Genomic DNA, 72,089 nt, shown 5'->3' on the forward strand with positions numbered 1-72,089 from the left:
TGCCATATATTGTTTTTACCACAGTGCACATATATAGTAATAACGTCAATGCTGCAATTAAACCCTGTATATTAGTTAGAGATAAGAGATAATTTCAAACCTGTTCAGCAGAATATTCACTTAATTTCACATTTGGCTGCAATTGTAGATTTTTAAAATGTTGGGAGGTATGGTACAGAGGCATAGGAATTTTACCAGGTTATGGGAATGAAGCCATACATGTATGAAATAAAGATATTCCACATAATAAGAAACGTAACTAAAATTAGCAAAGAAAGTGAAAGTACATAAACACACCAGGGCACATATTTAAAAAAGACACAGAAGTCACAGCAATGATGAACCTGTATTAAGTTGTATTGTCTATGCTGAACTCCTTTATATTATAAGCACTGTGTGTGTGTGTGTGTGTGTGTGTGTGTGTGTGTGTGTATATATATATATATATATATATATATATATATATATATGTTATTAAGTATATAAATTGTAATGTTACTGTCAGTAAAATATATTATTGTATACTGATATTTTCTGCATTATGATTATGTATTATCCATTGTATGTATGTAATTATACAATGAATGTCACTGTAAAAAAATGTTTGTTAAGTTGACAGGGTAGATAACAATAAAAGCTACATCATGAATAAGCAGGCCTATAATAATTAATGATATGACAATGTATCATCATCCTCTCAGCTTTCAGAATTTAAAACGGTGTCTCCACAGAGGTGAGGCGGCGACCATTTTGTCAGAGACCATAACTTGTATCGACTGCTTGATCAGTTGTTTTGGTAAGAACCATGCCTCTTGTTTTTCAGAACACGTTTATAACGTACGTATTTCAACCCAGAAGTGTAATGGGACGTAGAGAAAGAAATGTAATGGAACGCAGATAGGGAAGGGTAATGGAACGTAGAGAAAGAAGTGTAATGGAACGCAGATAGGGAAGGGTAATGGAACGCAGATAGGGAAGGGTAATGGAACGCAGATAGGGAAGTGTAATGGAACGCAGATAGGGAAGGGTAATGGAACGCAAATAGGGAAGGGTAATGGAACGCAGATAGGGAAGGGTAATGGAACGCAGATAGGAAAGGGTAAAGGAACGCAGATAGGGAAGGGTAATGGAACGTAGCGAAAGAACTAATGGAACGCAGATGGGAAGTGTAATGGAACGCAGATAGGGAAGGGTAATGGAACGCAGATAGGGAAGGGTAATGGAACGCAGATAGGGAAGGGTAATGGAACGCAGATAGGGAAGGGTAATGGAACGCAGATAGGGAAGGGTAATGGAACGTAGCGAAAGAACTGTAATGGAACGCAGATAGGGAAGGGTCATAGAATGCAGATCGCGCAGATTAATCTAAAGCAGACTAGGAAGAGTAATGGAATCCAGACCGGGAAGTGAACATGATATGATTTCCAGTTGAATTATGAACCCTTGATGCACATCAACTAAACAAAAGGTAAATATATGTTTTAACTCCAATCATTCACTTCAGTCCACATTCTACAGAGAACAGGTAGTTTTAATTGAATTCACCATTCGTTGTTATTTTCTGTGAATGGGCAGCATGCTAACAAGGAATGTACTAAAAGGAATGACAGCTTCAGTCTGCTGCTTAAAGGAATGACAGCTTCAGTCTGCTTAAAGGAATGCCAATAGACTACTATGATAGCAAATTGAAATTTTATATATATTTTAAAAAATCTTATACTTCTTAATTATATCTTTCACACACTTATTCCTAAGGTACTTGGTCATGTTTTACATGTGGAATGACATAGAATGACGGATGATTACTATGGAATGACAGCTGTTTTATACACCATGTCAATGCAAAAATGTCAAAACATTTGCTCTTCTGTCATGAAAAACACCCCTGTTTCTCCCATATCCCCTAATCACACACACTAAACCATTTGCATATACGCTCCCCCCACACCTGTACGTCACTACACCATACTTGCTTACTTTTGGCAACTTGTATCTGGGAGGGGGCGGGGCAAAATGTGTAAATTTTGGCCCCACTCCCGCGACAAATAGGCCATTTTGTCGCGGGGGCGGGGCTAAAATGATGCAGTTTACTGTGAATCGCGTCATTTTAGCTCCGCAATTGCGGGAGACGGGAGAAGCAGCTCTCCCGGGAGTCCGTGAGAGCAACCCAAATTTCGGGAGTCTCCCGGACATTCTGGGAGATTTGGCAAGTATGCACTACACAAGTCTCATAATGTGAAATGACGGACGATAACTATAGTGTGACAGCTGTTTTATACACCATGTCAATGCAAAAATGTAAAAACAATTGCTCGTCTGTCATGGAAAACACCCCTGTTTCTCCCACATCACCTAATCACACACACTAATCCCTTTGCATGTACGCTCTCCCACACCTGTACCCCACCACACAAGTCTCATAATGTGGAATGACGGACAATTACTATGGAATGACAGCGGTTTTGTATGCCATGTCAATGCAGAAATATCAGTAAAAACTTGCATTTCTCCCATAAAACACCCCTATTTCTCCCAGATTCTCTAATCCTACACACTAATCCCTTTGCATATGTGCTCCCCAACACCTGTACCCCACTACATTACTACAATTTGCATAGGTACATCAGAGTCATGAAAAGTCCCTAATAAAAATCATTTATTGGGTCAATCAATCAGTGGTATTATATTACATTTGGGTAAGGTGTCTTATATAAAGTAAGCACTACATGGGGCATATTCAATTCCTAGCGTTACTGCCAAAATTAATGCACCGCGCGCACTATTACCGTCATTACGGTAATAGTGCGCGTAAATACCGTTATTACGGTACTTTTCTCGCTGGAATTCAGCTCGCGGCTCAGGGAGCTGCAAGCTGAAATCCGGCTTACTATTACCGTTTCACAAGACATACAAAAAGTTCAGCATGCAATGGAGTGAAACTTTCCAAAGCTACTTTGATACACAATTAAAGGGCTGCATTGTAAAAAATTCAGCAAAGTTTAATATGCTGCATTTCCAAATGACACAAAGGCAACAAATAACATCAGTGAGAGCCTCAACAAAGTCATAAAATATGAGCTTGCATGGAAGGAACTCCCAATTGATACTGCCATCCTTCATCATCATCAACATCAACATTTATTTATATAGCGCCAGCAAATTCCGTAGCGCTTTACAATTGGGAACAAACATTGATAAGACAATACTGGGTAATACATACAGACAGAGAGGTAGGAGAACCCTGCTCGAAAGCTTACAATCTATGGGACAATGGGAGTTAGAAACACAAGGGCGTGTGCTGCATCCTTGCCACGTTCTACATGCAGCGCTATTATTATTTGTATGAATTTAAACGGGCATACTGTGGACTTGGAAATTACAAGCTTAGAGATCAGTTTTCAAAGTCAGTTACTGAATTAACATTTCCAGAGTTTATCCCCCTTGAATCCATCATTGATAAGATTAAGGCTACCAGTCCACTTCCAGTGAAAGGAATGGATAAAAATAAACATTACAGAATGAGCCGAATGTCTTTGGCAAGATATTGTATAGTGACTGGTGGGGTTTCCCTTTGTCCTCAATCATCAACGTTTGTGGTGAGAAATGTTCATGGACCACAATTTGAGGCAGTAAGACTACTGCTAGAACCCTCTTTTTGCTCCTGCCCGAGTACAGGGAAATACTACCATATTATAACAGCACAATTGTTAATTAGACACAAAGAGCCTGTGGATAAACAAACATACTCATTGTCAAGACTCTGGAAGAGGAGGTGTGGGAAAAGACAAAAATATGGGAGAAACAGGCCAAGAATTGATGATATTGATTACAAATGTACAACGGCACCAGACTTAATTTTTTGCTCCTCACTAGAAAGGGAAACACATCTTCTTGAAAATACAGAGATGAGCCCACCATCATCATCATCACCATTTATTTATATAGCGCCACTGATTCTGCAGCGCTGTACAGAGAACTCATTCACATTAGTCCCTGCCCCATTGGAGCTTGCAGTCTAAATTCCCTAATATAGACACACGCTCACACACAGACACGGACAACAGACAGAGAGGGAGAGACTAGGGTCAAATTTGATAGCAGCCAATTAACCTACTAGTATGTTTTTGGAGTGTGGGAGGAAACCGGAGCACCCGGAGGAAACCCACGCAAACACGGGGAGAACATACAAACTCCACACAGATAAGGCCATGGTCGGGAATTGAACTCATAACCCCAGTGCTGTGAGGCAGAAGTGCTAACCACTAAGCCACCGTGCTGCCAACAATAACAAAAGATAATATAGACTTCAATCTGGAGGAGAAGTACATTAATGCACCAAAACATTCAACACCAATAAAGAAAGTCACAGTAAAAAGTAATGGAAGTTACACATCTCCTTGGAATATAGAAGGAATAGTGTGTGAAACAGGGCTGCTGAGTACCATGGAGCAGGAGATTCTGAAAACGTTGGACCCTGATGAATGGCTTTGTGATGACGTTATTGAAGAAGCTATTTTAAACTTCATATGCCGGAAAAATTTGAAAGAACAAATACTGGCATGCCCAACTTATATATATCAGAGTGTTGTAAGAGGATGCGCTGATCTTTTCTACGGACACCTAAAAGAGTGCTTTAAACATGGACTTTGTCCTAGTCCCTTTCAACACTGATGTCTGGAAACATGGCCAGCATTGGTGTCTTGATGTCATTATTTTTAGAACCAGGGAAGTCATCATAGTAGATTCCAAGAAGCAAAACAACAGAGCCAAGGAACATAGTGATGTTCTTTTGTCCATTTCAGCGACCTGTCATCAGTTGGCAAATGTATTATTTATCCAAGCAGAATGAAAGGTGCACTTATGTGAAAATGCCGTTCAGCAAAATAATTCCTATGACTGTGGTGTATACGCAGTTTTAAATTCTTTTTGTATTATTTCTGGAGAGGAATACGAAGGCATAGAAAGTCAGCGCGTTGGAAGATGGATACAGAAAAATGTAGTTCAGCATAAACAGTGCAGCTATAAGAAAAGAAAATTTAAAGTCATGCAAGTACTCATACAATGAAATGCACAGCGAACTCATTACAATCAACTGGTGAAATACCTATCATCGTCATCATCATCATTTATTTATATAGCGCCACTGATTCCGCAGCGCTGTACAGAGAAGTCACTCACTTCAGTCCCTGCCCCATTGGAACTTACAGTTTAAATTCCTTAACATCACTCGTTAACAAGGATAGCAGTCAGTGGTCCACATGTGCAGAAAGTGCTTGCCCAGGAAATTACTCCCCAGACGACTGCATGATTCTCTGTTGTCACTGCTGAAATTGGTATCATGTAGCCCCTGCCTTTCTGTAATCAGGAAGAAGCTCCCAACCTACTACAAGTGTCAAAAGTGCTCTGCTACAACTTAATGAAAATTCACAACGAATATTATATATCTATACATCACCATGTAACACTGGACACTTAATATGATGAACATCATCATATTAAGTGTCCAGTGTTACATGGTGATGCAAAAAAAATTGTCTGGAACGGTGGTGTCAGACACACATTGGTGAAAGTAGTCGATCCTGCCGCTGCGGGACAAATAAGTATTGGTTTATATGCTGCCAGTTCTGACCTTTGCCTGGCTCAGACTGTTCATGGATCGTTGTCTGTCTTAACCATTTCGTTTGGATCTAACCATTCTCTGTATGGCCACTGGCAATGAAGTTTCCACTGGATATTGACCATTTATAGTTTGCTGCCACCTAGAAAGCTTCTTAAACAGTGGACCTTAATCCAGAATTGTGTGAGTACCTGCATTTCCGTGTATTTTATTCCTTTTACGATACTGACTATTGTCTCCAATATATTCCTGTGTCATTCAGAAGGCGTATAAAACAGCCGTCATTCCATAGTAATCGTCCGTCATTCCACATCATGAGACTTGTGTGGTGGGGTACAGGTGTGGGGGAGCGCATATGCAAAGGGATTAGTGTGTGTGATTAGAGGATGTGGAAGAAATGGGGTTGTTTTTATGGGGGAAATGCAAGTTTTTACTGATATTTCTGCATTGACATGGCGTATAAAACAGCTGTCATTCCATAGTAATTGTCCGTCATTCTATGTCATTCCACATATAAAACATGACCACCGATAAGTGTGTGGAAGATATAATTAAGAAGTATAAGATTTTTTTTAAATATACATAAAATTTAAATTTGCTATCACAGTAGTCATGTGACTTCATTGTCCTCTGTCGGGGCGGATGTAATGCCACTTGATTGTGGAGAAGGTTGCGTAATCACCACCATCACCCTATTGTAGTTTTATCAGAATGTTTGACACAGTCAGTTGTTTGTGTGATGATGCGGCCACATTTGTGTTTGTTATTTAAACATTTCTGTCCCCCCCTTCACTGCCCAATTAGGCTGTATCCTAACTTGTTGCTAATATACTACAATGTTGTTCTGTTACCAATGTTGGCCTCTTTCTTGTTCTCATTACCTGCCGTCTACCCCAACTCAGTGCCTATATATTATCATGACACCGGCAACTGTACCTAAAGACTTGGCCTGTGAGGAAACTAGGCCCATAAAGTCAGAATGTCACCAGAGCATATTATATGCTTTTTATTTGGTGAGTGCAATGTCCTTTTTACAGTCATTATACCAACAGGCTGGTTGACAGTTACTAGAGTAAATAATTAATCATCAATAGATTAATGTGATTTTCCTTGTAATTCCAGTCCCAGTGTTCCACCAGCCGTCACTTCTACTCTAACCACAAATGGACCACGTTCGGTGTAAACTGGAAGATTACAAAATCCCCCTACAGGATTTCCAGGTAGATGGAATTATTACCTTCTAATAATTAATGTAAAGTTATTCAAAATAATTTTTACCGTCACATCTTTTGTGATTATTAACTTTATATTATGTTATGCTTTATTATTATTTTCTAAAACATTTAGGGTGAAGTTCAGAGAGTTGTAATGATTAAGGAGGAAGACATTTCTACAGATATCAGCACAGGTAAGCAATAATAACTAAATACAGAATATAGTCACATATTCTCTTTGTACAGTCACTACAACAACTGTTATTCTACATCCTTCTCTGTCATTACAAACTAGTGTGGAGAAATAATCTGCACAGTAGGGTAGTTAGGAGCTAGCAGCCCTTATTAGACCCCGTTCTCCTCCTCACATAATGTCATTGAGCCTGATTCATTACGAGACACATACTGATGTTTGTTTTAAAACGCACGTAAATCGGGTATATGTACGCCAAATTCAACATGGAGCAGGTCTGAAGATACGTTGCTTGATGAATACAATCGTTAAGTCACTTACGTGACGTAAAACTGGAGAGCATAGCGCTGTGTATTTCTTTGCCCTGCTAGTGAATGTTGAAGGGTTGTAAAGACGACAGTCACAAAGTCGACGTAAATCAATATATGTAAGCCACCAATACCGGAGTTAAATGTTTAAAAAAAAATGTGTGCCCCCCTTCCCCAAACAGCTTAACAAACCCTTATGCTGCCAGTCTAGGCTGGTGGAAATATAGCATGGAAACCGTCAGTGTGGGATTCTCCTGCCATAATGCCAAACCAGACCCAGAACTACTACTTTTTGGAGCCACATGCAGATATATTTGGGGGGGGGGGGGGGTTTGGTAACAGTTATTAGGCCCATGAAACAATTATACTACATTATAAAATCATGATACTTACATTCTTCTCAAGTTACCTGTGACTCCTCCTCTGAATCATCTGATGATGGGGCAAATGGAAGCTGGGAATATGAAATATTTTCTGCCTCAACGTGGTGCTGGCCCTCCTGCTAATGGGCCTCCCTGTCCTCCGCTGCCTCTTCCGCATGCCCCTCCCTTGCTACACAGCGTCTTTGATGGAGGTGTAGGCGACGGATGCTAAGGCGTTCAGTTTGAATTAGTTTATATATAAATGTTATCTCTGTCTCACGCATACATAGAGACATCCAGGTAATGCAATTTCCAATATCAAACATGGGCCATCATTGGCCAAATAAACACACCTCAACACCACTTTCATATGGACTTGACCTGGGAGGTTTATATTAATCACATACTGATTCTGAAACATCACTATTACATAGCAGGCCTGGTACTTTGTCCAATGAAGGTTATTTGCAAGTTCCACTAGAAGTAGGAACATTCTGAACTCCTTGCAGAGAGCATCCCTCAAGCAAATGGAGAGGGAGAACACGCGCAAAGACGCAATATTAGACTTAATATTTACAAATAGTGACAGAATATCTGGTGGAAATGTGGGTTACAACCTAGAAGCCAGTGACCATCAAACAGTTTGATGTATTATAAATACAGAGACTTAGACTACACAAAAACAATGTAAAGGGGCAAAACTTTTTTTAGGTATATCAGTGAAAAGAGAAAACTAAAAGGATGAATAATAAGACTAAAGACAGAGAGTGAGGGTCTTGTTGAGGGAGACAAGGTAATAGCAGATCATCTTAATAATTATGTTTGCTCAGTGTTCACTACAGAAAGAGCGGGGAAGAAGCCCACAGTTAAGTTGCCAGTATAGTCATAAAAATAAGGTAGATACAAGTACATTTACAGAGGAGAAGGTCCTATCACTACTCAAAACTGAAAGTGGATAAATCAATGGGGGTCAGATGGGATACATCCAATGATGCTAAGAGCTTAAAGGGGTGCTGATAACACCATTAATAGAATTATTCAACCAGTCACTAGCTACAGGAGTAATTCCAGAGGACTGGAAAAGAGTGAATCTAGTCCCACTGCACAAAAGTGGAATCAAGGAAGAGGCAAGTAACTACCGACCAGTGAGCTTTACATCAGTAGTAGGGAAATTGATGGAAACACTGTTAAAGGAAAGAGTTGTAGAATATCTAATATCTAGTAACTTACATGATCCCAAACAGCATCAACTTACTAGGGAGAGATCGAGTCAAACAAATCTTATTGACTTTTCTGACTGGGTGACTAATGCATTAGATCAAGAGGAAGGGGGGAGTCGTAGATGTACTTATCTAGATTTTAGTAAGGCTTTTACACTGTCCCACATCACAATGATAAATTAAATAATCTAATAAACTCAAAAACTTGGGATTGGATTCTAAGATGGTTGAATGGATAAGATCTTGGTTGCAGGATTGAAAACGGAGTTGTAGTAAATGGAGTGCATTCACAGGATGGAAAGGTTTCCAGTGGAGTACCCCAAAGATCTGTACTTGGACCAGTGCTTTTTAATAGCTTTATTGGTGACATTGCAAATGGTATTGAAGTGAGAGTATGTCTTCTGTAGATGACACAAAGATGTGCAACTGGATAGACACACCAGGAGGGATAAAACAAATGATTGATGATCTAGGTAGACTAGAGAAATGGTCAAGACAGTGGCAATTACAGTTTAATGTCAAAAATGCGAAATCATGCACTTGGGTGGAGTAATGGAAACTACTGAGGAGGAAAGGGATCTAAGAGTACCTATTTCAGGTGACTTAAAGGCAGGTAAGCAATTTAACTTAGGAATCAGTAAGGCAGGTCGGATGCTTGGTTGCATAGGGAGAGGAATCGGTAGCAGAGAGAAAGAAGTAATAATGCCACTGTATAAGTCATTGGTATGGTCTCATCTAGAATACTGTGTTCAGTTTTGGATGTCCTATCTCCAGAAGGATATAAATACATTAGAGACTGTACAAAGAAGGGCAACTAAAATGGTGCAAGGAATAAAGCAGAAAACTTACCCGAAAAGACTAAAAGATCTTAATATGTATGATAGATACTTTCAAATATTTCAAGGGTTTGAACAAGGTACATGAGGGAAACAGTCTTCAAAGGAAGAGAAGTACTAGAACACGAGGACATGCACTGACACTGGGGGGAAGTAGGTTCAGAGGAAATGTGAGGAAACATTCCTTCACAGAAAGGGTAGTGGATGGTAGCCTCCATCAGAGGTGGTAGAGGCTAATACAGTAGAGCAATTTAAGCATGCTTGGGCTAGACATAAGGATATCCTTAAAAAAATAAATAAGGATTAAATAGAGTTGGCAGAGAGATGGTACCGGAAAAGCTGGGTCCAACCTCAGAAATAGACTGAGAACGGATTAGATTTAGGTCTAATCTGCAGGTCACAGGATTACAGCAATAATGAAGAAGTTGTCGAGCAGGGTTTTGAAGCAGAGTGATGTTTATTTGCTCTCATACTGGTTGAAGGTACCAAGTGATCAGGTCAGATGGGACATCAGAATGATACATTTCAGTGTACAAGACAGTGCTTTTTATACTGATTTGGGCACAGGCTATTTTTAGACTCAGGATGCAATGTGTTTACACAAACATGGATTTACATGCATTGTAAAGCTAACAATATTTACACTTATCTGTGAAGTTCCAGAAACGATGTGATGTCCTGCATCTTGTTTTTAGACACAGGAAATCTAGCAAGTCAAAAGGTCTAATTCACATGAATACTTTCTTCAGACAGTCGCAGAATGCACATTCACAAAGAAAGGTACAAACCCCAAACAAGTAATTTCCCCACATCACGATACACAAAGACTATCTAAACAAAGGCTCATTGTATCAGATATATATATACATCATAAATAAGGCATTTCCTTTAGCAAGGTTAAAACAGAAAAAGTGAATTTTCTACCCTGGTCTCAGAAATAATGATTTTTTATATCAAAATATACACAATATCCAAAATAAGTGCATTGGCAATTATATAAATAAGCGCCCTGCGCTATTTCCTTTAAATAAATTTATACCATAAGTTATTTAGAAGTGATCCAGTCACAGTAAATACAGTAAATAATGAAATCGGCAGTATAAGATAAACAATGTCATGAATACAGTAAATATAATAAAGTCCAGCAGAAAAACAATACATCTTGGTGGTAATCCTAGGGAAGGATCATCCTATGTTCATGATAACATTAAATAGTAAAATAGTGCTTGATGTTAGTTTATCTAAAGAGATTCATCAATAGGAATAGATCAAGAGCAGGCTGGTCCAGAAGTATTCAGTGTTGCTATTGTTAGGAATTTATCCCAGGGCTAGAGCTATACACGGTGCAGAATAGATAATAGAAACATTAAATCTTACTTGAGTAACAAAGTGACTGGATCCTCGAGGGGTGGTGGGTGGATTATAGGATCTTTTTTACCACTCAGAACAAATGGCTGGTGTTAATGTCTCACAAATACTCTTCGGTCAACGCTGTGACGGTGGTCCTAGCGGGAGCAGACAGACGCTGCTGTTGGAAGTAGGTATAGTAATTGCTGTATGGAAGAAATCGTTATGTCGTTCATTGTGAGTAGCAACCAGTCCTTTCAGCGCTGCTTGTCCATATAGTGATCCCGGAGAGCATGTCCCCGTCTGGCGGTCGTGTGATCGTTTATTCCGACTGCTGTGCCGGGTGCTGCCTGTGGTTAAAACAGCCACAATCTGTGTTGGCTTGCTGGTAAGCGTGTTCCTGCTCAGCTCTGGTTAGCGGGCCGGCAGTGATTCGCCCAGTAGGATTAAGTTTTGAAATAGAAGTACTTTGAAGTCAATGACTGTGTAGTAGATCAAGAGTAAAAGTCTACCAAACGCGTTTCACCGACGCTATAGTCGGACTTCCTCGGGGAAAAATGTGTCATTGAACAGTCCATAATGCTATGCCTAATAAAGGCTATTAGGGAGTGTGCTTAATTAATTATCCAGTCACAGGTGTCTATGTGCAGTTGATTGGCTCATTTGATCCATGGATGTGTCTCGCTCATGTCTGCCTCCAACTTCCGTTATGATTCCGTTGCCTTATGTGATACACTTTACAGGGATGTTAAGTATTGTTACTAATGACTGTCTTTTTACTCCTGTTTAGAAAGCGTGGCTGACCAAGACCATCCAGGGACAAGTCAGGCCTCTGGCTACTCCGCTTCAGCCTCGAAGCGGAGGCAACCAAATTTCAGCATTAGGGAATTGGAAGTGTTGATCAAGCTGGCGGTGGATAGGCTATACTCTACCAACCAGCAGCTCTCCACCCCAGCAAAAGCTCGAATCTGGGAGGATATCATGATGCAGGTCAATGCCGTGGCTCCAATTCACCGAACAGTGACGGAGGTCAAAAAAAGGTAATTTGGGGTTTTTTGGGTGCCAAAATTAATATTTTGTGCTCTGCATGCCTAGTACAGGTCTGTAAATGTTTACAACCTTAAAATCATTGTCCAAGGTATGACTAACCAACATCTATACTAACTTTAAAAACTTGGACATTATCATTGCTAATGTGCCACTTTTTTTAAAGTCTTCAAATTAAGTATTAGCACTAGGTAGCTTCCTGTAATTAGTCTTTGACCTCTAGGGCCAAGACATATACCTGCACAAGTTTTCTAAAAATATTTCGGTGTGTATACATTGCAACATTCTTATTTTGGAACATTTCATACAGGTGGCAAGACTTTAAGCGTCGCCTGAAGGATAAAATTCGGGACCACCACATTCTTGCTAGGGCAACAAGCGGTGGTCCCCCGGCTCAATTGTACCTCAGTCCCCTGGAGACCACGGCATTGGCTTGCCTTGATGAGCAGTTGGTGCAGGGGTTGGGCTGGATTAACACCGGACCGTGCCTACCCCTAACAATACCACTCATCCCCAGAGGTACATTTATAATCCATAGATAAAAAAATTACATATGTTTTGTTTACAGAAAACGAATTACACCCAACAACAATAGCTGGATTTTTTTTTAAAAAAATAAGAAATTAATAATTAGCACTTGCCAATTGTAATGCAAATAAAACTTCTAAATCCTTGGTAGTTATACTGAAGCCTAGCCAGCCTATTGAGCATTTCCAAGATCACTTTGAGATTTCTAAAGGATGTCTAGGTAACATTCCACTGAGCACACACATAGGCTGCTTGATGCATTGATATACATATTGTTATAACATTTTGGATAATTTTTGAGAAAAGATAACTCCACATATACACACCGACTTGCATGTTAAATAATACACAAAGATTGTTATGAAATCGATTTAATATGATGCAAAAACATGGATGTTGAGTCAGACATTGATGTTTATGTAATTTTTTTTTGTTTTCTTACACTACGTTAGGTGAAGATACAGAGGAAGAAGAAGAGGGCCTAGTGGAGGTGACCCAGGATGTGGAAGAGCCTCAGATGGAAGAGGAAGCAGGGGGAAGTGGGCACCATGCTCTACTCCTGGAATTCTTCAATAAAATGCACCAATCCAACCGAGCACTAGAGAGCACAACCCAGGAGATAAACACTACCCTGAGCCATATCCATGGCAAATTCACCAACCTTGATACCACCCTGACCCATATCCATGGCAAATTCACCAACCTTGATACTACCCTGACCCATATCCATGACAAATTCACCAACATTGACACTACCCTGACCCATATCCATCATACTTTTACCAACATTGACACAACTCTGACCCGTCTCACCGACCTTTTCGCACAATATCTCACCAGCAACCCTCCTGCCCCAATGACACGTGCTACCTCTCCTTCCTCTACGACACATGTTTCCTCTCATTCCACTAGTGTCCCTATGCAAAATTCCTCCACAGAAGATCCTATGTCTCAATATCCAAATGGTAATCATCCCCACCTTTACCCTCCTTATCATCCCCACCTTTACCCTCCTTATCATCCCCACCTTTACCCTCCTTATCATCCCCAATTTTACCACACTGCCCCACCGCCCCCTGCAGCCCAAATGCCCTCTGTTTCCCAACCCCCTTTTTTGACCCCACCAACCTCTTATGCCCAACCCAGCTCTTATGCCCATCCCGCCTATTTTGCCCAACACACGTCTTTTGCCCAACACACCTCTTTTGCCCAACACACCTCTTTTGCCCCACCGCCCTCCTCTGCTGCTGTCCCACCGCCCTCTGCTGCTGTCCCACCCTCTGTTGCACCTCCACCCTCTGCTGCACCTTCACCCTGTGCTTCTTCCTCACTGTTGCCCTCCACATCACGGGTAACCAGAAGCCAGGTCACGGCCAAATCATTATCAAATTTTGGGCCAAGGGGCAAGCGGGCTCGAAAAAAATGAAAACATTTATTGTAATTTTTTTGCGGACACGTGTGGTTTGTGTTTGCTTTAATACACATTTGTTTGTCTTAAAAAAATACGTTTCCTTGTGTATTTGTTCATTTACTTTAAACATTACATTTAAAACAAAGGCCAAAAGGTAATTACATGTAAAGTATGATGAAATCGCATATCTTTTTCTACCTGAAATAGTCTTGGGAATCCTATAAAGAATAAGAGGAAAGAAAAAAATAAATCCGCAGGCATACAGAGAAGATGCAGACAAAATATTTGAAATGTTTTATAGCACACAAGCACAATGCACATGTATGTAAGCATGTTGGAAATACACAACACGCACAAAACAGACAAGCATTGGTAATGTCCAGACTCCAGTGTTGTATGAAGGAAAAAAAAAGAAGACAATTTCAATGTTCCCACAAGAATCATCATCACCATTTATTTATATAGTACCACTGATTCACTCACAACAGTCCCTGCCCCATTGGAGCTTACAGTCTAAATTCCCTAATATACACACACAGACGACTGAGAGAGAGAGACTGTAGGATCAATTTTGATAGCAGCCAATTAACCTATCAGTATGTTGTGGAGTGTGGGAGTAAACCAGAGCACCCGGCAGAAACCCACGCAAACACAGGGAGAATATACTCCTCACAGATAAGGCCATGGTCGAGAATTGAACTCATGACCCCATCGCTGTGAGGCATAAAAATAAGACACCTACCTCTTTTTGGTATAGAACAGTTCTTATCATCCGCAGCAAACAATGGTTTAAATAGATCCTTTTACCTAAATGGCACCATAGTCCTTTCCCTCTGGCAGTGTTGTCTAACGCGATGAGTGTGTGTAGGTGAATAGTCCATTCTCCCATTAGATGGCGAGGTTGCGACTTCTGTGCTAGGTCATCGCTATGATTTAGACCAGACCCTGAGCAGGCGCAGGATTTCCGTCTGTAAAACTGCGTACTTGTGCTTTCGCCGTAATGTGAGTGTTATGTGTCTGCAGGGGAACGCCTTTAGTGCATTCACCACGTTCCCATCCTGAAATCAATGGCTGACATAAATGTCATTTGCGCTCGAAGATGACTTGGAGGTTGTTGCGTTCTGGGGCGCAAAGTCCGATTCTGGCCGTGCACAGAGTAATTGTGCGTATTATAATCACCAGATGAATAACCCCTACTGTGTGCTACCAGCCAAGAGACCTGACCAATCCACACACAATCTCTCTCTCCCTCCCTCTCTCTCTCTCTCCCTCTCTCTCTCTCTCCCTCTCCCTCTCTCTCTCCCCTCAGTACAGGGGGCTTCAAATTGAAAATTGTTATTTCTGAGACCAGGCTAGAAACTGTTTTTTTCTTGTTTTCTTATACCCCTTAATGGCAACGGTATTCCCTGATGGCAGTGGCCTCTTTCAATAGTGTTATGCACGTTTTGTCGCTATCCAATAACGATTATCGAATCTCGATTTGCGTTTCCAACGCACAATATTTATTCTCAAAAAATGGAATAATTCAAGCGAAAGAATAATAAGTACAGCCGTTACTTATCGCAGGCGCTCTGGATCCAGTGAACAGTCATTCAGGTCTGAAGTCTGTGGTCTATATGACTGAACACTAGATGAGAGCTACTGCTTATATGCAAACAGAAATACAGTAAAACAATGCAGATGGTATGGCTTGCTTCTATTGGTCCAGGCTTCAGGAAGGTCCAGGGGGTTGCAGATCATAGGCTAGTTCAAACTAAAGAATCCAAAGGTGGGGGTCCAGGGAATGTGCTCCTTTCTTCCCGCCAAGACTCCAGTTACAACTAGTCCATTAGCATTTTATAGTTAGCATCATATTAAAGGTTTATTCCCTAACATCAATAACTAGAGCATGCAATGTGCGATCTCTTCGCCGAATGAACTGGACAGCTGCTGATGTAAAGGGGATTAATATGATACCAGACATGACACCTTTCCTTTAACCTGTACCATATGTATCACTAATATGCATATAACTTATAATATTACACATAAACACTACTATATTTCGACATAAATAACTATGTGTTGCAACTACAATTAATGTGTACTATTTACAAATGTGTGTGTTTGTGCGAATGTACATAAAAGTGTAAAAACTGTTATTGCCGCGTGTCGCGGCTGGATAAGCCCTTCCACGCCGTAGCGTGCTCTACGCATATTAGCAGACAAAGACAACCAAGTTTGCTCGATATTAATTGAAATTACTTTATCCAATTTGCTGACTTCGACAGTAGGATAATATGCCCTGCCACACTGTAAACATTGAGCAGGAATGGTGTGAGGAACATGACAAAGAGTTCAAGGTGTTGACTTGGCCTCTAAATTCCCCAGATCTGGGTCCTATCCAGGATCTGTGGGATGTGCTGGAAAAACAAGTCTGAGCCCTGGAGCCCCACCTAGTAAATTACAGGACTTAAAGTATCTGCTGCTAACCATCTTGGTGCCAGGACCTACACAATATTAGGCAGATGGTTTTAATGCTGTGTCTGATGTGTGTGCGTATATATGTACATGTGTATATATATATATATATATATATATATATATATATATATATATATATATATATACACAAATTAACCCGTGCATGATACTCATGCATTCTAGTCAAGTCAAGCTACTTAAGGTGTTAAAAAGGTTCTTGTCATGCATTTGGGCCTAGCCCAGGCCTCCTCAGGGGAAGAGCGTTACTTCCCGACGCAAGCACCCTTTTTTAACATGGTTTTGTCCACATGTCACCACCTCATCATTTTTCTCCATCACCTCATCCTTCATCTTCATCGCCACATCCTTCATCAAGCTACTTAAGGTGTTAAAAACTCCCCACTGTCACCCCCGGCAACCACCAACCACTCCCAACTGTCACTTCTTCAAGAAATATATAGGTCAGTGTATAACTCTGCCCAGCAGGTGGCGCTGCAGCTTGGGTTTTTTTTTCCCACACACGCCACTAGGCATTTATATAGTAGATATATATATATATATATTGTATTTAGTCACTGTGTGTGCCCTACAGATGGATCCAGTAGCAGAAATGCAACAGAGAGGTTTTCCAGGACACTTTATTCACAGGAATGTACAGTGGAAGACTTCAGACTGGACAAACACATCAAGGTATGGTCACTTTGTGTCTGTTTCATACCTTTATGTAATTCTTTTTCTTTTCTAGTATTCCTTTGCTTATTTTGGGATAAATGTGAGAAGCAGTAGCATACTGGGACACCACCCCTGTTTTCTGCATTTCCAAACCTTAATTGAAAGCATTATTCAGACTAGTTGCATATACTGGTAAAATACCACCATTGTACTAATATGTACACTACATATCTAACTTCTAACTACATATTTTATCCTCATTACATCAGACAGTAAGTATCTCTGCACCAAGTGTATCTTACAGTTTTCTCTGGAGGTCACTACTTTACCTTGGTAAACGTCTCTCAAAGCTTATTGGGACAAATAGCTGATATTTTTCTTATCCTCTCTCATATCACTGAGTTTTTGGGAATGTAAATTGTTACCAGAGCTGTGCTAAAGGCCAATGTATTGTCTGCTGGTTTTTCTTATCTTTCAGTCTGTGTGTTTTAGAACACAAAATTACTGTAATTGAACATTGTGGGTGTTTACATTCATGGCCTATTGATATAATACTCTCTGGGTCTGAGTCATTAAGGAGAGTAAAGCATAACAAAGGATAAAATTTTAGCTGGGCAAACCATGTTGCATTGAAGAGGTGTTACGATACTTACCATTCCACGCTCCCCCGCCGCTCCGTCGGACCCGGAAGCCGCACTTCCGGGTTCAGCGATCACGTGACTGCTACCTAGGGCAGTCACATGATCACCACCAAGGCGGGGAATTCAAATGGGACTCTGCATAAAAACCTAGCTCTGACACTTGGAGAGTGTCAGAGCAACTTACAAGTTCCTGGCTCCTGATTCCTGTGTCCTTCCTTGTTCCTGCTTCGTATGTATTGACTCCCAGTGTACCGACCCGGCTTGTTCACTCTTCTGGATTCCGTTGTCCTCTGTGTACCGACCCGGCTAGCTGACCTCGCTTCTGTTCTTGTGACCCGTGTACCGACCCGGTTTGATTGACTCCGAGACCGCTTCCTGATTCTGTCTGCATTGCCTGCCTGTGTACCGACCCGGCCTGTCCGACTATTCTCATCTTGCTCCTGCTCCGCTGTACTACACCTTGGGGCAAACCTGAGGACCGCGACCTGCGACTCCTGGCAGCAAAGCCCATCCCGCCTTGCGGCGGTTCTTGGTGAATACCGGGGAGATTGTTAGACTCCGCACCTCAGGTAAGCCAGCGTTAATCAAGGTTAGTAGAGAATCCAGTAAATCCGTTACAAGAGGGAGGTAAATTTACAATGTGGGGACAGATTTATAGTTGGGGTAGGACATGTCCTAGACCAACTTTAAATGTCTGTGTACAAATAAAGTTATCAAGTATTTGTGTGCTACATGAAAAAACAGCCAGTATTTAACTTATGTGCAAAATAATAAACTAATCTGCACCCCTTGCACTGTAACATGGTTTGTCCTGGAGAACATTTACTCCTTTTTTGCCTTACTTTCCTTAATGACTCAGGCCCCATTTATAACAGTTGTCTACTTCTGAACAATGGCCTCTTAATATATTCTGCCTCCCTGTGTGCAGGAAACACACTCAGAATTCCCAATTACCCGAGGTTGGTAGCCGGCTCATACTGTTTCTCACAGACTGGAACTCCGTAGAACTCTATGGAAATGGACTAAACTGATAATACTTTCCTAAGAGTTACACCATTGCTGAAGTGACAATTAGCTGTCTGCAGCTCAATCGTCTCCCAGCTTCAGGTTATAGGGTGGGTTCCAAGGATCAGGTCATTCCCCCAACCCATTTACTATATGAGAGAAGTTACGCAGGTTATATTAAGGGGGCAGAGGGTTTGAAAAAGTGTGAGGATCACCATCCCAATCTCCGTAATACAATGCCTGTCACTCAACAAGTAATGGAACCATTTAGTTACACATTCAGGGCCTGAGTCATTAAGGAGACTAGGGCAAAAAAAATAAGTAAATGTTCTCTGGGACAAACCATGTCACAATGCAAGGGATGCAAATTAGTTTATTATTTTTGCACATATGATAAATACTGGCTGTTTTTTTTTATCTAGCACACAAATACTTGATAGCTTTATTTTTACACTGACATTTAAATTTATTCTAGGACATGTCCTACCCCAACTATAAATCTGTCCCCACATTTTAAATTTACCTCCCCCTCCAATGCAACATGGTTTTGCCCAGGTGCTAAGTTACTCCTTCGTTATGCTATGCTCTCCTTAATGACTCAGGTACTCAGTAGACATTATTGCAATGTATTGATATTAGTCTGTGTGTTTTTAGGAGGAAAACCTGAAGGTTGTGGTAATTGATCCTGTGATAAAAGGAGAAAATTTGTTAATGAAGATTAAGGAGGAGGAAATTCCTACAGATATCAGCACAGGTAAGTAATAATCACTAATACAGAAAAGATTCATATTCATATTCTCCTTGTTCTGCCACTACATTAGTCTGTTATACTCCACCTTCTATTCAGCCTTTTTGATAGCGTTACACACACACACATACACACACACTGAATCATAACATGACTTTACATAACACAAGGCAACAGTGTTGGAGCACAAACACGTGTGTAGAACAGGCCTGGTCAACCTGTGGTTCTCTAGGTGTAAAACTACAAGTCCCAGCATACCTTGCCAGTTATTGGATAACTATCAACTGACAAAGCATGTTGGGGTTTGTAGTTTCACAACTCCTGGAGAGCCACAGGTTGGTTAGGCCTGTTGCAGAATATACAGTGTATTCAGTCACTCGGTTTGTGTTTCCTACAGGGGGATCCAGTGACAGAAATGCTTCGTCTTCACAGAATTGTACAAAGGACAATACCAAACTGGATAAACACATACAGGTATCGGCAGCACATTCAGTGCATTCTTTTTTTAGAATGTTCTATAATTTTTTTTCTATTAATTTGTTTATCTTATAAGGGGATGTAAACTGTTCTAAATTGTGGAAGTTCTTAGTGTTTACCATAATACCATAGGAAAACCAATAAAGACACGGACACCAGATTAACGTTGGCATAAAATATTATTTATTAAATGACTAATATTAAACTAAAGGGGCTGAAAGGCGGACGAGAGCAGGGCAGTCAGCAAACACAAAACCAATAACGGTGGAAAGGTCAGACCATTGTACCACCAACCCAGGATCATACCTTATCTATTGGCCGGTGCGAAATATCTTGTCCAACGGCAAGACTACACCCCCCTTATAACCGCCAGTAAAATATTCAACATACTGGCCCAGAGTCCCACTCACTGGACCCACCACACGTGATGACAACACAATCCAAAAGGGGGAGTAGTGACCTATGACGAGATAACCCAAGCACCATATGCAAACTTACCGACTGCACTGTTCTCCCACCTAGAAGGAACCATATATCCACAAACCTAATAACTGCCGGGTGGGCGGGAGGAATCCGGAAGCAGAGAGGGGGAAATGGTGGAGAACTTCACCTATATAAAACTAACCCACCCCCCTCCTCTGCCTTATTGGTTAACAGATAGAAGCAGCCCATAGGCTAAATACCTAATCACTCACCCACGTGCTTTTAACTGCGTTTAGGCTGATGGCCACACTTCCCATATGAGTCGTGACATCAGAAATTAGTATTTATTTTTTGGGAGGGGTTCTATTCAGTGCAATGTACCTCCTTACGTCATCCCAACATTGCAGATATTCCTGGGGTGTGAGGCAAACTCTGCAAAGTTGCATTGCCGTGGAGTGCCCCCCTGACTGCTCTGTAGGCTCTCTGCGGCACATGGAGGAGAATGGAATCAGCCCCACTGTGTCTAATGCAGAGTTTACATAGTTCAAAATAAAAACTGATCTATTGTGTTGTTATGTATTATTTGGATAGGTCTGCCACAAAGGAAGTCGCTGTTTCATACATTACATCAGCCATTCACCTTGCGTGAAGAATATACACTTTCATTAGCTTCCAAGTCATCTTCTCTCTTATCCTTATATATGCTCCTAATGTATTATACTCTGACTTCTTAGACTTCACATATAAATTCACACGGGGAACTGATGCAGTCATAAAAATGTACTAGTCATGAAAACCACCCTCTGCTTTGCTTAAGGTGAAATCAATCAAATAATATGCTCGTCCGCACCAATGACCTATCTTGTGAACAGTTAGGGTTACGAAATGAATAGATTTAATCAGAGATACAACTTAAAGGCTAAACTACACAGTATTACTTGCACAACGTCCACCGATTCTGCGGTAGCAGCAGAGAGAGAAGCAGTGCTGAACTAGAGGACTTATCTGATCAGGGAAACAGTGTAAATACACATCCATGCCATGATAAATACAACCAGTGCAGTTGAGGGTAGACGTGTTTATGTTTGCTCAGTTTTTCTGCTTTGTTGGATTTAAATATTTGGTTGCTCCCTAGGAGGAGGGCTTCATTGACGGGGTAGGTCCTGTAAGAGATTGAAGCACAATAGCTACTTTAATATTGTGTGCTAATCATCATATTAACTAATGACTGTAGATTTATTTTATAACATAGGTGACCCACCAAACGGTGTTTTATGCACTAGAGCAATCCAGAAATGATATTGCACTGAACAGCAGATTCTCAATTCAATTTTTGTACCGGACTTCTTATTAGAATCAGCTTTTAATAATCCAGCTTAGAGGGAACATTGCTCCTTCCCATTGTACTTAGATTTACCGCCTGGTTTACGGCTGGTAGAATTTTCTTTCTACACCCCCCACACTCCTTATTGGAAGGGAGCTATCAATGGTTACTCTTTGTTCCTGTGTATTTGAAATAGTGGTAGATCTGTGCTATAAAGGACTGGACCCACTTTCATATTTAGGAGATGTCTTTAGTGGGTTCACTTGTATGAGAGAGATTCCCTAGATTACATACAGTTGTGGCCACAATTATTGGCTCCCATGCAGTTATTTGTAATAATGCCCCATTTTTTCCACAAAATTGTTAAAATTAATAAATATTTTGGTATCCACATATGTATTTCTTTGGTTTGCTATAAAATAAAACATAAAGAACTGAAAAAAATACTAAAACGTAGTTTAATCCACACAGACATCCTTAAATGAGCTGGACAAAATTATTTGACACCTACTAGAATTATTTAGAAATAATTACATTTCAAGCAGGTGATTCTCCTTCACTTTGGAGCTGAACTCTCCAGTGGTAAGTAGCAGGTGCCTGCAATATAACCATGACTCGTTAATCGAGCATGAATAGAGAAAAGGACTCATTCTCCTATTTCGTGTCACTGTGTGTACTGTAATGAGCATGGAGATAAGAAAGCCAGAGAATTGTCTGAGGAGATCAGATAGAAGATTTGTAACCAAGCACGGACAGTCTCAAGGTTCCAAATCAATCTGCAGAGACCTTGATGTTCTGGTTTCCACCTTATCTGTACTTAATATTATATGGAAGCTTAGGATCCATGGCACTGTAATCCACCTCCCTGGACGTGGCTGCAAGAGAAAACATGGTTGACGATTGCAGTGCAGGTTGTTTAAATGGTAAAAGCACCTCATTTAACTGGCAAAAGATTGAAACCGACCTTCAGACATAAGGTACAACAGTTTCAACTTGCACTATCGTTCACCAACTCGATGAAAGAAGGGCCCCACTGCTGAGAGAGAGAGAGATTGACATAAGCCCTGGGTCTCCTCTGAAGGTCATGGGTCTTCCAGCAGGACAATGACCCCAAACACGCAGGATTTGTTAAAGACACAAGACACTGGATTGTTCTGAAGTGTTCAGCAATGAGTTTAGATCTAAATCCCATAGATCACACGTGGAGAGATCTGATAATAGCAGTTGGGAGAAGGCATTCTTGAAATCTGGATGGAGAGGTACAGCAATCTTATCCATGGCTATAGGAAATGGTGATTACAGTTATTTTGACCAAAGCCTGTGCTACGAAATATTAAGTCTAGGGTGTCAATAATTTTGTCAATGCCATTCCTTTTCATTTTGCGATTTAAAAGGATACACAACATTCAAGGCTAAATGTATGAAGCTGCGAGTTTCTGGCGGGTTTGAAAAGTGGAGATGTTGCCTAAAGCAACCAATCAGATTCTAGCTATCATTTTGTAGAATGTACTAAATAAATGATAACTAGAATCTGGTTGCTGTAGGCAACATCACCACTTTTTAACCCTACCGGAAACTCGCAGCTTCATACATTTACCCCTCAGATTAAAAAACAAAAGGTTGTGTAATATTATCAGAGAAAGAATTGTGGAGACCAAATACTGTTGATAATTTCAATTTATGTTTAGAGGAAACTCAGTTATTTAAAAAAAAAAAAGTGCAAAAGTGCCACTATTTTTGGCCACAACTGCAAAACACATATCAGCTCTCTGAAATGTATATAAGATAATGTGTTACTAAGTGTCTGTCGTATAAACTTACGAGTGTTAGCACATGCACTATTCCCTATAAATGTAAAACAAATTGGTATATATTGCTTGATGAATATATTTTGGGGTAGATTTGTAGAATTGCACTAACTATGTGAAAATAACATTACCTGTAGCCAGAGAGGTCATGGTAATAAGAACATCATAGGTATCCAATTAAAATGGTTTACTCTTTGAATGCAGTCTACTCCATCTCCAGTATTAGAATAATGTATTACAAAATGTATTACAGAAAAATCATATCACATTATATGCATTTATTCATTTTATTGTTATGTGTATTGTTAGGATGGAAACCTGAATGTTGTAATAGTTGATATTGGAGATGAGACGTGTGTAAAGATTAAGGAGGAAATTCCTACAGATATCGGCACAGGTGAGTAATAATCACTACATACAGAAAAGAGTCGCTTATTTAGACCTAAAGACATCCAGCAGATGTGCGCGAGAAGAGGTAACAAGCGAGGGACAAACAGCAGCACTTAGGACCGGTGCAGCGTGTGGCTTGGCAGACAATTAGGGATGAGATTAAACATGTAAAGAGGTAGATGAGGCTATATAGTTACATATTGAGGCTGTGTTGGTGTATGAGGTGCATGAGTTTTCTAGCAGCGTTCACAGTAGGTTATAGTAAGGACAGTCTATACAGAGAGAGCCAATACAGAATAGCAGTGGTATGGTAATAGTCATCCAGGATTATGGTGTAAATAGACAGCAATTATTTTTTGGATCTTCTTCTTCACTGCGACTATCCAGGCGGACAATCCACTTTATTAGTCATCCCGTGGGTTGTGTCTATCTGCCCTTCTTCTTAGCTGTGGTGGTCATCATTCCACTGACATGGAAATGATCATGTGATTATCTTGTACACTGACATCCATAACTATCTTGTTTTGATAAATTTCCTTTTCAGACCTTTATATGGGCCCCTCATTATATGGTCTTGTTACTATATGCATTGCACAAAGCAATATTGTCCATGTTCAGTCGTCTTTCTCTGGATGGGCCTACTTTGTTTTCTTACCATTGTTTCAGCCCCCTGTCCATTCATCATCATCATCATCATCATCATCATACATTTACTGGGCGATCCCACTGCTGCCACCAATGTCCCAATCCCGGGCGCTCATAGGCTAATTGCCTTACGAAAACGCCTGCCATTTTGTGCATTTGTAAAATAAAATTGCAAACAAATTATATTTCTTCAGAAAATTATGCACATGCTTTTTTTCTGCTGAAAGTCTAATTAGATGTAGCTCTTTCCTTTGGTTGAATATACCTGTCAGGGGCACATAGTTACTCAAATCAGTCAGTCTAGGTTGCCACTGCCTTTAGTGAAGGCTTGGAGTATTATGTGAGAGGTACCACAAGGAGTTATGGTCTTTGCTGCCATACCTACCCAGACTGCAGTCCTCCATACAGGTACCAGACATGACTGGCAGGTAAATGTAACCAAGAGCAGATATAAGATGACTGGAGATTATAATAATGGATAGATGAAGATACCAGGAATACACCGGATTTTTGTTGATGCCAGAAATATGCTACCAGGAACACGCTGGAATAGAAGATAATACCCAGCACACACTGGAACAGGAGCCAGTCAGGATAGCACAACTAGCATAGACTTGAAGATCTGGCACATATTGCAGCCTCAGCTGCCTTAAATAGCCTTGGGGAAATGACATGGTGGCTTGGCAGTAGACAGTGGAAGAAAAGAGGAGCTTATAAATAGTGGTGTATGCCCGAGAACCAAGAGACTCATAAAACTATTTTTGAAGATCCCAATAAATAGGGTAGAGGTTTCCCTGTACATAAAGTGGTGAAAGAACTTATTCATTAAAACTGGGCACAGGTGTACATTCGTCAGTCTAACTTGAAGAGATAAGAACGGATGTATCCATTCAGTGATGATGGTCCCATGGATAGTGAGATGGAGAGTTGTTCTAAGAATCTTTATACTTCATCTGGAACCACTTTGAAATAACGAGTGGCTATGGCCTCAGTGGTCATCTACCCATTGTGATGGCTGCCATTGAGTATTTTGAGGAAAATAAATTAACGGCTAGCATAATTCAACTTTTTCCTGGTTAGTCCTCGTTCTCCAAGGTGCTGTCCATTTGTAGGAGCTGAGCTAATCAGCGAAAAGGACAGTTCAGAACACTGGTCTATCCATACCTTCGATTCACTACTTTTAAACCTATTTAGGCCAGGACTACATCCAATTGAGAATCAAAGGTTTCAGATTTCACCAAACCCTTTTCAAACTAACAAGCTCATATCCACACAAAGATGGATATTTGGGGGAAAGAATAGAACTTCATGTGCCCTTGTATCAGCACAGGTTACTTGAACCATCAGTGGGGTGGCTGTTCACTGTCTTCAGGCTCCATACTCGATACAGACCAGGTTTCAATTACAGGACCAATGCTCAATTCATTCTAGATTCCCTCTAAGGACCCTAAAATCATAATGGGGGATATAACACTTTCCACTGTATACTTTTCATCACAAACAATTTATGAGAGTGCTGGTTCAGCTGTACATAGCTTCTAGTTTCTTTTTTTCCCACACTGACCCATGAAGGGGACTTGTAACTCAATTCACTTGAGGTAAACATACATTGACACCACCTTCTCCTGGTACTTACTTCCACTAAAAACAAGAACAAATATTTTTACCAAAAATATTATTAAAAACACAAGGTGCATTATGCTCATTTAGGACTTTTAAAGGGTTTGGTTGCAGTTATCTCAGGGTTTTAGGAACAGGTAGTGCAATAAAGAGTAAGGATTGTGGAGCAGGTCAGATGATTATGCGATTCGGACCATGGTTTTGGGTGCGTGATTGGGGAGAAAAGGTGAGGAGTTTTGAGCTGGGTGGAGTTCTTCCTGTAGCTAGTGTATGAGTATCTGGAGGCAAATTGTGTGTTTTAATTGGTATGTATGTGGTCTTGGGTGGCAATATTCATGATAGGTTTGTGCCCACAATAGTAAAATCTCCTTTTCCTATAATGTTGTTTTAGTAATACAATGTTTTGAATATATGAAATGTTTTATTACTTACCTATTTCATTTCAGACCAAAGAGCTAACCCAGGAGAGAAATTGTTTTCATGTCCTGAATGTGGAAAATATTTTACACGGAAATCAAATCTTCTTGTACATCAGAAAAGGCACACAGGAATTAAACCATTTTCATGTTCTGAATGTGGGAAATGTTTTTATTCTAATGCACAGCTTAATCTTAGACTACATACGGGAGAGAAACCATTTTCATGTCCTGAATGTGGAAAATGTTTCAGATTGAAATCAAACTGTGTTCTGCACTGTAGAATTCATACAGGAGAGAAACCTTTTTCGTGCTCTGATTGTGGGAAGTGTTTTACCCAAAGAGCAAGTCTTTTAACACATCAGCGAATTCATTGAGGAGACAAAGAATTTACATGTTCTGAATGTGGGAAATGTTTTACCCAAAGAGCAAATCTTGTTGCACATGAACGAATTCACACAGGAGAAAAGCCATTTTCATGTTCTGAATGTGGGAAACGGTTTCTAGTGAAATCAGAATTTGTAGCACATCAAAGGATTCACACCGGTGAAAAACCATTTTCATGTTCTGATTGTGGGAAAGGTTTTAGGAGAAAATTATATCTTGTTAAGCATCAGAGAATTCACACAGGAGAGAGACCGTTTTTATGTTCTCAATGTGGGAAATGTTTTACTACTAATTCTCATCTTGTTAGGCATCAGAAAATTCACACAGTATAGAAACCATAATTTTACACCATTTTATTTCTTTAAGTACAACAAAGAATAGAGAATTATATGGTAACAATCAGTTACCATTACTGAGGAGAGAGGAGGAAATACTGTAGTGTGACGGTTCCCAAAGTGTGCGCCGTGGCTCCCAGGGGTGCCGCGGCGCTGTCACTGGGGTGCCACCGGCCAGCCCTAGAAAAAAGAAAGCAAACAGAAACTTACCAATCAGCGCGGCGCTGGGACCCAGCAGCCTCCTCACTCCCGCAGCTGTCACTGAATATCGACGTCAGTGACAGCTGCGCGAGAGAGGAGGCTGCAGGGTCCTAGCGCCACGCGGATTGGTAAGTTTCTGTGCTCTTTCTTTTTTTCTATAGCTGGCGCCTGGCGCGGGGCAGAGAAGGAGGGCAGATGGCAGAGGAGGAGGACAGATGGCAGAGGAGGGGGACAGATGGCAGAGGAGGGGGACAGAGAGCAGAGGAGGAGGGCAGATGGCAGAGGAGGGGGACAGAGAGTCGAGGAGGAGGGCAGATGGCAGAGGAGGGGGACAGATGGCAGAGGAGGGGGACAGAGAGCAGAGGAGGAGGGCAGATGGCAGAGGAGGGGGACAGATGGCAGAGGAGGGGGACAGAGAGTAGAGGAGGAGGGCAGATGGCAGAGGAGAGGGACAGATGGCAGAGGAGGAGGACAGATAGCAGAGGAGGGGGACAGAGAGAAAAGGAGGAGGGCAGATGGCAGAGGAGGGGGACAGATGGCAGAGGAGGGGGACAGATAGCAGAGGAGGGGGACAGAGAGCAGAGGAGGAGGGCAGATGGCAGAGGAGGGGGACAGATGGCAGAGGAGGGGGACAGAGAGCAGAGGAGGAGGGCAGATGGCAGAGGAGAGGGACAGATGGCAGAGGAGGAGGACAGATAGCAGAGGAGGGGGACAGAGAGAAAAGGAGGAGGGCAGATGGCAGAGGAGGGGGACAGATGGCAGAGGAGGGGGACAGATAGCAGAGGAGGGGGACAGAGAGCAGAGGAGGAGGGCAGATGGCAGAGGAGGGGGACAGATGGCAGAGGAGGAGGACAGTTGGCAAAGGAGGGGGACGGAGAGCAGAGGAGGAGGGCAGATGGCAGAGGAGGGGGACAGATGGCAGAGGAGGAGGACAGATGGCAGAGGAGGAGGATAGATGGCAGAGGAGGGGGACAGATGGCAGAGGAGGAGGACAGAGAGCAGAGGAGGAGGGCAGATGGCAGAGGAGGGGGACAGATGGCAGAGGAGGAGGACAGATGGCAGAGGAGGAGGACAGATGGCAGAGGAGGGGGACAGATAGCAGAGGAGGAGGACAGAGGGCAGAGGAGGGGGACAGAGGAGGGGGACAGATGGCAGAGGAGGAGGACAGAGAGCAGAGGAGGAGGGCAGATGGCAGAGGAGGGGGGCAGAGAGCAGAGGAGGAGGGCAGATGGCAGAGGAGGGGGACAGAGAGCCGAGGAGGAGGGCAGATGGCAGAGGAGGGGGACAGATGGCAGAGGAGGGGGACAGAGAGCAGAGGAGGAGGGCAGATGGCAGAGGAGGGGGACAGATGGCAGAGGAGGGGGACAGAGAGCAGAGGAGGAGGGCAGATGGCAAAGGAGAGGGACAGATGGCAGAGGAGGAGGACAGATAGCAGAGGAGGGGGACAGAGAGAAAAGGAGGAGGGCAGATGGCAGAGGAGGGGGACAGATGGCAGAGGAGGGGGACAGATAGCAGAGGAGGGGGACAGAGAGCAGAGGAGGAGGGCAGATGGCAGAGGAGGGGGACAGATGGCAGAGGAGGAGGACAGTTGGCAAAGGAGGGGGATGGAGAGCAGAGGAGGAGGGCAGATGGCAGAGGAGGGGGACAGAGGGCAGAGGAAGGGGACAGATGGCAGAGGAGGAGGACAGAGCAGAGGAGGAGGGCAGATGGCAGAGGAGGGGGACAGATGGCAGAGGAGGAGGACAGATGGCAGAGGAGGAGGATAGATGGCAGAGGAGGGGGACAGATGGCAGAGGAGGAGGACAGAGAGCAGAGGAGGAGGGCAGATGGCAGAGGAGGGGGACAGATGGCAGAGGAGGAGGACAGATGGCAGAGGAGGAGGACAGATGGCAGAGGAGAGGGACAGATAGCAGAGGAGGAGGACAGAGGGCAGAGGAGGGGGACAGAGGAGGAGGACAGAGAGCAGAGGAGAAGGGCAGATGGCAGAGGAGGGGGGCAGAGAGCAGAGGAGGGGGACAGAGTGCAGAGGAGGAGGGCAGATGGCAGAGGAGGGGGACAGATGGCAGAGGAGGGGGACAGATGGCAGAGGAGGGTGACAGCGTGAGAGAGGGCAGAGGAGGGTGACAGCGTGAGAGAGGGCAGAGGAGGGGCCAGAGGGCAGAGGGGGCAACGTGAGAGAGGGCAGTGTGCCTGGATGCAGAGGGGGCAGTGTGCCTGGATGCAGAGGGGGCTGTGTGCCTGGTTGCAGAGGGGGCAGTGTACCTGGATGCAGAGGGGCAGAGTGTCTGGATGCAGAGGGGCATTTTTGCATACAACTAAATAAGTATATCTGTCGTGACCTAAATACTTATTACAATATTTTGACCCAACTACTTCTAAAACAGGACTGCTCAGTAATTATTTTGGAGGGGTGACTTGAAAAAATTTGGAGACTCTAAGGGTGCCGCAAACTGCAAAAGTTTGGGAACCACTGCTGTAGTGTATAGATGGTGATTCATACCATAATTGGGGCTGGCTTTCTAAGGCCACTCAAATTGTATATTTACACAGAGAGAGAAAAGTTTCTCCTGAACACGCAGTACTAACAGTGATCCATCTATGTGAAGCATTGGAGAAAGGAGTATGATGAAAATCTTTTTGTAGCATAAAAAACATTTTAGTGTTCTCAACATGGGAGGTATTTTACTCTAGTAGTATTATACATATGAGACCACATTCTAGATAGAATGGTATGTATTTGGGAAGTTGGGTAGGTTCGTTTGATATGGTCCTATCTCCCCCATCTTTCCATTTCTTTTCTTTCCATATTTTTTGTTGCATTTTCTGGTTTCGGTATTGCAAAACTGAATACATTTTACTGTAACAATGGTATTTTTTTTTATTTTAATTTGATAGCTTTTAAATTGAGAAATCTTAATTACTGTAAATAATTAAAATGTATGATCTCATTAATTCAAATTAGAAAGTACTTTTATTATCTGCTTGTCAGAAATAGTTATTTTCCTAACTAATTTATTGCATTGCGTTAATTGTCACACAAAACCATAATCATATTACTGTGTACATACTTAAGTGAAAGTCTAACCAGCATCAATCTCAAATATACGTTAATCTTAGTGAAATATCTAAAAAGTAAAATTAGGGGAAATTAAAGAAGCTCAAAACACATATTTAAAATGTTCCTTTTCCATTTGATTAAGGTAGATATTAACAAATGAAGTATAAATATAAAAGTAGTTGTCAAAGGCCTTAGGTTCTATAATGGTGCCACTAAGTGGCCCATTCATTTAGGTGCACGATGTGTCTCTGTTGAAGGTAAGAATGTTTGCTTATTCCCTATGTAGTGGCAGCAAAAAAGAGCAAAGTTTTCATCTAGGTAATTGCCAGTAATACACGCAGAACACATACACCGAGGCTACTACAGAACCTCGTGGCTAATTGAATCAGCTTCTCTGTTTGCAGAGTAGATATGCCGTTGTTTGTCTTTTCTTTCCCATAATGTATGTATCCACTTGGAGTCGGTCATTTAATCTTTTTTAGGCGTGCTAGTCCCTTTATTGTGCACAGCCTAGTTTTGGCTTGGTGGCAAGGGTATGATGTGGGCAGCACAGTGGCCTAGTGGTTAGCACTTCTGCCTCACAGCGCTGGGGTCATGAGTTCAATTCCCAACCATGGCCTTATCTATGTGGAGTTTGTATGTTCTCCCCGTGTTTGTGTGGGTTTCCTCCAGGTGCTCCGGTTTCCTCCCACACTCCAAAAACATACTGGTAGGTTAATTGGCTGCTAACAAAATTGACCCTAGTCTCTGTCTGTCTGTCCCCCTCTCTGTCTGTCTGTGTTTGTCTGTGTGTAAGACTATATTAGGGAATTTAGACTGTAAGCTCCAATGGGGCAGGGACTGATGTGAGTGAGTTCTCTGTACAGCGCTGCGGAATTAGTGGCGCTATATAAATAAATGATGATGATGATGAATTTGGGGTATGGCCATATCAGAAAAGGACCAAAAAAAAAAAGAGCAGGCAAAGAGTTAACAGACAATATCCTGCGTTTCCTTATAAGAGTCACAGAGGGATAAAAAAAACAAACCATCTGGTATATTCATTGTTGTGTATTATGGACAAGCAAGCAAATCTTTTTTTCCGGTTATAGTCCCTTTAAGGGGAAGAGAATGGGTATATGTGGAATACAACAAAAAGAATAATTTAGCATATAAAGGATCGCGCTCTCTAATAGGTTGCACAAGAGCTGCACCAGCTAAGGGTGTCCCTCCCTTAGAACAAATATAATACACAGAAAAGCTGGGCGCTCATTGACTATATATCCCTATCTAGCATCTAGAATAATTGCAATGGCAATGTGTCAAAACAATTGTTTTTGACACATTGCCATTGCACTTTTGCATAACACAATTAACTATTATTCTAGATGCTAGATAGGGATCTATAGTCATTGAGCGCCCAGCTTTTCTGCGATTAACAAAAATAATAATAGCCATTGACTTAAGAGATTTTGAAGGGCATAAATGACAGGTTTTCTTTCCTCCCAGATCACATGGTTTATTACCTTAAAAGTGATATCTACACCTTTAAGGGTTTATTTGACTTACCTGGAGATTGACTTTCCATATACAGTCCTTTTTTCTGTCTCCTGGTGGAGGATATTTTTTTTTTTTATAACTTTATTTTGGAAAATAGCATTAACAAACACAAGAATCAGCAATTAGTACATTGCAGCAAGAGAAGAAAAAATAAAAATAAAAGTTAAAACATGGGTTAATCTCAATGCAAGGGAAGATATTCAGATAGCAAATATCAAAAAACAACAACAGATTGTCACAGAACAGACAAGTAAGCAAACATTTGTTGCACCAATTACTCAGGATTCTGTAATATTTTCCAAGAATATGAGGTTGAGAAAAGGTCGGAGGGGGGGAAGGGGGGAAAGGGATCACTGGTTATCGCTAAAGAGAGGAGAAAAAAAATTAAATTAAAGTACAGAAAAAAATACTACCCAAATACTCAGGGAGAAGGGACAACCTCAAAAATCAGGTCACCTATGAATCGCTCACTGTTAAGGACCACAGAAGGCTCACTTAGCAGAAAGGAGCTGGTGTAGAAGTAAAGGGATTATAAATAGAGCCAAGGGGCCCAATCTGATGGAATTTATCGTCCTTATCATGTAAATGATATGTAATCTGTTTCATTTGGACAATAAACCAAATGTAGCAGCGCAAGGCCGCCATAGTACGGGTCTCAGCTTGTTTCCATGATTTAGCTACTAGACATCGCGCTGCAGCAAGGATATGGGATGCTAATTTTGCGGACTGCCTATCATTATCAATCAGAGGATAGCAAAGAAGAAAGAACCATGGGTCTTTCTGAACGGGACACGGGAGGAGAGGAGGGTCCTAACTCGGTCACAAAAGGAGGATATTTTAGGACAGGTCCGCCAAATATGTAAAAAGGATCCCATCTGGCCACAACCCCACCAACATAGTGGAGAACCAGAGGGAAACATTTTAGTAATTTTGTTGGGGGTGTAGTTATATGCGTTCTCCTTGACCAAGGTGGAAATAGAGCTGGTGGCAGCCTGTTCCCTTATGATCTCCCAATAATCCTCCTCCGGGAGGGAAACCCAGATCCCTCTCCCACTCCTTCTCATGTCAACCACCGGGAGGGAAAAGTACATTGGGAATTAAGCTGTAGATATTGGAAATCGTGCCTCTACGCAAAGGCGAAGAGTAACATAGGGTTTCAAATGGGGAAACAGGGCTGGGGGAAGGAGCACCCCCGAGGAGAGAGACCACAAAGTGATGTAACTGAAAATACTCGTAAAAATTTAGGATGGAGGTTTGGATACTTAAAACGCAGGTCATCCCAAGAGATAAAGGTACCTTGGTATAATAGTTGTCCAACAAACCGAACACCCGCAGTAGACCAGGGACTATGGAAAGCTGATGAGAGCCCGGGAGGGAAGGCAGGATTACCCCAAAGAGGCAGAACAGGAGGGGAAGAAGTCAGGATATTGATATTGGGACAGCAGGCCTCCCAGATCGTAGCTAAGAATAACAAGGTGGAGCATTGACGGACAAGGGGTGATCTAGCTTGTTTTGAGAAACCCCATATACAGGAAGGAATTGAAAATTTAAGATAGGTGGATTCAATATCAACCCACGACAGTGCCACCAGGGGGGGGCAAAGGAGGCTACAATCTGACTCAAGTGAGCCGCCGAATAATAAATCTTCAAAACCGGGAAGCCCCTACCACCACACCTGGTGGGTCTCTTTAGGAGGGCCAGCCTAACCCTGGGAGACCGGCATTTCCATACAAATCTAGAAAGACAATTTTGGATAGAAGAGCGTTCCGAGAGGAACATGTCGTAACATACAAAATGCAATATACAGTTTAATCTTCAATACAACTCTCAAACATGATTAGATGCAATTTGTCAATACCTCTCTACTACTAGAAAATGTCTCTGCAGTCCTACAACTCAGACCGACAACACACCACATCCAAACTAAACCAGCCCAAACTTACCAACTTAGACAAAGAGAAATTAGCAAATAGAATAGAATTGACAATACAGAAATAGATTTGAATGAAACAAATTGATGTAGCACAACTCTTAAAGATGTGTATAATAGATCACGTGAGCACCACAAGGGGCTGGGTGGCCATCAGAGCTGGACTAAGGGGGAGCTAAGGGGACATGTACCCTAGTCCCCCGTTCCCTCTTGTCTCATTGGTGAACCCACATTCCCACCCACTGCCTCTCCTAAACTTACCAAAAATCCTTCACCAGCAGCCTAATGCTGCCGGCAAATGGAAGATGCATAAGTGGTTAGGGTCGAGCATGCGCATAGTGATGTGGCTGGCGCTGGACACAGAGAGGCTTCTCTGGTGGTGATGCAGTCCGTACGACTCCATTGAAAAGTTAAGCTAACGCCATTGGTGTTAATTTTATAAGGCTTGTGGTGAAAAGCAAGGCAGAATGCTTGTAAAATTGTCACATTGCAGTCCCCATAGAAATCTATGGGGACTTCAGTGACCAATGTTAAACAGGTTAAGGCATGATAATCTCTGATTTCTAAATAGACCCCTGTAAATGGTAACACTATTTTTTTCTACCCCTAACCCTCTCCCCCAATGCTCCCTTGGAAGACATCAATTACCCCCTTCCCTGAACTGTTCCTTTATATGTAAGTCGCAATTTATAACATCTCAATAAACGCCAGGAAGGAGAACTTAGAGAAGATATTTATCTTACAATATATCCATTATTTCAACTTACTATCTACTGGAACAATGTATACTTGTCTTTAACGTTGATTGCTTAACACTCGTTGATTGGTTGACTTATTATATTGCATAAAGAATTGTTGAATGTTAATTTATGTGTTGAGTTGACCCCCTCCACTTTCTGTACTTCTGTTAAATTTAAATAATAAATACATTTTAAAAGCAAAAATAAGAAGAGATGGGTGTGCCCTCCCTCCTTAAATTAATAACCAGCACGGGTGCTAAAGCTTGGGCTGTCTGCCTCTAATCATCATCATCATCTATATAATTCTGCAGCGCTGTACAGAGAACTCACTCACATCAGTCCCTGCCCCATTAGAGCTTACAGTCTAAATTCCCTAACACACACAAACACAGACACAGACCGAGAGAGACTAAGGTCAATTTGGCTGGCAAGAGATTTGCTGGGAACCATTTAGACTAAGGTACATTCAAATTTTAGGATAGATCATGACAACATTAATATACAATTTTCCTAATTATCCTAATTAATTAGACTACAATCATAAGTCACAATGATTTGAAGGCAATACACACTGACAGGTCAAGTCGACACATGAGTACATTGACGGGACCTGCTAAGTTCACAATAACAAACTTATTTGCAAGATGAATAATCACAGTGATGTAAAGAAGTCACGGTACGAATACAATTACCAATACCAGGGCTGGATAGATCAAGAGTGCCAGGTTGTTTTGATAAGAAATGTGCCCTAGCGACCACAGCATATCCTCTACTGTATTCTCTGCCCTCCCTTCAGATGTGCCCGCCTTTGAAGCTAAGTGTGAATAATAGAAAAGAATCTTTAGGTAGCATTATCGGGACTGCTATTACACGCACCTCTATTTTTTAATCTATTTAAACTTCACCAGCATGACACTGTTGGTGTTTTGTTGGAAAAATAATCGGTGCAATTTTTGAAGTTCTATATATTATTGTTATTGAGATCTCTCTGATATCTCCTGTCTTAAGCTCATACTTGCCAACTTTTCGTTGTTGGTTTCAGGGAGATTCTGGGGGAGGTGGGCGTGCGGGGCAGGGCTTGACAAATTGCATCTTTTGATGCAATATTTGCGTCATTAAGTCCCGCCCTCGCCACTTACCTATTGCGGGGGAGAGTACCGGGAGGTTGCCCTGCTCTCCCGGGAGGTGTTTCAGAAATGCTGGAGTCTCCCGGACATACCGATAGAGTAGGCAACTATTCGTTAAAGAAAAGCAGCTAATGAATGTCTAGAGACTGAAGTGTCTTCTACATTTCTCTCCCAGAGCCGTAACTTAGAATTCTAGCGCCTGGGGCGAGAAAGACAAATGCCGCCCCCCAAGCCCTCAATTTTAACCAAATGAACCTAAAATATTACTAAATTGCGCCCCCCTTCAGCATTGCGCCCTGGGCAGTCGCCCTGTTGCACAGCCCTAGTTGCGGCCCTGGTCTTACCTGTCAGTCTTTGATTAAATTTTGGTCTCCATGAAAATGGCCACCTCCATAGACATCAATACATGGACATAGGACGCAATTTCTGACTGTATCACCATGCCACAGATGGAGAAGCCAACCACGTCTTGTACTCGCTCAGCATCAGGGAGAATGCCAGACTCTTCAGGGAGTGAGGGAGATCACCCCTATTTCAGGGAGTGTCCCTGACATTCAGGGAGAGTTGGCAAGTATGGTTAAGCTTTTGTTAAATTGTTTGGATAATTAAATACGGCTAAACCATGCAGGAATAGCTGTTTCCACATGGTTTTTAGACTTGATAAATAGGCCCCAAAATCCCTTCATAACTATTTTATTTTTAACATCAACAAGTAAGATAACACCACAATTTCCAGGGTCCCCTCACTCTTCTTCATGTCATGAAGTTCATGTCTATAATAAATATTAACATGGCATTCATTACAAGAATATATACTGTAATTTATCAATTGACTAAAGCAGCAATCCTATGGAAAAAACGTGCGTTTTCAAAGTTAATTCTTAGGGGCATATTTAATTGTCCGCGGGATTGCCGAAAATCCTGCGGACCGCGCAGGATTACTGTTATTACGGTAATCCTGCGCGGAAAAAACGTTAATACGGTAATCTACTCGCTGGATTTCAGCTCGCAGCTCCCTGAGGCGAGCTCAGGGAGGACAGAAACCTCCCGTGGAGCAGAAGGGCATAAGCTCCCTGAGCTGCGAGCTGAAATCCAGCGAGTAGATTACCGTATTAACGGTTTTTCCACGCAGGATTACTGTAATAACGGTAATCCTGCGCGCTCCGCAGGATTTTCGGCAATCCCGCGGACAATTGAATATGCCCCTAAGTGGGTCAATTTGTGAAAACAGTGTTTAAATATTAGTTGCCACCGGCTATCCTCAAAACAAATGTTTGGGTTAGACATAATATAGCTAGATTACTTTAGCAAATAACTGAAGCAGTGAGAAAACAACTAAGGAGATATATATAAATTGAACGTGGAACCAGGAAGTCTGATGGAACGCAGCACCAGGAAGTCTGATGGAACGCAGAACCAGAAAGTCTGATGGAACGCAGCACCAGGAAGTCTGATGGAACGCAGAACCAGGAAGCTAAATGGAACGCAGAACCAGAAAGTCTGATGGAACGCAGCACCAGGAAGTCTGATGGAACGCAGAACCAGGAAGTTCAATGGAACGCAGAACCAGGAAGTATGATGGAACGCAGAACTAAGCAGTATTATGAAACGCAGAACCCGGATGTAAAAGTTTGAGCTCCGCCGCAACACAACATCTTCCTGTTCCGGCGTTTTAGTCAACAAGAACAACGAAGCTTTTCCCAGTAAGTTCAGATAATAGGTCTGTAATTGCTTCTATATACTCCTTATACAGAGCAGGTATTATTCCATCACCCTCCTTCACATTATACATACAGAACATTGATGAGACACACTGGTTGAGAATCACTGAATGAAACACACATGAACAGATATTAATGTATTTTGTCCTTGAATTTACAGCACCAGCCTGTCACCATATGTCACTTATAGCCTGACCACAAATGGATGGAGTTAAGTGTAAACAGGAAAATCAGAATGTCATGTCACATGATATACAGGTAGATGGAAGTGGGAAATTCTGGTATCATCCAGTTTATAATACATTTTACCTCCTCTTATTTGTTGGTTATTTGTTCAGACGTGTTTTTACCTAACTATATTATTGTGTATCACGTTTAGGGTGAAGTTCCGGTACATGTGAAGATAAAGGAGGAGGAGATCTCTACAGATATCAGCACAGGTCAGTGATAATCACTAAATACAGAAAATATGCATATGTGCTCAGTGTTCAGGCTGTCTCTGGGTCCACTGAATATTCTCAATGCTATTGGGTAGGACCTGGTATCGGCATACTAGAGTCCATCAGACTGATCATGGAATCTCCCAGATATAGGTGTCTCACCACGGATACCTTCATTTACTGCCTTGGTGTAACAGCCTCCCAATGTCCACATTCTTAGTGAGTAGTCCTACTGGAACTAAATAACAGTCCCCAGCCTCCTTCCCCCAACCACAACCTCTATCCTGCTGTTACAAAGTATCAAAGTCCCCCCCAGGACCTCCACCCATATCAGGGAATATGATCCTTATTTGTTTGTGTTTGTATAACCAGATTATCAAATAACTTGAAAATGGGAGGGTGAGATACTTACCCATCCGAAAGTGGCGGGGACAGATACCTGTCCTTGTAACAGAAAGAGCCCTCATAATTGCCCAGCATCCCAAATAATGTACTTAATCTATTCAGTCGGTGTTTCATTATATGAAATCCATTTCTTTCTAGTCTATTCATTAAGCCACATAGAAGAATAGAGTCCAGGTTTACAGCTGTGAATGGCATGGATACACACAGTGTGTCCTGAATAGACAATACAAATCCTGACATGATAGTGAGGAATGAGAGAGGCGTCAGAGCTGAGTGTGAGTGATCATAAGGACACTTGGGAGAATAGAGTCCATTCAGAAACCTGTACAGGTCACTAATACCACTTTCATACTGCCGCCCCGGCAATATCCCGGGTTTTTGAAGCCGGGTTTTTGCAGGGGCTCGGAGCGTCCCAGCTCAGAAACACCATTCATACTGCACCTCGGACCCGGGAATTTCCCGGGTTGACCCCATTCATACTGCACATGTTTGTGCCCTGGCAATTTGTGGGAGTCATCACCAGAGCAGTTTTCATTTCTGAATAATGAAGACTGGATGCTGCTCCGGTGTTTAATATTCTGTCTCTCTGTCTCTCTGTCTCTCTCTCTGTCTCTCTCTTCTCTCTCTCGTTTTCTGTGCAACCCGGGTTTTTCCATTCATAGTGCAGGCAACCCGGGTCCGACCCGGGAATTACCCCTCGATAAATCCCGGGTTTTTAGACCCGGGATTTTTGACTTGTACTATTCATACTGCACCAAGACCCGGGTCGTTTGAGCTCGACCCGGGAAAAACCTGGGATTTTGGTGCAGTATGAATGTGGTATAATATACACTTTGTGTGATAAATCGTACATTAACAACGTAATCCATCTCTGTGTGTCTCCTACAGATGGATCCAGTAACAGAAATACACCAGAGAGATATCCCAGCCCTCGTTATTCACAGGACTGTACAGAGGAAGATGTCAAACTGGATAAACATATTAAGGTATCGGCAACACATGGATTATTTTCCTTTTCTGCAATTTATTTTTAGTATTAATTTAATTTTATAATGTGTTCCAATAAGAGTCATAGAGAATGTGGAGGATAAGCCCTATCATTGGATCTTAATGAACTAGTAAAAGGGACTTCTTCTCAGGGCATGTCTTAGTGCATGACACTGAGCGATTAAGGTTCAGCTTGTTGTCCGTAGACATAGACCATTTGTTTCTGTTTATAACGCTTCACTAGGGACAATTGCTGTCATTCCTGTCTTTAGCTTGTAGGCTTTGATACTGTTTCTACCTTCTACTTGTTTCTACCTGTCTATACTTACCCCAGTGAAAGTAATATCTATAGAACGAGTAGCTTCGTTCATATAAGCCTAATCAGCATTGTGAGATTTTCTAATACACCAACTATCGAGTCTGCCCAGTCGATGCTCTCTCAAAGCGATCTCCTTATGGATGGGTCTTTTGTGATATGGATGGTTCATTAACAAGTAGATGTCAATGGATGCTATATCGGTGGGTATTTGAAACATTATAAGGGAAATGGATTGAGTTCTGTTTTTATTAGCAGTTGGCTGACACAGTGGGAGATATTGGCTGTTTCAGAGGGAGTGGATCTGGATGTTTTCAGTATGCAAGTCATTTTTGGAGCTCATTTGAGGATATTAGTTTGCTGTGAGGGGGAGTATAAACTGAGAACCGTATTGGGGTTTAGTGTACTTTGATTGAAATGGTTGATGGAGGTTGATGTAGCTTCTTTGAGACCAATCCTGAAGGAGCAGTCAGACAAGTATGATGAAAATCAGGAGAGGTTGTACCAAGGGTTACAGGAGAACTGCCAGCCATGGACCAATTTGTTCCACCAAGGTTAAGGTGTAAAGCAGACCTGTTACCATTTCCCCTTGGTTAATTGGTTTTCTTTATTATAACTAGTCCCTTGTGGTCACAACACTGGGAACTGGACCCCCTTCTTTACCCGTTGGTAGCACACCGGATTATATCCCGAACCCACTATGTCCTACACGTAGGGCTGCTGGCACTGACTGGCAATTAACAGGTGCCCTACGGTGTCCTGTCATGGGTATATCACCACTTGGACACACATCTCTCCACGAGAATTGTAGGATTTATTAAACATGAAAGAACTCAAATAGCTACAATATTGTAACGATGTATACAGTACACTGGATGTCACAACATATACTGTACATGAAGGGCACAATACTTTAAACATATAAGTAGCGGTTACTGGTTACTGACAAAACTTCTGGGTCATATAGGGACACTCTAAGGATTCCTCAGTCATTGCTTTGTCAGACTGCAGCAGTCTGAACAATCATTGACCACAAGTGCGATCCTGTCTAGACAGTTCATCGGAAGCCGTAACCTCCAGCCATCGCTGTCAAGCGCATAGACCCAGCATTGTCATCGGCGATCTTTTTAAACTCCTCTATTTTCTCATGGTCTTAGGGGTGGGGGAGTGAATGCTTGAAGAGACACCCACTTGTGTCATTTAGATTGGGTGACACTGGGGACTAGATATAGGGATTTCTCAGTTCATTACTTTATCTCTTCCTGTTCTGGCTCCTGAGAGTCAGGGTTAGGGATTGATTTAACAGTGGAGTGCTGACTTGGCACCCAATAGGGTTTAAATCTTTATGATGAATATATTTAACCATTGGGTATCTTTTTTTTCCCTTGAAATGTTACTGTACGGTATCCCAAATATCCAGCTCGGAATGTATAACGAGATGACTTATGGTGAATATTGCAGCATCCTACATTCCTTTCTGATTTAACACCATAATGTTGAACATGAAAATCCCTGTTGTGTTTAACACAAGCATTTTATGATATTTTTATCCATGAGAGGGGGTTCTACTGACTATACTGGGTACCCCCTTCTTATCACCCTTGTGCACCCAGGAGAGAGCATTTTATGCAGTGAGCATTGCTGTATCCACAGACGTAGAGCGTCCACCTTTTCTCTGACTCAATGGGACTTAAAATAATTGATTAAGTATTTGAGGTTTTCATCATCTACATTTGGGTTTTCTAATTGTTTTATTCTATGTGTTCTTTAGGAGGAAAAGTTGAATATTGTGATAGTTGATATTGGTCCAGAGAATCAGAGAGCAGATGAAAGACATGTGAAGATTAAGGAGGAGGATATCCCTACAGATATCAGCCCAGGTGAGCAATAATCACTAAATACATAAGTGTGTCACTTATTCTCCTTGTGCAGTCACTGCAACAATCGCTTATTCTACGTCTTCCTCTGTCTCTGCAAACTAATGAGTGGGGGTCTCAGGTTTAAATTCTGGGTGTACCATTGACCCTAGACTGCAAGTCCTGTAGTATCAGTTTATATGCTTTTTCTGTCAATTAAATATAACATTTTTGTCAGTATTCAAAAAAACAAGAGGTTAAGGACATTTTAAATAATGGTTGATGAATGTGATATGACAAGGTGGGAAGTTTCTTAAATTAGGTCTTTAATGAGTGAGTGAAAAGAGTATAGAGAAGACAAGGGATAAGTAGGGGTGCTGAGGTCAGTGCTGTGATATGAAGCTCTAATTTGGTCTCATCTGTCCACAGCCCTTGTTCTCTCAGAAGGAATTTGGCTTATTCTGGTGTGTTTTGGCAAAGTCCAGTCAAGTTTCTTATGTCTCTCTCACCAGTGGGTCTCCTGTGCCTCCTACCGTATAACCAGATTTCATGAGTGAGGAACTGGTTAGCTAGTCGCAGTTTTACTGGGGACCTCCGGTAATGGGAGGTGGGGGCTGGCTCTCATAGCAGCTCTAAAATAAGGCACTGGCTATGTGCGCTAGGTCTTGGGGGATAGTTGATCTCCCTCCAGCTCCTCCTCCTTGGTGTGGCTGCTGTTTTGACAAGCCCACCAGAGAGGTGCTTTTTTTTACCACTGGTCTTCTTGGAGAAAGGGCAACCTGTTTTGCCCTAGGAGAAGCTGATCATTCCCTGTCTGTGGGAGTGGTTATTCCTGTCCCAGATCAGCAAAGGGATTTGCGGTTGCGAGTAGACAGGTTCGAGATGAAGTCCTCGGTCAGCAACAGCATGAAACAGGTCTAAGTTCATTTTCAAGTGAAGGAGAATCGTCTGTGTGAAATCTAATTCTAACTACTTCTAAAAGGTGCCACTAACTTTGCCCATCCCATTTAAGGATTCTTTATGTTTTTTTGGGTCTTAATCTACCAAAATATTTTTATTAGAAAAAAGTGCAAGGGTGCCAGTATTTTTGGCCACGACAGTATGTTCATGCTCTCTCATTGTGATGCTCTCTCATCGATATGGGCAGCATGGTGGTGTAGTGGTTAGCACTTCTGCCTCACAGCACTGGGGTCATGACTTTGATTCCTGACCATGGCCCTATCTGTGTGGAGTTTGTATGTTCTCCCCGTGTTTGCGTGGGTTTCCTCCGGGTGCTCCGGTTTCCTCCCACAATCCAAAAACATACTGGTAGGTTAATTGGCTGCTACCAATATTGACCCTAGTCTGTGTGTGTGTTAGGGAATTTAGACCGTAAGCCCCAATGGGGCAGGGACTGATGTGAATGTGTTCTCTGTACAGCGCTACAGATTTAGTGGCGCTATATAAATAGATGATGATGATGATGCAGTGTGTGTAAGAAGTCTCCTCTCATATTTGTTAAGACAAGTGGTTGAACATTTTAGGTTTATAATACAAGCTCGTATCATAGGCGTTGAACCGCCCTTTGCACCTTATCACATTATATATCGTGATAGACTGGGCGAGACTACAAACTGCAGCGGATTATGTTTGGCAGAAGAGGGCACCAGATGTTTGATATGAGACAATTAAGTGGTCCTCTTGCATCCAATCATATGTAATCCTATGTTGATATGTTCTACTGCTTCAGGCTTTTTTCTCATTCTTAGCAGATTATGATAACTAATGCACTAAGGCTTGCGAGAGTCCATTCCGTTTAAATAAACTTTATAAATAGTTTGGATCGCAGCACAATAAATAATAAACTATCTGACCATTGAAAACCTTGGGCTCTGTTCATACTTTAAGGCTGGGACACACATTCTCAAATAAATTGTAAATATCTTCATGCTGGATGAACATCCTTTTCCAGTTAAAGGCACCATATTATTTTATTTTCCCTTTGTGTTTGTCTAAGATCATTGTGAAGAGATTGATGTGTAATACTCCTTTGGGCCTTTGCTTCTATAACGTAGTTACTAAGTCTGCTTAAGAGGAATATTAGACAACTATTACTTTTTCTAATTTACGTTTGTTTTATATAGCTCAAATGAATTAAAACAGAAACATATCTAATAAGGTCTTTACAGGCTTAATGTTCCTGATTGAAATTTACACCACATACATAGAATAAATCCATACAACAAGAACTGACACTAGACATGTATTTCCTTATTACATCTTTATTATATATAATCTGTATCAGTTATCCTGGTATTTGTCGGCTTTCCCCTAGAACCTTGTGGGAGGCAATAACAGCCATTAATTGCTTTTGGTTTTCACAAAAGTAGGAGGATTTGACTAAAACATATATTACACTTACTCTGCAGTCCAAGTATTTAGCATTAGGATATTATAGTGCTATTGGATTGCTGTGGTATAGGGCAGTGGATTACAAACTTTTTCAGTTCAAGGCACCCTTAGGGTCTCCAAAATTTTTTCAAGGCACCCCTAAGCCAAAATAATTACCAAGTAGTAATTGCTTAACACTGGGCCTGGCCGAGGCACCCCTGTGAGATCTCCAAGGCACCCCAGGGAGCCTAGGCACACAGTTTGGGAACCACTGGTCTAGGGGGTAAATGTATTAAGTAGCGATTCTAGGAAATCGCCGAAATTCGGCGACTTTGCCGGCATAATTTAAAACGGCAATGGGTTTAAAGGCAAGTTTGGCCTTTAAACCCATTGCCGTTTTAAAGTATGCCGGGAAAGTTATTTCTTTTGACATCAGAAGTTCTCTTCCTTTGGAAATAGCTGGAAGTTTAAAATATAATTTCATCAGAAAGTAAAAAAAAAAAAAAGTAAAAAAAAAAACCTTTCCCTTGTTAATGTTCCTTTCGCAGTAATAGTGCACAAGTACTCATCTGTATTTTTTTCCAATTTGTATATTTCAGTACACATGAATACAAGGAGGAGCTACCTGAGAAATTCTTACAAAAAATGGTGGTCTCCCGCAAAAAATAATTATGTCTCTCATAAGGTACCGTAAATAGTCTGTTTCACTTTGATAGTTATGATTGCGTTGTAGACAAAGCCTTTTCTGTTTAGCATGTATATATTTAAATGTTTTTATTTTTGTTAAGATGGATCTGGCAAAGAAGAAAATGTACTCAGAATATCTTATGAATCCACAGTTCCTAAAAGAATTTATAGACGTGTATCGATCATTTCCATGTTTATGGAATGTGAAGTTCTCAGATTATTCTAATAAACAGAAAAGATCAAAAGCCTATGAAAAGTTAGTAGGCCTTTGTAAAAGTGTATGTCCGACAGCAAATATTCAATTTGTTAAACATAAGATCGCAAATTTGAGAACCGTCTTCAAAAAAGAATTTAATAAGGTACAAGTATCCAAAAAGTCTGCTGCCTCCGTGCATGACATCTACGTGCCACGTCTGTGGTATTACGACCTACTTAAATTTACTATCGGTCAGGATATTCCAAGGAAGTCAGCCTCCAGCTCAAGTCAGGAGACCCAGGAAGCACGACCGGAAGAGGAACCCTCCGATGAGATCATAGAAACTCTTGAGGAATCTACAAACTTGTCTCAGGTATTGCACCTTAATTTTTTTTTTATATGTCTGCAGTGGTCAAAATGGGCCATTTTTAGGGAGGTATAACATTTTCACTCCTATTTGTCTGTCTCTCTCTGTCTGTCCGTCTCTCTCTGTCTGTCCGTCTCTCTCTGTGTCTCGCTGCAAGTGTTTAATTTCCTGTCTGTCTGGCACAGAAGAAGTCCATTAGTCTGTGAAATAGTTGCACAGTTTAATTTTTTGGGGTAAAAAATACTTGTTCCATAAACTTGTAAATAAGCACTTTCCCATTCATGGCAACATCCATCATGATCAAACATACTTTATTTTCACTACTATCAGAAGAATAATGCTGAAATATCTTCTGCAGTTAAAGTATTATGGTAATGTGTAGGGAAGGTTTCATTATTACAATTTTTTCTCCCTTTCTCCAGTGGTAACTATGGGTAGATTTCTTTTCCAGGTTGGATAGAGAACGATCCCGGATACTATATAAGGCAGCCTCTCCTCTTCCCCTGTGTCCTTTTCCTGTCTCTAGAACAGGTAGGGCTGGTAGTGTGTTTTTTCTGTAGGTAGGGGCTTACCATCTCTGGAGATCCCGGCCATGTACTAGTCAATGCTGCAAGCTGCTGTGGATGGGGCTGGCTGACCCGGGTGCATCAGACCAGTGTCTTCAGGAATGGTTCTACTGCAGTACTTATTGGATTTGGCATCAGTTCCTGAATGCCGGCAATCTACACCTGCGTGCATCGCATCAGACTTCATAGGGCTCAAGTATGGAGGACCAGGTCTGTGTGTACGGAGCCGCTTTGAGCTTCCCTGCAGAAGGGGTAACGGAAAGGTTTTACAAATTGAATCTGTTGGACGTGGTTCACAGATGGAGTCGTAGTCAGATCTCAAACAGCTGTAGGTAAGCCCCTAAGTGTAGGGGTGCTTTGTATTATGTTATTTAGTTAGTAATTTGGTTCTTTTCAGTACAATCGAGCAAGATTCAGAGAGTGTGTGTGACAAGCCTCTAATGAATGGAGCTGAAGGAATGTTTTCTACAGTTCACAAGCAAAGGGGAAAAGAAGCCACAAGGACAGAAAAAGGAACTTCTGGTTCGGATGAAAGAGACATTTCCTACTAAACAAGATCTATGTACCCTGCAAGGGTTGAAAAGACCAAATTGTGATTCCCCAGCAGATTTGGAGGTTTTCTCTAGTAATTAGTCTGGAGTAAGGGAGTCACCTAGAATGTTTAATCTGGAAAAAGTAGAAGTGCTATTGAAGCATATTTATAGATCTGTGGGTATGGATCAAGAGTTCCACAGATATCCAGCGATCCCTCTTTGAGGAACGCAATATAAAATGTAGAGTCTTTCCAGTACATCAGGTGGTAAATGATATGATTTTGAAGGTATGGGCAGCAAGTATTAAGCCTCAACTTAACTTAAGCAGGTTTGATCGTATGTGCCCCTGATACAGAAGTAGACGCTTCAGTAGGAAGTTTGTCATCTAGAACTAAGATTCCTATTGAGGATGGGGGGGCTCTTAGGGATCCCATGGATGGGAGTATGGAGAATTGTTTCACATATTTATTCTGCAATTGGTTATGGTCTCAATGGCGAAGATGATGTGGTGAGACACTTTATACAGATGGTCAAGAAAAACATAGAAGATAGCACTTGTTAAAATGCATTGAGAATATGCAGAAAGCCATAGAATTTTTGTGTGAAGCATCAACAGAGGTGGATAGGAGTGCTCACTGGATGCGTCCTTGGACAACAGACACTCCATCAAAATTAGCCTGACCAGTCTACCGTTTAAAGGATCCCTGCATTTTGGAAATAAATTGGACCAGAGGTCCTCTGGGGCTAGGTCTAACTACATGCCGTAAGATGGAAGATCTAAATATTCTGCTTTGGCTACTCAGGGATTCAAGGATGTGAGGGGGTTAAAAGCCAGGGAGGCAATATTCTAAGCAATGTTTTAAAAAAAACAATGGAGGTCAAATCGGAGAACTTGGCTATGAGTATTGCCAGGATTAGTCCCCAGTGACATCAGTAGGTAGACACGTGACACTTTCCATCAGAGGTCAGTGTGTGATGATAAAAGAAGGGGAAAAAAAAGTATGATTTTTTTTTTTCCTTCAGTACCCCAATGAAAACCTCTTTGTTACATCCAGAGTTCCATCTTCCAACGCGGAATTAGTAGTCACTCTACAAAATGGTCTGCAAACTTTGATAGTCTCATGTAATTTCTCCTGTGTCGGTAGACCTTTCGCTCAATCCTGGATTTGAAAAAGACTCAACAAATTTGCCCATACCAGACATTACCTCATGAAGTCTGTGAATTCCACCCTCAGACATACTGAAGATCTATGGATTTGAGAGTCCTTCACCTAGGATATTTTCATATCCCTGTGGATGTTCATCACAGGAAATTCCAAGACTCTGTGCACTGGGTCAACACTTTCAGTTTACTTGCTTGCCCTTTGTGCTGTTGACATCTGAGGACATTAACCAAGGTGTTAGTCACACTTAAAGTAGAAGTGAGGAAACAAGGGGTCCAGATATGACCTCATCTGTACAGCAATCTTGTGGAAGATTCAGAACGCAGTGTCAGTTGCAATACTCAAGTAATACGGTTTCTGAATCAGCTGGATTGTAAACAAGGTGAAAAGCCATCTTAACCCGTCGCACAAATTCAGTTCCTGGGGGTAGACATGACACAGAACAGCGTATTGACACCACAGGAACGGTGTATCAAGGTCCAGTCCCCAGCATGTCCGCTGTAGACTCAGAAGCAAATCCCAAAAAAGAAAGGTCTGCAATTGGGGATATTCTCATCCACCATAGGGGCAATTCCATGAGAAAGACGGGCATATATGAGATCTTCAGTTGAAACTGGTAAGGAAATTACAGAAGGACTTCCCTAAACCAGGTCATTACCCCGTCGAAAAACACCAGACTGTCGCTCAGGTGGTGGCTAAATGCAAAGGGAATGTCCCTTCTGGAGCCAGAGTGAATTGATCCAACAACAGATGCCAGTCTCACGGGTTGGGGAGCTCACCTTCAAGGACAAGTATTGCAAGGCGAGTAGTCACAAAACAAGACAAGCGTTCATGTAAGTATCTTGGAGATGAGCAGTGTGGAAAGTGGTTCAACACTTTCAATCTCATCTGAGAAGGAAGTATCTCAGAATTTTCTTACACAACAGGACTGTAGTAGACTTTATAAGTCGGCAAGGACACACAAAACGTCAAACCTTGATAATAGAATAAGATTTACCCAGGAGAGTGGTCCTTCCATCAGGAGGTGTTGCAGTTACTGATGAGAAGTTATGACCTTCCTCAAGTGGACATCATGGTGACAAGAAGAAATGAGAAAGTTCTCAGGTTTTTCACTCAAACCAGGGCTCCAAAAGAGGCTTTGCAGCATCTACTCATAAGGCACAAATGTCAACATTGAGCATGTTCTTACCAAGTTAGCCTCATAAGATTTGGTTAGTTGGTTCTTTCAGCAGGGAAGAGGATTTGTCCATACATCAGGCCTTTCATGGCCGCATGGGATCCTGTTTTGGTTGTCTGATGTCTGACCCATTTGGGCTTCTGCAAAAAGTCTTCTTGAAAATGATGACGCTGAAAGGTGTTCTCTTGATAGCAGTTGCATCAACCCTCAGAGTGGGTGAGTTGCAAGCACATTGATGCAAAGAGCCTTTTCTCAATGATTACTTGGATGAAGTAGTACTCAGACCTAATTCAGAATTCCTACCTAAGGTGGTGTCTAAATTCCACATTAATCAGAAAAGTAATGCTGCCATCTTTTTATTCACATTCAAAAGAAGAGAGTGAAAGTAATCTACATTCACTGGGTCTAGAGTGATAGATAGATATATATATATATACAAGTTAACCCGTGCATGATACTCATGCATTCTAGTCAAATCAAGCTACTTAAGGTGTTAAAAAGGTTCTTGTCATGCATTTGGGCCATAGCCCAGGCCTCAACCACCAACCACTCCCCACTGTCACCCCCGGCAACCACTCCCCACTGTCACCCCCGGCAACCACCAACCACTCCCAACTGTCACTTCTCCTTCAAGAAATATATATATATATATTTTTTTTTAAATCTTTATAAACACTTTTAACAATTAACAAATTAAATTACCAAATTAAAAACATCTTAGTTTACCAAATTTCAGCCCTTTCTGAATTTTTTTTTACACACACACTAAGAATTTAGTAGGTCAGTGTATAACTCCGCCCAGCAGGTGGTGCTGCAGCTTGGTTTTATTTTTTCCACACACAGACAGACTTAACACACACATATTATAGATAGATATATATATATATATATATATATTTATATATATTTATTATGGGTCTGATCCATTAAGGCAAAAAAAACGAGCAAGTTTTCTCCTGGACAAAACCATGTTACAATGCAAGGGGTGCTTATTAATTTTTCATTTTGCACATAGGTTAAATACTGTCTATTTTTTCATGTAGCACACAAATACTTGATAGCTTATTTGTACACTGAAATTTAAAGTTGATCTAGGACATGCTCTACCCCAACTATAAATCTGCCATCACATTTAAAGGTACCTCCCTCTCCTATGCAACATGGATTTGCCCAGGTGCAAAGTTACTCTTTTTTTTTTTTTTGCTTTCCTTTGCTTAATGAATCAGGCCCAGTATGTCTAGGACGGAAACACGGGGAGGACCGATAGCTCTTTGTGCTTACAGCTAGGGCCAGCGGAGGGTATGCTACCTCTAAACAAACCAACTCCATTTGGATTAGAGAAGTTCTTAAACTTGCGTACAAGATAATTGTGGTACGGTGCCAGAGATCCAAGGCTCAGGATTCAACAGTGCAGCTTTGCAATGCAGTTGGATGGTCATCTATTCATACTTTCACTAGTCATTATCATCTGGATAGCTTATCCACCTCGGATGCTCAGTTTGGAAGACATGTTCTTAGTTCAGGTTCCAAATATATTTTTAATTTGCAGCATATCTGGCTGAGTTTTGTTGATTATGTAGCCCTCTCTATTGTATTGTTTTGTTACATCCTATTAGGTATGGCTGCATGAATTCGAAAGGAGAAAATAATAGATTATAATTAAAGATAATTCCTTTTCTTTCGAGAGACCCCATGGAAGCCCAATTTCACTGCTGCTTGTAATGTTGTGTTTATATTATATGAAAGACACAGGGGAGGAAGAGGAGGAGGGGGCTACCTTATATATCACCCAGGGTGTGTTTTTGTTACCTGTCATTACTTAAGAAGAGGATGTTACTCATAGCTTATGGCTGCCATGAAGGCTCTCTCTTAGAAAAGGAGTTATCGATAATTATAGTCCGTTCTTTTCCATCAGTTGCTCCTTCACCCATTGCAAATTTAAATTGGTTCTCTTGAAAGAGGTTTTCCACTGTAAATACAAGTTTTTGCTAAAACTCCATCCATTCTCAATAAACATTCCTGATCAATTTGTTTAATCAACTTATAGGTAACCAGCAACAGCCAATCAGATGATGTTGATTTTGAGATACAAGAAGTCACTCCTATGAGAAAACAGAAGAAAAGAAAAATCTATAAAGACGATGACTTGAGCAACGAGCTCCTCTCTCAAGCTGCTGCCATTCTCTCTAAAAACAATGATGAGTATGATGCCTTTGGCATAACTGTTGCATCAAAATTGCGAAGAATGGATGAAAAGCAAAGACTGATAGCTGAGGTCCTTATAACAGACATTTTATATAAGGGTATGTTAAACCAATTAAATGAAGAAACTTACGTTGCAGAATACTCCGATCAATACTACCCGACTAACTCAATAAGCTGATAAACTTCTTTTGGTTGTACTTCTTCCTGTGCCCACCAAGTGGCCATTTCCTGCCATAGTTCTGTGCCCTTTAACCACCTTAAATAATGGTAGATCACACACCTCTCTCTGCTTAACTCCTTCCCCTGTATCTTATTGCTTTGATACCGAGAATATTGGTTTTGATGATCATCATTCTCCTACATACTGAAACTCTTTGTTCCCTTTACAAAATGTCTCTGTGGTGGAGACTGATATGGCTTTTACTCAAGTATATTGTTTTCTTCACTTGGGTGAGTCAGAACCCTCCCTCCATGCAAACTGTAGCAGTGTTTCCCAAGCAGTACCTGCTGTGAATGAAAGAAATTCTAATAGTGTAAGGAAAAGAGAACTATAGCAAGTTAAGTAATATTTGTTTATATACTTAGCTTTGGAATCAATCAGTGGAACAAATGCGCATCGGGGAGCCTCACGGTTTGCACTGGTCCTGTAGTTGACAGTCTTCTATACACAGATCAGCCACAACATTAAAACCACTGACAAGTGAAGTAAATAACATTGATAATCGCGTTACAATGGCACCTGTCAAGGGGTGGGATATATAAGGCAGCAAGTGAACAGTCGGTTCTTTAAGTTAATGTGTTGGAAGCAGCAAAAATGGGCAAGTATTAGGATTGTTATGGCTAGAGGACTGGGTCAGAGCAAAAATGACAGATCTTGTGTGGTGTTCTCGGTATGCAGTGGTTAGTACCTACCAAAAGTGGTCCAAGGAAGGAGAACCATCCATAGGGTCTAGGGCGCCAAAGGATTGATGCTCCTGGGGAACTAAGGCTACTGTCTAGTCCAATCCCACAGAAGAGCTACTGTAGCACAAATTGCTGAAACAGTTAATGCTGTCTATGATAGAAAGGTGTCAGAACACACAGTGCATCGCAAACATGTCAGAGTGCCCATGCTGACCCTGGTCCGCCACCGAAAGCGCCTACAATGGGCATGTGAGCGCCAGAAATGGACCAAGAAGTAATGGAAGTAGGTGGCCTGGTCTGGTGAATCACATTTTCTTTTACATCAAGTGGGCGGCTGGGTGCGTGTGCGTTTACCTGGGGAAGAGTTAGCACCAGGATGCACTATGGGAAGAAGGCAGCTGGCAGAGGCAGTGTGATGCTTTGGAAAATGTTCTGCTGGGAAACCTTGGCATTCATGTGGATAGTACTTTGATACATACAAGCTACCTAAACATTGTTGCAGACCAAGTACACCCCTTCATGGCAACGATATTCCCTGATGGCAGTGGCCTCTTTCTGCAGGATAATGCGCCCTGACACACTGCAAAAATTGTTTAGGAATGGTTTGAGGAACATAACAAAGAGCTCAAGGTCTTGACTTGTCCTTCAAATTCCCCAGATCTCAATCCGATCGAGCATCTGTGCGATGTACAAAAAAACAAGTCCGAGCCCTGCACAGGATCATTATCAGCAGCAGCAGCTATTTATATAGCACCACTAATTCCACAGCGCTGTACTGAGAAATCGCATCAGTCCCTGCCCCATTGGAGCTTACAGTCTAAATTGCCTAACATACACACAAACAGAGAGAGAGAGACTAGGGTCAATTTGATAGCAACGAAGTAACTTACTAGTATGTTTTTGGAGTGTGGGAGGAAACCAGAGTACCCGGAGCAAACCCACGCAAACACGGGGAGAACATACAAACTCCACACAGATAAATAAGTCCATGGTTGGGAATTGAACTCATGACCCCAGTGCTGTGAGGCAGAAGCGCTAACCACTCATCCAGCGTGCTGCCCCATCTGCTGCTAACATCTTGGTGCCAGATACCACAGGACACCTCTTGTGGGTCTTGTGTAGTCCATGCCTCGACGGGTCAGAACTGTTTTTGTGGCACCAGGGGGACCTACACAATATCAGGCAGGTGGTTTTAATGTTGTGACTAAACGGTATATAGCTGCACTGTATTTGGGAATGAGGATACGGATGTGAGGCTCCTATTTATACAGCACAATCATATAAACATCACATAATAGAACAATACATGAATAAAGAAAGATTCCTTGCAGATAACCCAGCTCCTCAGTAGGGAGACGAAATGTCATCTCTGTACTCTCCAACAGTGTGTCTAAGAAACATTCTCTTACATAGAAACATAATACGACAGCAGATAAAACACTTGGCCCATCTAGTCTGCCCATTTTTTAACCTATGGTAACATCAAACCCTATTTAATATTTCTTTTTAAGGCTATTCCTATGCCTATCCCAAGCATCTTTAAATTGCTCTATTGTATTAGCCTCCACCACCTCCGATGGGAGTTTATTCCACTTATCCACTACCCTTTCTGTGACGTAATTTTTCCTCAGATTTCCTCTGAACCTACTTCCCTCCGGTTTCTGTGCATGACACTTAACCCTAACCTACCACACAGCATAAGGAGGGGGAGGTGGAAACTGTGCTGTGATGGAGTATGCTAAGAAGAGAGGTGTCCAAAGCTTCTCTGCGTACTACAACATATGTGGTTGCCATGAAAGTCACATGACACTTGGCAAACAAATCATTAATAGCAGCTGGGGGACAAAACACCACCATGTGTCTTTTTTGCAGGTTTACAGAGTAATTTATGTTTTAAAAATAAATATATATCTTTGTTTCATGGGTTTGCAGCTTTAGCATTAGTTTTAAAGGTGACATGTGCCCCCTTAAACACATTTATTTAAGTCAAAAGCATATCTGAATAAAATCACCTTTTCAGTTATTTTTGGAAAGAGTAAGGCTTAGGGGTATATTTACTAAACTTCATGTTTGAAAAGGTGGAGATGTTGCCTGTAGCAACCAATCGGATTCTAGTTTTCATTTATTTAGTGCATTCTACAAAATGACAGCTAGAATCTGATTGGTTGCTATAGGCAACAACTCCACTTTTTCAAACCCGCAGTTTAGCAAATATACCACCAAGTGTTCAGAAACAACGCAGTGACTGCAGAGCAGCCTGTGCAACGCTTCCTTCTTAGGAGGTAAGTGATACTGAACTGTTTGAGACGCACTAGAGCTACGGTCATTGGTAAATGGTGTTGGTGAAACCATGGCTGTTTAAGAGCACCACCACCACATGTGTTATTGAGTGTATATATAGCTGTTAATGTAAGCTATTGAAAAGATAATAAATGATTCATTTAGATATCTACAGGTTTGTGTATGAACATCCCCTTTCAATAGGGCATCGTTTTTACAAATTTTGTGTGTAGTGTTTTTTTATTTTATTTTTTTGTTCAATATGCAATATTTTCTCTTTTCAGTATAGTTTTGATGTTACAACTGCTTTCTTAAGCTTTATCGTTTTTCTTTGTCCTGGTGACATTTCGCTCTGCTAGTCTGGAGAATAGTAGGTAGTTGTGTTTTTCTCTAGCCTTGATAACGTGAACCAGGCAAGTTGAGAGCCAGATTATTATTTTTTAACTACGTGTTTATGCGCTGGATAAAATAAGAAGAATGTTCTTGTGACAGCATTGTCGGATAGCAAGAAAAGTTTTGCATTTAATGCTCCATAAGCAAAAAACATCATTAATACAATTCCAATTTTACACATGATAAATACAGCCACACTGCCTGGACAAATCAGCCACTCTAGACACACACCAACAATATTATTGCCATCTTAGAAGAGCGGTCACCCTGGACAAACCAACACACCATCCAAACGTACCCTCCTGTTTTACACCCATGTTCACACACATTTCCGTCCCCAGTGTTTCGTTTGTTAATCATTTTTTTACTATTCAGCTTTTTTGTTTATTAATTTCGGGATGTTTTTGTTTTGTTATTGATCCCCCGCTCTCTATTTATACCGTTCACCACTTTTGTTGTTAGGACTTCCTACAAGAAAGAAAACTTTTTCTAGGTGTCTTCTCCCCACTTAGTAGGGCTGGTGGCTTCTCCACTCTAGCAGACAACGCTCTCGTTACCACTGGTTCTCCCTTGGATTACAGGGACATTGGAGGGGATATAGGGTATTAAAGAAGGAAGCAGAGTGGTCTGTAATGAGTTTTGGCAGGAATGGTGATTTTGTCAGAATCTTTCCCTGGAGGCCAGGCAGTCCACAGATGGTGTCACGGAGGACTATCATTTGGACAGCACTGGTCCAGGACAAAAGTTCTAGAGTTCTGGCCTTGGTGATCTCACACCGGCCAGTATTGGGGATGTGTTAATCACGCTGTGTTAATCGCCATGTATTGCGTGCAGCCGTCACTGAGGAACACTGGCCTGGAGCCAGAGGTATCAACAGGTGAGACTTAAGTGCTATGCAAGAAACAGTGTTTTTTATGTTTGTCTGCTAGACGTACTTGATTAGTATTTCATATGTTTAGTAGTTTAACAAGTACATGTACATTTCAAATTGTCTAATAGAGTCGCACATCTATTGCCATTACTCTTTGAGGAGACCTTAATTTTGAAGCTGTAAACTAGAGAATATTGTTGCCATTAATTGTTAATATTTTTAAAAAATTATTTTCTCAGTTTATATTTTGAAAAATGTTAAATTAGTGTTATATGACATTGCTATGGAAGTTGATGTAAGAAAGTGTATTAAATGATTTGGCAATAAAATGTATCTTATTGTGTTATTTCTTGACCACTTATATCTGGGGTGACCAACTAGTCGGAGACTAACATCCAAAATATATCTAGAGATATAGCAAAGATCCATGCCCGGAACATCTCTTCACATAGCCATCAGACCTCACTACATGCCCATTAGAGGTCCCCCATGTGCCCATCAGAACTTCCTTAATGACATCAGACCTCACACATGCCCACCAGACCTTCCCCACATACCTTTTCAGCTGGAGGCAACAGACTCTACAGCACCTGCCGAAGGGGGCCACACTTAGACGTTGTCCACCACTGACTTTCAGCATCATGTCTCTGTAACAATGGTTTTGATTACTGCTCAGAACTTCCTAAATGCCATCAGACCTCTCACGTCCGATCAGACCTTCCCCGCAGACAGCATCATGTCTCTGTAACAATGGTTTTGATTACTGCTCAGAACTTCCTAAATGCCATCAGACCTCTCACGTCCGATCAGACCTTCCCCGCAGACAGCATCATGTCTCTGTAACAATGGTTATGATTACTGCTCAGAACTTCAGCTCTCAAAAAAATGTCAGAATTATTAGTTACTATCAGTATTCGCTTTGTAGAAATACAATGCTTAGGAGACTGCCAAACAAATATACTTACAATCTCTATGAGGATTCTGGGTTAAACACTTTTGTTGCACCAACAGGCTGGTTTGCCAAGAGGCAGCTTTATGTACACTAGCATGTAAAAGTCTTTGGCCGAGGAAAATAATTGTTAATAAAAGACAAAATGCAGTGAAATAATTAAAAAATAGTTATTCATAATAAAGTTTCACATGATATTGTAACTAAACATTATCAAAATTATTTCTAATTTTATAGTATAACATAAATTTCAGATTCAATTTAACTTTCACCAATGTGTCCTCCTTTTGCACGTATCGCTGTTTCACATAATTAGGGCAATCGAGGCATCAACTTTTCTAAAGTTTCGTTAGTTATGCCTCTCCAGGCCTTGATCAGACATTTCCATAAGTTTATATAATTTGTTGGAGCCATAACACAAACTTTTCTGTCTTTCATCCCAGAGTTTCTCAATGAGATTGAGATCAGGTGACTGAGGAGGCAATGTCATAATTTGTAGAACTTTCTGCTTTTCTCTACTTTTCAAATAATTGATACACAGTATAGATGAGTACTTAGGGTCGTTACCTTGTTGCATGTTGAACCCCTTTCCAATATTTCGAGTTCCACTCTGTACAGCGCGATGTACTAAAATACTGTGGTACCATTTCTTATCCGTAGTTGATGTTATTTGAACTAAATCGCCAACCTTTGCTCCAACAAAACCACCCACAATCATGACTTGAGCACCACCATGTTTAACTGTATGACTTACACGGTTGTCTAACACACGTTCTCCGACCATTCATCAAACATACTGACGTCTTCTGGTTCCAAAAAGTGCAAAGTTGGACTCGTCTGTCCAAAATACTTTTTTCCACTGATTCAGTGTCCAATACCGGTGTTCTTTGGCCCATCAAAGGCGTTTTACTTTATTGACAGACCTAAACATTAGTTTTCTGCAAGCTATGTGATCATTTAGGCCTACGTTATCCAGACGTCTTTTGACTGTATCATCTGATACTGGAGATAGAGCAATATAAGTTAACAAATAAGCTTTGGCCAAAGACTTTTGCACGCTAGTGTACCAGCTTGGCACACCTCTTATCTCTGTGAGTATGAAAATCACCTGGGCAAGTAACTGGTTAAAATAAATGTACTTTATTGTATAACAACACACTGTAGCAATGACCCTACTTTGTACAAAAAAGTAGCAGGGTTATCACTGCACCAATGAAATTAAAAAAACATCCTCCCAGTGCCAAAAGAATCGAAAATGAGACCGTTATAATCCAGATGCTATTTATGGGCAGAGCACACTGTTGGGTACTGTATTCTCAGCGAATTGCTTTCCACAGTAAAACACACAAGACTTCCTGGTTATCCGGAAATTTGGTATCTGTATTTTTCCTTAACCATCATGTTTCAGCTAATAAAAGCCTTCCACAGGGAATTACCGCAAGTTTCATACACAACCCTATCCTAATAGGCTATAATCACTGGTAGGGACCAAGTCTGATGTCTTCCTGCTTTTGTAGGCACACAAAGTGGTATAGTCTGTTAAATCTTCCAGCTGCAATATACAGTTACTTCCAGAGAGCCTAGGCCAGTGAGACCGGGAAGCCTACTTGGCCTTGATGTTAAAACACAGAAAGGGGTAATCAAATGGGCCCTTCTTAGGGTGGTCCACTTAAAGTTCTCCGTATGCTACTTATGTCTTCTACCTTCTTTACCACCTCTGAGTCGCAAAATGTTTACGGTTCTTTGGGAGTCATTGTTAAAGTTATAAGGTGATCTTAAGTGTCAAGTGTTTTGATTCCTAGCGAATTTAGGAAGCAGCAACAGAAGTATAGAAACCAAGTATCTTTATTTAGGCAACATATGCGAACAAGGATTTAGTTTGTGGAATATGCAGATTTTCAGGTAGCATAAACAGGTATAACTCCAATACACAAATATGAACAGGTGTCGGGAATGGCAGGAAAGTCCAAAGAGCAACAGGTTCCAAACAATGACAGATACAGTTAAAATGCAGGAACAAGTATAGAGTTACCCTATCACCAGGATGCTCAAGTCTGTCCAGGGAAGCAAACAGAGTAGCTGAGTCCAGTGACTAGGCAGAGGTCTGGGCAACAAGAGTTCAAGCAGAAACCAGTGTCCAGGTTTCTGCTTGAACTCGGGGTCACAAGCAAACAAGCATAGTCCGGTAATCAGGGCGAGGTCACAACAGGAGATCAAACAGCAATAGAACAAACACTAGAATAGGGAGAAACAAGCAGCAGCCAGGGATTAACAATGAAATGCACAGATTGAGGCAGGTATTTGAAGCTGTGAGACAGGTGCAGTTCTAATCAGGTAAGGAGATTAACTCCTACAGGCATGGTGTAAAGTTCAGGGGCAGGACAGCAGCACCTCTGGTGGATTTGAGGTACAGCTGCCACATGCAAAGTATAGGCAGAGTCATAACATCAAGTGAACAGAACAATGGGACTGAGGTGTCATAGTTTAATGAGAAGTCAAAAGAGTGAAAATCAAACAAATGTTTTTTGGCGATGGGTGATCAAGGATACCCATGCAGTGGTGCTTTTCCTCAAGGTGGTGCTCTTCCTCAAGGTAGGTTCACCATTGACTGTGTCAAGCTTTTCACTGCTTCTCGATCAGATCGTCAGCCTAATTGTAACCTGTCTGGAGCTGGTAGTTTTGGTCATCGAGACTTTGGAGAGCTACCTTAACGCACTGGGTGGTTCGGTTCTGGGAGAATCTCCTACTTAGAAAGGAGCTCCAGCATCTTAACAAAGTAAACTGATCTAACAACAAAAATCTGGAGAGGGAAATGAAACCCACTGCGGTATCAGAAGTTGTGGTAATGCAAAATTTTTGCCATCTGTTGAAGCTCCATTCATTTTTGGATGGTAGAAGGATTCAGGTCCTGAAATGTTTGCATTTGCATGTCTTGATAATAGTGGGGCTGTGTCTGGTGGCCACCAGGATCCCTTCTTTGGTTCTGTAATAGTGCAGACAGACATGGTCGCTTTGGACTCTGGTCAGCAGCTGGTTTAGCTCTGAGGCCTCTATGGGCTCTGTCCATGTGATACTCATCATCAGAGATGTCCAATGAGATGTGCTTGAAGAGGTCTTCAAGGAAAAGATTGAAGGGAGGGGGCAGAGACGGATTCCGGAACATTACATATTCACAGATTGTTTCTGCTGGATCTATTTTCTACATCTTCTTGTTTCTCGAGTGTCTTCACCTCTGAGCAGATTGTGGCAGAGTTCATCTGTTTTAGTATGTAAGATGTCCGTTCTAGAGCCAAGTGAGGTGATTTTGAACTATAAAACGTTGATGACCTCTTTACATTCTTGTTTACGTTCTCTGCTTCTGATAAAGACAAAGCACTGGAAGTTTCAGATTGGTCAGAATTTCTAGTTTTGGACTTTGCCTATGCTCCATAGAAGTTTATCGCAGCACTCTGCGATGGCTTCCTGCCCTTATAGGACATATTGATATAGAAGATGTTTCTCAATAGCTCTGAGTGATTGGAGGTAGGTAAGGAGGTGTATGGGAGAAAGCACAGATTTTTAAAACCTGTAGTCAAGGCCCCATGTAATCCGGGGCTATAGATGAAGGCATCACATCGGTATTACTGTCCTTTTGTTGGTGAGGATGAGAAGAGATCAGCAAGAGTTACATGCAAGTTCTTTAGGGAAAAAATATCTAGGGGCACACTTACTAAACTGCGTGTTTGAAAAAGTGGAGATGTTGCCTATAGCAACCAATCAGATGCTAGTTATCGTCTATTTAGTACATTCTACAAATTAGATGTCTCCTATTAGTATTAGATGATATATTTGACCTGGCATGTGTATCTAATATTATAGCAGATAGAGGGGGTATATTTACACCAAGCCTTATACTCTTCAGGCGCTGGATGGGGGTCTTCAGTGGAGTTCAATCTCTGTAGAGGTTGCCTAGTGTTATAATAATGGCACCAAATGCAGCTGGAGACTGATTAGTCTAAATATATTATATAGAGTCAGTTCAACTTATAGTGTTGAGCAGGAATGAAGTTACCCAATGATGTCAAACTCAGAGTGATTGTCTCTTCTTAGTTGGGTAAGAGGAAAAATAACTGATTTACAGTACAGACCTTAGTGTATGTTTTTGAATAGGGTTTTTATATGCTTTTATCATAAGAACTTGTGTCAGTTTCTGTACTCAGAGTCCCTCTAGTGGCTTAGAACGGAATTGTTTAGTTGTCTTGCTAGAGATCACAGTCAAAAGCTTATTTGTGTGTAGCAGGAACAACCGGAAAAATCTATTGATAGGAAGTCCTTTGTTTTGTCTCTCAGGAGAAAAACAGATGTGTGCCTATAGAAGTGAGCTCAGGTATGAGCTGGGGGGAGCACTATATGTTCGTTGATCTAATTTGTTTTCTCCTCTGTTAATGCTGAGCTCAGTCCAATAGTAAGGTCTAACAGATGTACAGAGCTGCGGAATAATAGTATGCAAAGTTCTAGCACTTTGACAGCTGATGGCACTGACCAATCACTGGGAGGCCCAACTAGCGGACTGGGGGGATGAAGTCGTGTTGTCCAAGTCTGGATACTTGGGGCTCTTCTGTCTTTAGCCGACTTAATTCTCTAGGGCTGCCTCAGGCAATTCTCACCAGGTGGATCTGTGGTGGTAGAGGGGATGTTGGTGAGGATGAGATAACTGCAGCATCCCTGGGCCTTGGGTAGGCCATTGCCCTTATGTGTTGTCAGATCCAAATAATATCAATACTAGTATGAAGAGGTGGCAAGTGTATTCTGCGTCACAATCAGAGCTTATTGAGAGCCCAAAATAAAGACAAATTATAATTTATAAGATAATCTTTTGCAGTTTGAAGAGCTGTAGAAAACCACATCCAGCTTGCTTCAACACCAAGACACGCGCCCCATGTTATAGCACTTTTCCGGCATTAACCTGATTACCAGAAATTACCACTGTCCCCATAGACCTCTACGGGCACAGCAGCATTAGTCAATTTATTAAGCTGCGAAAAGCAAAGGTTTTTGCAGTAAAGTAACGCCATCTCAGGGTGGTTTACTGGTCTTTTTCAATGGTATCCAGCTAAAACCTCTCCAGTAAAAGCTGGATCCCTTACGGGATAGCGATAGAACTTCCTCCATTCGCCAGCAATGTTAGGCTGCCAGTGAAAAAGGAAAATACATTGCTGAGGAAGGGGTTCAACTTCGGGGTTCTCAGAGCAGCCCGTGCATAGTAAACCATATGATTTGCAGCAATACCTATTGTTGGCTGGGGTGATAAACAGACCCTATAGTCTCATAATGTGGGTTTGGTTTGGGTGACTATGGGCGTGGTTCGTATGGGTGGTGGGAGGGACCTATTTATGTCCCAATTTTAATTTTCAAAATGTTGCACTTACCCACATTATTGTACATATTGAAAAGAAAATGAATATATATGTACATATACAAAGAGTGGGTGCTAGGTTACTGTTAGACAACTAAAGAGAATCAGCAGTGAATAAGATAAGCCCGATGAATACTGTTGGTATCAACGATAACTGTTGCAACCAAGGCTGTAAGAGAAAGGACGAATGTTTGCTGCAATGGAGAAGTGACAGTCATATGGGTAAAGGAGGCTCGGCGATCGATTAATAGTCCTGACGTAAGCAGATAACGCATGGGCAGCAGGACACGGCCACCTGGCACGGGTAGTGTCATTTGTATGTAGTACTGCAATGCAAAGTTATAGGAAAAAATACACTACCCTATTCCGGTAGTTTATTTACAATACAAGGAGACTTCTTTCGGTAAGTGTAATTAGGTAAATAAATACATTGTACGGTTAGTTGGTGACTGTAGAGCTCACTTTATTCCCAATCATTCCCGTAACAGACATATATTCTGGTCATACTTACCTACTCCCGGAAACTTGTTTCCGGGACTAGGGGGCGGGAGAGGGCGGGGCGTGGCCATATACGTCATTTTGGCCCCGCTCCCACGACGGAAATGACGTTTTAGCGGGGGACGGACACATAACACATTACACTAACAAACCGCACTTAATTTAGTCTTTCAGTTCTACATTCACTCTGGGGATGTACTAAAAGGATGATCACAGAAAGGGATGATCAGGATGATTACCTGCAGTTCACCTCCACAACACTGGGTGGCAGAATTTTGCACACTACAAGAAACGTACAGCTATTAACTATAGAGAAGAAAAGAATATAGATACTCTGTATAACATTCCATAATCTGTAACATTATACTGTAGTAATATATTCTTTATACATTGTATAAAAAATAAGTTTTTTTTTCTTTACGTGGGATGATCATGTTTTAAGCTTAGATATAAACCCCTGAGACTTTATTTTATGTCTGTTCCCACTGGAAACATTTTCTATGCGTTTCCAGTGGGAAGATGGCTATCTCTTTTTATTTACGCCGGATGATAACGTTTTAAGCATAGATATGTACACTGTGGAGAGTTTCTATGCATGTCCTGTGGGAAGATGGCTATATCTTTTTTATATGTGTTTTTTCTCTGGTTTTGTTTCAAAATATTGCCTTATTGTCATAGCAGCTGATCATCAAGCCTATTTAAGGCACATTTGGGTGTGGCTCACAAGCCAGCCCTTGCTACAGGTAAACCCCTCTACCTGGGAGGTGAGTGCATCTGATTTGAACTGCATTTTAATGGTGTTTAAAGCATATAGGTCAGTGTAGGACCTGCATATAATGAGGTGCCCTTTATGCTGGGATGTAGGCTTAATTGTTCTGATCAAAATATGAACTAATATCTCATGTTTTCATTTTGCTAGACACACACAGATATGCAGTGTAATGGATAAGTGCTGACAACTGTCTTTTTAGTTTTGTGTGTGTGTATACATATATAGGCATTTATATTGCCAAGCAGCTGGTACCATATATAATATGGGATATACCGAGCTTGGGCTTGTTTTTTCAATGGTTTTGTTTCAAAATATTGCCTTATTGTCAAAGCAGCTGTCCATTAAACCTATTTAAGGCACATTTGGGTGTGGCACACAAGCCAGCCTTTGCTAGATGTAAACCCCTATACCTGGGAGGTGAGTGCATCTGATTTTAACTGCAGTTTAATGGTGTTTAAAGCATATAGGTCAGTGTAGGACCTGCATATAATGAGGTGCCCTTTATGCTGGGATGCAGACTTAAATGTTTTGATCAAAATATGAACTAATATCTCTTTTTTTCATTTTGCTAGACACACACAGATATGCAGTGTAATGGATAAGTGTCTTTTTTGTTGTGTGTGTGTGTGTGTGTGTATATGTATGTGTGTGTGTGTATATATATATATATATATTATTCTTTCTCTCAACTGTTGTCTGAACCTGGTAATTTATAATAAGACTATAGATAATCTATATAGCATTCCATAATGTGTAACATTATACTGTAGTAATATATTCTTTTATACATTGTATAAAAAATATGTTTTTTTCTTTATGTGGGATGATCATGTTTCAACCTTAGATATGAACCCCTGAGACACTTTTTATGTCTGTTCCCACTGAAAACCTTTTCTATGTGTTTCCAGTGGGAAGATGGCTATAGGCTAGATTTACTAAACTGTAGTTTGAAAAAGTGGAGATGTTGCCTATAGCAACCAATCAGATTCTAGCTGTCATTTTGTGGCATGTACTAAATAAATAACAGCTAGAATCTGATTGGTTGCTATAGGCAACACCTCCACTTTTTCAAACCTGCACTTTAGTAAATATACCTCTATATCTTTTTTTTTTTTATTGATGTGGGATGATTGAGATAGATATATATATATATATATATATATATATATAAATTACACTGCAGAGTGTTTTCTATGGGCCTGATTCATTAGGACATGCATTTTGAGCACAATCTTTGCTCTGAATTTCACACCTGTATTTAGGCTTTGCGTGCCCCCGAATTCACCAAGCCATGGATCTCAAGATCTGTGGCCTGTTGAATTTCAGGCGCAGGGTTGCTCTAGTACACAGGTGCAGCGGGTACATATATACCTATCAGTATCTGCTGAACCGGTGGATCAGATGGCATTACAGCCGCCTGGCCCGCCGACTCTTTACTAGGGATGTGCACCGGCCACTTTTGGTGTCACGTGTTTTGTGTTTTGGATTCGGATTTGCTTGAGGTTTTGGGTTCTGATTTGTTTCGCAAAACACCTGACGAAAGGTTTTGGTTCGGATTTAAGGTTTTGGATTCGGATTTATTTAGAAAAAAACATAAGTGCTAAAAACCAGTTTTGTGTTTTGTTTTTTTCACTCCTACGCTATTATTAACCTCAATAACATTCAATAACAATCATTTCCACTAATTTCCAGTCTATTCTGAAAACCTCACAATATTGTTTTTAGGCCAAAAGGTTGCACCGAGGTAGCTTGAGCATATAATGCCAAAAAAAGAGGTACAAGATGGAATTGTTCTGGGCCCTCCCTCCCACCCCTCGCGAGATTTGACGCGAGACTTGGACGACAGAGCCTCGTTTCCATTTTTTGCCTGCCGGAAATATCCGAACAGTGCTCGGATCCTGTTCGGATCCGCACTGTTCGGGTGGGCTCGGATTAGCGGATTCCGAGCCCGCTCATCTCTACTCTTTACTGTGTAAAAAAATTGATTAAAAAAAAAAAGCATGGGGACCCCCCTCCTATTGCTATTAAGACTAGTGCTGACAGTCTAGTGCTAGTTTCCTCTAAATCAGAGGGAAAAAATGTGTGGGCTGGGCCGGGGGGCAGGGGGGCATCGGTCCGACCCCTGTTTGGGCCGGCCCCAACTCCCCCAGAAGCCAAATTTGGATAACAATATCCGCGGCACGCAGACGGCCGCGTCCAGCACGCAGACGGCCGCATCACGTGACACGCGTCATCAATGACGCGGCCGCATCGCGTGTCACGTGATGCGGCCGCCTGTGTGCCCCCCGGGCCGAGCTCTCCCAGCCCGCGCCTGTGTGTGGGTATCCCCAATTTTCACAGAAACCAGCACTAGTCCAACCAGCCGGAGTTGTTGGCATTATAGCAGGGTGACACGCAGCAGGGGGCCCTCTGCCATAATGTCAAAGCAACCCCAGGCTGTTCAACACGGGGCTGGATTCCCTATTGAGTGGGGTCTGACCTAGTGAGACCCAGCTCTGAGCTGAAAGCACTAGTTCTCGTCTTACACCCCTTTGGGCAGTGGGTGTAGTGTGATATAATGGGGGTAAAAAGGAAAGAACGAGTGTAACACAGAATTTTAGGTTGTAGAACTACAATCACCAGCATTCCCATAGCAACCAGGGCATGCCGGCGCTTGGAGAACCACAAGTGCCATCATGCCCTGACATCCAGGGCTCGCTGAGCCATGTAGTGCCACAAAGAAAAATTTAAATAAAACACACAACCCTCTTTGAAGCCACATTACTTTAATAAAAATATAATACTTACTAAAATAAATCACACCACGCTCGGTATAGCTACATATATTGATTAAAAAGAATAAAACCCTATAACCATCTGATGTGATCAATCTTGTAAGCTTTTACTCCAATGGCCTTGAGAAATATATATACATATATTATTCCAGCACGATCCGGCTTAACAAAACAAAAATCTCTCTACACCAGCCGCACTATGGTCTTCTATGGAAGACCATCTGCCGCAGAATGAAATATAAACAGACGCAAAGTCTATTTATACTGTAGGAGGTTTTCCCACACTGTCAGAGGGGAACATCTTTCCCACACTACCTGGAAGGGAACATTGAAACTTCCAAGTATGTACTAGGTTTAATAGCATTAGGAGGGGGGAACCCCAGGATTTTATTTTTTTTTGTGGTCTATATTTTACAAAGTAAAGAGCTGCCCAATCTGCCGGCTTAGCAGGCGCTGACAGATACATACTTACAGCGCCTGTGTACTACAGAAGTCCTGTGGTTGAATTCAACAGGCCACGGACCTTGAGATCTGTGACTTGATGAATTTGGGGGCATGCAAAGCCTAGGAAACGCTCCACAGTGTACATATCTTTGCTTAAAACATGATCATCCTGTGTAAGCTCGGTATATCCCATATTATATATAAATAAAAAAGATATACCCATCTTCCCATTGGAAAAAAATATAAAACACTCCAGAGTGTACATATCTATGCTTAAAAGGCTTTCATTCCACATAAACAAAAATCCATACTTGCCAACTTTTCCTCGTTGGCTTTAGGGAGATCCCGGGGAAGTGGGTGTGCGGGGGTGGGGCTTGACAAATTGCATCATTTTGGCCCCTCCCCCTAAATGATTTTCAACATTTTGGGGCTAAGATGATGCGATATTTGTGTCATTAAGCCCCACCCCCTGTCACTATTGCGGGGACGAGAACCGGGAGGTTGCCCTGCTCTCCCGGGAGGTCTCCCAGAAATGTGGAAGTCTTCCGGACATTCCGTGAGAGTAGGCAGCTCTGCGTTAAAGAAAAGCAGTCAATGAATCTCTAGAGACTGAAGTGTCTCTTACATTTCTGTCTCCATTACTGAAGTCATGTTGTTTTACCTGTCAGTCTTTTATTAAATCTTGGTCTCCATGAAAATGGTCACCTCCATAGTCATCAATCTATGGACATAGAACACAATTTCTGAACTGCTTCCATGCTGCACGGACGTGCCGTGTGGGCTCTCCACTGGGGCCTAACCTAGGCTCCGAATTCTAGTGGTGTAGCCCTGGCACTACTCCACTTACCTGCCTCCGCTCACCGCTGCCTCGCATCCAGCGACCCCTCCGGTGATCCTCTTCTACTCGAGTCCCCGGCTCCGGCCTAGCTGCCTTCACTGTTCCTGCCGTGGTCTCCTGCAACACTTGGCCCGGCTCCAACCACTCCTGGAGGTCTCCTCTCCTTCTGCTGATCATATCTCCGGATCATCTCCTGCATGGTCACCGGACGCCTGGTCTCCCGCTGCCACGTCTTCCTGTCTCCCGCTGCTTGGACTCCCGCTGCTTGGACTCTGCCTGCCTCCTCGGCTCCCGCTACCTGGTCCGTCCCTGAGGCCTCCATGGCTCCCGCTGCCTGGACCATTCCTGCGGCCTCCTCGGCTCCCGCTGCCCGCGGCCTCCTCGGCTCCCGCTGCCTGGTGCATTCCTGCGGCCTCCTCGGCTCCCGCTGCCTGGACTTCTCCCGCCGCTTGGTCCGTCCCTGAGGCCTCCTCGGCTCCCGCTGCTTGGTCCGTTCCTGTGTGGCTCCTCTTCCCCCTGCGGCGGCTTCCTGCTACTTCCGGTTCGCCCTGACTCCGATGTCACACAGCGTCTCACTACTGCAGTCTCCCACCTGCTCCGGATGAACTACGGGGGACACAGCCTGCCGCCCACCCTCTGGAGTACTGGCCTCACGTGCTCAAGTGCACCTCGGTCTGCTTGATGGGCTCCGGAGCTCCCATTTTCTGTTGTCTCCTGACTCCCACCTGGACCCCGGGCCTGCCCTGTCTCTAGGACCCACCGGAACTCTTGCCTCCTGTTCCTGAACTGAACCTGCCCCTGGGCCTACCCTGTCTCTGTGACCCACTGGATCTCCTCACCTGTTACTGAACTCTGGTCCCTCCGGCCTGCTCTGACTCCCTGGACTCTCCTGCTCCCTGGACTCTCCTGCTACTGGCTCTCTGTAGCCTCCATTATTTCTTTCACCATGTGGTTTTCATGTTAACTTTTCCTTAGTTCATTTTTACTTTATTTAACGTTAACTATTTTTATTTTTATCTCATTGTATTATATTTTACCTGCTCTTTTATTGCATTTTATTTATCTCCATTGTATTCTACTCTCTACGGCACTTTACATTGCTCTTGCCACTGCCTCTGTTCTTGCTCCATTCCGTTGCCCTTTCAGTCCTATCTTTTGTCTTACCTTGCTCTGTCAGTCCTTAACTTCTCCGCTCTGACCCATTTCAGTCCCCCACTGCTGCCCTCTCCTCGGTGCGAATTCCCTGTTCCTCCTGGTTCAGGCTCTCTGCAGCCATCAACTATTTCTCCTGCCATGTGCTGTTCATTTTAATCTTTCCCTTGCCCACTCTCACCTTATTTTACTTCTTCAATTTTATTTTATCCGATTGTATTGTATTTTCCTTATTTTACCTGCACTTTAATTTTCTCCTCTCTAATCTCTATGGCTCTTTACATTGCTATTGTATTGTATTACTTTACATTGTATTGCATTTTCCTTATTTTATTTGCATCTTAATTTATCTCCTCTTTATTTATCTCTACGGCTCTTTACTTTGCTTTTGCCTCTGCCTTTTGCACTGCCTTTTGTTCTTGCTCCATTCCATTGTCCTCTCAGTCCTATCTTTTGTCTACCCCCCCCTCTCTCTCCCTGCTATGCCTCCCCGCTCTCGTTCCATTCCCATACTCTTTCCCCGCCCTACCGCTCCCGCTCCTCCCCGCCCTCCCCCGTGCACTGCCCATCTTGCCAACCTTATCCCCATCTCCCCCCTTTCTCATGTGCCCTCTGGAACGCTAGATCAGTCCGCAACAAACTGACTGCTATCCACGACCTCTTCTTATCCAACTCCCTTAACCTTCTCGCCATTACTGAAACCTGGCTGTCCGTCTCTGACACCGCCTCCCCCGCCGCCCTCTCCTATGGTGGCCTCTCCTTCACCCACTCCGCCAGACCTGGGGCCCGCCCAGGCGCGGGGGGGGTGGGCTTCCTCCTATCCTCCACCTGTACTTTTCGTGTCATTCCCCCTGAACCCTCCCTCTCCTTCTCCTCATTTGAAGCCCACTCCATCTGCCTCTTCTACCCCATCCATCTCCGTGTCACTGTCATCTACCGCCCCCCTGGCCCCACCTCCCTCTTCCTTGATAACTTTGCTGCCTGGCTTCCTTACCACCTCTCCTCCGACCTCCCCTCCATCATCCTCGGCGACTTTAACTTCCCCATGGACAACCCCACCGACCCTGCTTCCAGCAAACTGCTCACCCTCTCTTCCTCCCTAGGCCTTACCCAATGGACCTCCTCCCCCACCCACTGCCTTGGTCACTCCCTTGATCTTGTCTTCTCCTACCTATGTAGTCTCTCTGACTTCTCCATCTCTCCCTTTCCTCTATCCGATCACCATCTCCTCTCCTTCTCTCTCTCCTCCTCTCCTGCTCCCCTCCCCCTACCCAAACCTACTCTGTCCATACGCAACCTCGACGCTCTTAACCCGTCCACTCTGTCCTCCTCTCTCGATACCCTCCTTTCCCCCCTTTCCTCCCTGGCCTGCCCCAATCAGGCGGTCTCCCTCTACAATCTCACCCTCACCTCTGCTCTGGATGCGGTCGCCCCTGCCCACTCCGTCCACCCTCGCTGCTCCAAACCCCAACCCTGGCACTCCAAATTCACCCGCTTCCTCCAAAAATGCTCCCGTACCGCTAAACGCCACTGGAGAAAATCCCGCTCCCTGGCTGACTTCCTCCACTTTAAATTCATCCTTTCATCCTACTGCTCTGCCCTCTCACTCGCTAAACAATCTTTCTTTAAATCCCTCATCTCGTCCCAATCCTCTAACCCCCGCTGCCTCTTCGCCACTTTCAGCACTCTCCTGGCCCCACCCCCTCCTCCCTGACTGCCTCCGACTTCGCCTCCTTTTTCTCCTCTAAAATTGAGGCCATCCGACTTGAAATCTCCTCCTCCTCCGCCCTCCCCCCCTAACCACCTTCCCCTCTACTCCTTCCGCCCCATCACGGGCGAGGAAGTCCATTTTCTCATCTCATCCTCTCCCCCCTCTACCTGTCCCCTGGATCCCATTCCCTCCCACCTTCTTCGCTCCCTTTCCCCCACCACCTGCTCCCACCTCGCCCACCTCTTTAATCTTTCCCTCTCCACCGGCATCTTCCCCTTCTCATTCAAACATGCTCTCGTATCCCCCATTCTTAAGAAACCCAATCTTGACCCCACTTCTCCCTCCAACTATCGCCCCATATCTCTCCTCGCCTTTGCCTCCAAAATTCTTGAAAGGCTTGAAACTGCCCTGGCTAAAGTCACCAATGATCTCCTCTCTGCTAAAGCCAGGGGCCACTTCTCCGTTCTCATCCTCCTCGATCTCTCTGCAGCCTTCGACACTGTCGACCACCCCCTCCTCCTCCACACCCTCCATGCCTTGGGCCTCTCCGGCTCAGTCTTGTCCTGGTTCACCTCTTACCTTGCTGACCGTTCCTTCTCCGTCACCACCTCTGGGTCTCTCTCCCCCCATCCACCCTTCCAGTCGGGGTCCCTCAGGGCTCTGTTCTGGGACCCTTGCTCTTCTCTTTATACACCTCTTCCCTGGGTGACCTCATCAGCTCCTACGGCCTCAACTACCACCTCTACACCGACGACACTCAACTATACCTCTCCTCTCCTGATCTCTCTCCCTCCCTCCTCTCTAGGGTGTCCGCCTGCCTCTCTGTCATCTCCTCCTGGATGTCCTCTCGATTCCTCAAACTTAACCTCGCCAAAACTGAACTCATAGTCTTTCCTCCGTCTCACACCCCGCCCCCTTCTGATCTCTCTATCACTGTCGACAACACCTCTATCTCCCCTGTCCCCCAACTTCGCTGCCTTGGTGTCACCCTCGACTCCTCTCTCTCCTTTGGCCCCCACATTCTCTCTTGCTAAATCCTGCCGCTTTCAGCTGCGTAACATCGCTCGCACCCGGCCCTTTCTCTCCCAAGATGCCATCAAATGTCTTATTCACTCTCTGATCATCTCCCGCTTGGACTACTGTAACCTCCTCCTCACTGGCCTCCCCCAATCTCATCTTGCTCTCCTTCGATCTGTTCTTAACGCAGCCGCTAGGCTCATCTTCCTTTCTTGCCGCTCCTCGTCGGTCTCCCCCTCTACCAATCCCTTCACTGGCTCCTTCCCCTTCAGAATCCTCTTCAAGCTTCTCACTCTTACATACAAGGCCCTCGCCAACTCCACTGCACCCTACATCTCCTTCCTCCTCTCTATTCATGCTCCTTCCCGCCCTCTCCGATCTGCCAATGACCGTCGCCTCTTTTCTCCCCTGATCACCTCCTCCCATGCGCGTATCAAAGAATTTGCCCGCGCTGCCCCCCTCCACTGGAACAAGCTCCCTCCCTCCATCAGAACTTCCCCTAATCTGTCCAGTTTCAAACGGGCTTTAAACACCCACCTTTTTCGTAAAGCCTTCCAGTCTCCCACCTAATTACCTTCCTTTTCTTCTGCCTTTTCCCCTTCATTCCCCTTCCCCTATCCTCCATTCCTCTCTCTCTCTCCTTCTGTCTGTCTACCTTACCCCTTAGATTGTACGCTCCTTTGAGCAGGGTCACCCCTCCTCCTGTCTCACCACTGTTAACTCTGCTCTCCAGCAACCTGGTCGTCCTCCTCGAGGACCCTCTTCCCCCTGTCCCCTCCCTCCTCTCCCCCCCCCCTCTTGGGCTCCGTCGTACGCAGACCTTCCCCTCTCCCCTCCCCCGCACTTGCTGTGCTTTGGGGTCACTGAGTTACTGTGCTTATTGTTTACTGTACTGTGCTGGCTCTCCTTGTATTGTAATTTCGTTTGTCCCTGTACGGCGCTACGGACACCTAGTGGCGCCTTATAAATAAAAATTAATAATAACTGTGCCATCATCCCACAGATGGCGAAGCCAACCACGTCTTGTACTGGCTCAGCATCAGGGAGAATGCCAGACTCTTCAGGGAGTGA

At 42.5% G+C, this 72,089-nt stretch overlaps 3 protein-coding genes across 6 annotated transcripts in view; all 3 read left to right on the forward strand.

Moving 5' to 3' along the window:
• The first annotated feature begins 1,263 nt into the window (after window positions 1–1,263).
• On the forward strand, window positions 1,264–30,268 carry LOC142159889 (uncharacterized). 3 transcript variants are annotated; one of them, XM_075214744.1, is made up of 10 exons: window positions 1,264–1,468; window positions 6,520–6,630; window positions 6,740–6,837; window positions 6,965–7,025; window positions 17,139–17,236; window positions 19,519–19,618; window positions 20,010–20,086; window positions 23,954–24,041; window positions 26,746–27,548; window positions 30,125–30,268. In XM_075214744.1, exons 3-9 carry the CDS (start codon window positions 6,781–6,783, stop codon window positions 27,090–27,092), a joined length of 828 nt encoding a protein of 275 aa, XP_075070845.1. In that variant the 5' UTR covers window positions 1,264–1,468; window positions 6,520–6,630; window positions 6,740–6,780; the 3' UTR covers window positions 27,093–27,548; window positions 30,125–30,268. The 3 variants fall into 3 exon arrangements, with proteins under 3 accessions (XP_075070845.1, XP_075070843.1, XP_075070844.1); XM_075214742.1 differs by lacking the exons at window positions 17,139–17,236; window positions 19,519–19,618; window positions 20,010–20,086; ... (1 more) ...; window positions 26,746–27,548; window positions 30,125–30,268 and adding exons at window positions 11,888–12,137; window positions 12,455–12,663; window positions 13,125–14,169 and having other exon boundaries at window positions 1,272–1,468; XM_075214743.1 differs by lacking the exons at window positions 6,520–6,630; window positions 17,139–17,236; window positions 19,519–19,618; ... (2 more) ...; window positions 26,746–27,548; window positions 30,125–30,268 and adding exons at window positions 11,888–12,137; window positions 12,455–12,663; window positions 13,125–14,169 and having other exon boundaries at window positions 1,272–1,468.
• A 7,405-nt stretch (window positions 30,269–37,673) lies between these two features.
• LOC142159944 (uncharacterized) lies at window positions 37,674–55,784 on the forward strand. 2 transcript variants are annotated; one of them, XM_075214843.1, is made up of 8 exons: window positions 37,674–37,735; window positions 37,914–38,011; window positions 38,133–38,193; window positions 39,487–39,584; window positions 41,673–41,781; window positions 44,727–44,812; window positions 44,916–45,383; window positions 50,864–55,784. In XM_075214843.1, exons 2-8 carry the CDS (start codon window positions 37,955–37,957, stop codon window positions 51,197–51,199), a joined length of 1,215 nt encoding a protein of 404 aa, XP_075070944.1. In that variant the 5' UTR covers window positions 37,674–37,735; window positions 37,914–37,954; the 3' UTR covers window positions 51,200–55,784. The 2 variants fall into 2 exon arrangements, with proteins under 2 accessions (XP_075070944.1, XP_075070945.1); XM_075214844.1 differs by having other exon boundaries at window positions 37,711–37,752.
• A 7,264-nt stretch (window positions 55,785–63,048) lies between these two features.
• The window catches only part of LOC142159963 (uncharacterized), a 12,932-nt gene continuing 3,891 nt past the window's right edge, over window positions 63,049–72,089 (forward strand). Inside the window, exon 1 of the mRNA XM_075214874.1 lies at window positions 63,049–63,074. The gene's annotated coding sequence lies outside the window, so the exon portion shown is untranslated. The remainder of the gene's footprint in view (window positions 63,075–72,089) is intronic.

The sequence above is a fragment of the Mixophyes fleayi genome, chromosome 6 (genome assembly GCF_038048845.1).
Source record: "Mixophyes fleayi isolate aMixFle1 chromosome 6, aMixFle1.hap1, whole genome shotgun sequence".
NCBI lineage: Eukaryota > Metazoa > Chordata > Amphibia > Anura > Limnodynastidae > Mixophyes > Mixophyes fleayi.

What these genes read in the sequence shown, in the direction of transcription:
- LOC142159889 (XM_075214742.1), top strand. Translation starts at nt 6,781, where the DNA reads ATGGACCACGTTCGGTGTAAACTGGAAGATTACAAAATCCCCCTACAG. An exon ending in TCCCCCTACAGGATTTCCAG is followed by an intron (nt 6,838 to 6,964) that starts GTAGATGGAATT and finishes TAAAACATTTAG; the next exon opens with GGTGAAGTTCAGAGAGTTGT. An exon ending in TTCTACAGATATCAGCACAG is followed by an intron (nt 7,026 to 11,887) that starts GTAAGCAATAAT and finishes ACTCCTGTTTAG; the next exon opens with AAAGCGTGGCTGACCAAGAC.
- LOC142159944 (XM_075214843.1), top strand. Translation starts at nt 37,955, where the DNA reads ATGGATGGAGTTAAGTGTAAACAGGAAAATCAGAATGTCATGTCACAT. An exon ending in TCATGTCACATGATATACAG is followed by an intron (nt 38,012 to 38,132) that starts GTAGATGGAAGT and finishes TATCACGTTTAG; the next exon opens with GGTGAAGTTCCGGTACATGT. An exon ending in AACTGGATAAACATATTAAG is followed by an intron (nt 39,585 to 41,672) that starts GTATCGGCAACA and finishes TGTGTTCTTTAG; the next exon opens with GAGGAAAAGTTGAATATTGT.